The sequence below is a fragment of the Abrus precatorius genome, unplaced genomic scaffold (assembly GCF_003935025.1).
Source record: "Abrus precatorius isolate BTA unplaced genomic scaffold, Abrus_2018 Scaffold9, whole genome shotgun sequence".
In the NCBI taxonomy this organism is placed as follows: Eukaryota; Viridiplantae; Streptophyta; class Magnoliopsida; order Fabales; family Fabaceae; genus Abrus; species Abrus precatorius.
Genome location: NW_020874439.1, coordinates 16,880,424 through 16,952,512, shown reverse-complemented (window position 1 = coordinate 16,952,512; position 72,089 = coordinate 16,880,424). Strand labels below are relative to the sequence as shown.

At 32.9% G+C, this 72,089-nt stretch overlaps 1 protein-coding gene and 1 non-coding gene across 2 annotated transcripts; one reads left to right on the top strand and one right to left on the bottom strand.

The window, feature by feature from the left end:
* Positions 1 to 22,023: 22,023 nt before the first annotated feature.
* On the bottom strand, positions 22,024 to 25,001 carry LOC113850240 (probable sugar phosphate/phosphate translocator At3g11320). The gene is made up of 4 exons (XM_027480694.1): positions 24,502 to 25,001; positions 23,190 to 23,293; positions 22,822 to 23,050; positions 22,024 to 22,553 (listed from the first exon to the last, which is right to left on the bottom strand). The coding sequence occupies exons 1-4, from the start codon at positions 24,943 to 24,945 to the stop codon at positions 22,407 to 22,409; spliced, it is 924 nt and encodes a 307-aa protein (XP_027336495.1). The 5' UTR covers positions 24,946 to 25,001; the 3' UTR covers positions 22,024 to 22,406.
* Positions 25,002 to 47,634: 22,633 nt separating this feature from the next.
* On the top strand, positions 47,635 to 47,741 carry LOC113851720. Its single transcript, XR_003502288.1, has one exon. It is a non-coding gene; the product is annotated as a small nucleolar RNA R71 (small nucleolar RNA).
* The last annotated feature ends 24,348 nt before the right edge of the window (positions 47,742 to 72,089 follow it).

Here is a 72,089-nt window from a genome sequence, read left to right as displayed (position 1 = left end):
TATTTGTAAATGAGATTTAATGTATGTTCTAATTCTATTGTATTTACACACACTTTATAACATTAAAGTGATTATCTGAAAATGAAAGTTAGTACATGTTCATATTTATTACCTTAATTAATTTATGAATAGAGTTATTCATAAGAAAAGTTTTAATCTTCTCCCATATACGTATTATAAGTGCAAAACAAAAATAAAAATTTTATTTCATTTTATCAATTTTGACTTAAACTATTACATATATTAAACTTAATTTAAGGATGTCACAACATTGATCAAGACACCGTGTTAGAGAAGAAAGAAGAAGAAGAAGAAACTAAAAATAAATACTTTCATTGCTGAATCAAAAACTTAGTACAAACCGAAACGAGAATAACCTATATATAATGCTAAGCCCCAAGATCCTAATAGAATATGATTAGGTACTAATTAACAAAATAACAAACTACTAAACAAAATTATAGATTTGATCTTGCTCCCTATTACACGATATAACACACTAAAAGAAAATCAAGTGATTAATAAAGTTGAATAACAAAAATATAGTACACTAATAAATAGAGTGGCGTTTCAATAATGTAGATAAAGTTGTGAAATTTGAAACAGAAGTTCAAATAATTTTATATTTCTTTGATTTGAGCATAATATACATATAAGAGAAAACTAACAAAGTGACAACTAAGTGACTTGAGTAACATAAATAAAGTACATTAGTAAAAGAACATAAACAGAAAATAACATTATAAAATTTAAAATACAGTCAAATAATTTGATTTCTCATTGATTTGGGCATAGTACACGGATACAAGCGAAAATCAACTAAATGACTTGAATAACATAAACAAAGAACATTAGTAAATGAAAGTAGATACAACAGATCTTATTTAAAATTATTATAGTGCTTAACCCATCAAATAGAAAAGAAAGTGACAAGGATTAAAATTCTATTTGGAATCAGAGCTAACAAGGAGATCTTGAGCCTTGATCTCAAAGAAGAAAGGGTCATCAGCAGCTGCAGAGTCATTAGCGTCCCAAACAAAAATGCCACAAAGTGAACTGGTATTGATGAGGTCGATGGCAGCCTCAATGAAGACCTCTCGGGAAGCTTACCTGAGTCATTTGGATCAGTGCTGAATCCTGCCAAGAGTATATTTTCTTGGTTGGAGAAGGCGGTATTGGCACTAGTTCATACAGCCCGTCGGCTAAGACATTATTTCCAAAGCCATCGGATTGTAGTACGTATCGACTATCCAATTGCTAAAATCTTGAGAAAACCAGAGTTGGCAGGTTGATTAATGACATGGGCAATTAAGCTATCCCAGTTTGACATTCGTTTTGAAAACTGAGGACCTCTCAAAGCTCAAATACTTGCAAACTTCGTCAATTAACTCACTACCCAGAGACAAATCGGCACTGATATGTGTAAATTGCATGTGGACGAATCATCAAAGCTACAAGGATGTGGACCAGGAATTATACTGGAAAGGCCGAACACTATAATGATTGAACAGTCTATTCAGTTTAGCTTTAAAGCATCTAACAATCAATCTGAATATGAAGCGCTGCGGGCTGGCCTCAGGTTGGCAAAAGATATTGGAGTTAGACGCATCACTTGTTGGAGCGATTCGAAGGTAGTGGCTGTAACACCCTACTTTATAAAGACCCTCAATTAGTGATTTTTTTTTTAAACCAATAATAATTCATTCATACATAATGTCGATATTTCCAATCATTAATCACAAAATAAATTTTCACATGCAAATTTCAATATGAAGTTTCTAAATTTCATCGTAGCATATAATAAAAGTAAACATTCATAAGTATTTAAATAGTTGTTTACAGTAATCTAAAGGGCAAATGGTCAATGAGTTCCCTGCTTACACGTCACTATACACCAGAGAACTCAATCACCATTTCGTCTAGTAACATAATTAACATACAGATAAAAATATTAGATACAATTCTTCAAAATAATAAGAGCAACATTGGAAATGATTTCCTACAGAGCAGCATAACTAAACAAAATAAGTGGCTACTGCCCAGCACCATATAGGCCTATGTACAACAAAAGAATGCCTACAACTAACTCTTGCCACTGTACACAAAAAGTAAGGTGCTTCCAGTCCTACTCTGAATCCATATCCTCAGACTTGGGTGATGAATCCCCCTAATCTGAGCCCATCTCTGAGTCACTAGACTCATCGATGTTTAGAGGATCATAAACCTCAGGAACATCAATATCCATTTTCTCCTCCTCAGCTGGAGGGGGAACTGGTGGTGGTATGGGCTGAAAGGGATTGTTATTACCCAAATAAAGAGTTAGTCTAGTCCTAATGGTGAAAGGTACATTGCCACCTCCGGGTCCTGGTGCCGCTCTCCTTAGCATTATAGTAAGTATGCTAGCAAATGTGTGAATGTGATTATCCCAATCGTGATGCCATCGGTGTAGTTCTGGACTGAGGAACTTGATCACCATATTCGTCTGAAGTGGTAACTGTGCCATTTCCCTCTACTACAAAGAGTGATCGAGCAAATCCAACGAGTATCGCAAACACATAGAAAAAAAAAATAGAAAGACAATAGGGTGAGCCATAGTTCATACATCTTGTTAAAATCAAACATCATAAACATTCACAGATCAATCACATTCCAAATACATGATGATGATGATGATGCATGATCCTAGTTCCTTTTACTAATATGTTCATGCATGCGGGCCCAGATCATTTCTCAAATCAGTGCTGGAGTAGCCAGGAGTTGACACTACTAGGTATGGAAAATCCACCCACGGGATTATTGAGACCCACGCTCAAATATAAACCTAGTAGCTCACTGACCATGATATACGGTAAGAGTACAGTCAGGTACAGGAGAGTTTGTACAGTGGGATCCCCGACAACAGGTAGTGAGACTGAGCCTTTTGGGGCTTCCAACCACTACCTTTCCTATCCCCAAGTCCTCCCTCAGGGCCTCCCTATCGTATTCCCAGAGTCCATAGTCTCCGATTCCCCAGTTTGCACAAAATACCATTTTCAGGTGAGTAATGCATGAGTTCCTAAGAGTTTTTCTTAGAAAAATCTCGTATTCCTAAATTCATAAATTTGTTCAAAATGATTAAAATATTTTTTTATTTTTATTTTTTAGTCTGAACATTTTTTAAAAATTTTGACAGAGTTTCCCTTGTAATACGGACTTCCCAAATTTTATTTTTTTTTAGATACCTGTTACAATCAGAAAACTTCCCAATATAGTTTGTAAGGATTCACCACCCATCATTTATTCATTTCAATTTAATTTCAATAAACTTTCCCATGAAAACCACCATGCACATAAATGCTCATTCAAGGACAATTCATATCATATAACACAACTTATAGCTCAATGAAGTATTCAAACATATACTTTTACAATCAAACACGCAAACCAACCTTTTTCATCTCTTGAAATTAAACAAATTATAAAATTGAAAGTATCAATCATAACAAAATTTGACAATTTCAACAAGTAAGGTTAAATACGTTTATGATGTAATCCTTACTATATAACCCACCCCTTACCTCTTACGTCCACGCTTGTTCCTTCCAAAGCTTGAGGTTGAGATTGATTTTCGGCGAAATCTATACATGTAATGAAATGCTAGTTAGAACCTTCTCCGGTTCTATCTCATAAGAATTTAAACTCATTCATTATTCTAATCTAATCATGGCAATATGTTAAGCCCACATTCACCTTACACTCAACTTAGAAAATTATTCTATTTGGTATACGCTTAGAGTAGGAGGAATCCTAATGAAGAACATGAACAAAGTTCAGTGTTTTGGAATTTTCGTGATTGTCTACAATATTGATGAAGATCAAAGTCTAATCCAAGATAGATTGTACAATAAAGTTGGTCCAAGTTATGACAGGGAAATTTTCGAGCAGGTTGCACAAGGTTCAGTGTTTTTGCCAGTACTCAAGATATACTTAACATTTTAACATGGAACTAGTTTCTAAATTTCAAGGACTAATTTATCTACAACTCTTATGAAGAAATCAAATTCAAATACCGTATAGAATAATGGCAGTTTGCAGTTTACAGAGGTTATTTCTAACAGGGCTCAACTACACTAACATTCTGAACATACCTTAGTAATTTGACTATATCTCATGCTACACATAAGCTATTGACATGAAACAAATTTTAAAATTTCAATAATACAATTTCCTACAACCTTTATGAAGGATTCGAGTCCCAATTCTACACATATCAGTCCCAGTAATTCGAAATCCGTGGCTGTTGGAACAGGGTAATCTTTTAAGGTGACTGCTAGAATATCTGATAGTAAAATGGGCATAACTTGAGCTAAAAATATCCGTTTGATGTGAAACCAGTTTATAAATTTCAATAATTTAAAGGGCTACAACTTTCATGAAGACACCAACTCCTAATTCGGTCCACACAAGTCCCAGAATTCAATGGACTAAAACGTACGAATTTGAGTTCCTAGGTTTTTAGCCTAACCACTTCTAATAATCCATTTCAAGCATGATTCTAGTGTTCTAGGTGTAAAATCACAACAACAAAAGCACCATAACACTCTTCCCATTCCTATTCATGTGAAGCCAAGCAAGGAGAGAAAATGAAAATGCACCATTTTGAAAAAATGAAACCATACAAATGTAGAGGAGGATGAGGGGAATAAACTTACCTCTTGAAGCTCCTCAAGAAAACTAAGATTTTGCTCTCAATTTCTAGCTTGAAATGTGAAGGTTTTTGGAAGAGAAAAGAAAGAAGAAGAGCCCGTAAATTTTAAGAAAGTTTTAGGAATTTTTTAAGTATTTCTCTCTCCTATGTCCCTTATAAAAGTCAAAATTCAAATAATTTATTATTATTATTATTTTTTTTTAAAACTTAAGAATTACATTTTTACCAAATGTATATTTTTACAATTTAATAGGTAGGAAAATTTTATTTTATTTTTTTTGGACTTCATTTGCTATACTCAAATTCAGTTTGAAGTTTTTATCAGTATACTCACAAAATAGATAAATTTTGAGTATTTTCTAAAAATTTCAGAAAAATTCCAGAAAATCACAAATCATCTAATGAATATAAAACTCTAAAGTCACTTTGACTAATTCCTAATAATTTAATTTTTAAAATTTTGACAATGATTTTGTCAAAATTCAACAAACCAGGGGCACTAAGGATTAGGATGTTACAGTGGCCGAACAGGTCAATGGAACTTACCAAGCGAAGGATTTGGTTATGTTCCAATATTACCAGGAATTCAAAAATTTAGAGGGTGAATTTGACGATGTATGTGTTTGGTACACACCAAGGTAAATGAACGAGCAAGCTGATAAGCTCGCTAGGCTGGCTAACCAGAGAAAACCAGGACAGCTACAAAGTCCTCAAAATTGGATGACCCCAATTATCTGATATCTCACTAACACTAACCTGCTTAATGATCCAACCTTGGCTAAGAAGATGAGAATGCAGGCATCCAAGTACACCCTTCTCGGCAAGGATTTATACAGAAGAGAAATTTCAACACCTATGTTAAAATGTCTTGACAAAGACCAGGCTAGTTATGTGATGAGAGAAATTCATGAAGGTATTTGTGGTACCCACTTAGGTGGACGAACAATGGAGGCTAAAATTCTGAGAGCTGGATACTTCTGGCCAACACTATCCAAGGACTGTGACGTTTTTGTCAAAAAATGTATCCTATGTCAGCAACATGGTCCACAAATACATCAACATGCCGACAACCTTCACCCTATTGCTTCTCCTTGGCCCTTTGCTATTTGGGGAACGGACTTTCTCGGACCTTTTCCTTTTGGCAAAAGGACAACACAAATTCCTAATAGTTGCTATGGATTATTTTACCAAGTGGATTGAAGTAGAGTCGCTTGCCACAATCACAGCAAATAATGTCCAAAAATTCACTTGAAAAAAATATAATCACACGTTTCGGCATCCCTCACGCTTTGATCATTGACAACGAGCTACAATTCACAGATAAGCGTTTTAACGAATTCCTAGAAGGATTGCAAATTAAACACAGGGTTACATCCGTCGAGCACCCTCAGTCTAACTGACAAGCCGAGGCCGCAAACAAGGTCATCTTACATGAACTTAAAAGAAGGTTGGGGTTGGCAAAAGGGGAATGGGTAGAAAATTACCCAAGATTTTATGGGCTTATCGGTGTACCCCTCAAACAGCCACAAAAGAAACACCCTTCCGTTTAACCTATGGTACTAACGCCATGGTGCTGGTCAAAATCGGGGAACCGTCATTTTGAAGGCAACACTTTGAAGAACAGACTAATGGCGAATTTCTAGCTGTCAACCTAGATTTAATAGACGAAGTACACGGTCAAGCAGCAATCATGGCCGAGACCAGCAGAAGAATAATGGCCAGAAAATTCAACTCAAAAATAAATCCAAGACAATTTCATGTTGAAGATTTGGTATGGAGGGCAACTGGGGAAGCACGCCGAGACTGACAAGAAAGAAAACTTGCTACTAATTGGGAAGGACCCTTTCAAATAGCAGCATGACTAGACAACAGATCATATAAGATTGAAACACTCGAAAGGAAGGCAATACTGAGGACTTGGAATATCACACATTTAAAGCATTATTTCAGTTAGATAAATGTAATATGTAATTAGTGCACTCTTTTCCTCACTCAGGTTTTGTCCTCTTAAAAGAACGTGAAAAGAGATTTTTCTAGAAAGGTTTTTAATAAGACACACATCATCAATAAAAATACCTCTTCTACAGCTATTGAGTTATTTTGGATTATCGCTTTTTCTCTCCTGAGTACTCCCACTTGGTTAAGGATGAATCAATTATTAAATACCCTCCCGAGTAGTCCTACTCGCCTAAGGATGGATCTATTACTTAAAATCCTCCCAAGTAACCTTACTTGGCCAAGGATGAATTAATTATATTATTCCCTCCCAAGTACCCATACTTGGCCAAGGATGAATAAAATATTGTACCTTCCCGAGTACCCTCACTCAGCTAAGGATGAATTAATTATATCATTTCCTCCCGAGTATCCCTACTCGGTCAAGGATGATATGATTCTATTCGATGACCCCCTATCTCGCTTACTTTATGATAACGATATTGACAGCTGACAGGCCCTTCGGGTGAGATCAGTAATGATCGTCCCTGTCTGTAACAACGCCACGAACTAATGGTACTGAAATATTGCTTTTGTACAGTTCTTTGTTTTTAGAAAATCCTTTACTGGAAGTACAGCAGTTCTTCGTTCTTTTGAATAGGGCTGTAGCAGTAAGTCCCGTATGGTTGAAAGGGCAGTAAGGCTAATTTGACGATGCTGTATTCAAAAGAAACAAAAGAACATAAGAAGCTGGTGGCTATAGTAAAAGAATTTTCAGAAAATTAAAAAAAAAAAAAAAAAAAAAAAAAAAAAAGAAAAGTCCACAAATAACCAGATCTAGTTGGATTAGTTATAAACAATTAACAGATGTATTGTTACGGAACCAAATGAGGGTTATGAGCCAGATGTTTTATATCATGTCTAGACTTCTACGCTCTTTCTCTCGCATTTCCTTTCGTTCTGGCTCCAGTTCCTCCTCCTCCTCTCCAACTAAAACCAATCCCTTTAATGACCAGGAGAATCATTCTCCTGAAATCACACCCAAACACAACCTCTTCGACGAAGAAGTTCGTTTTGAAGAGATCAATCAAAGTATGGATGACTGGACTATTCCAGTCATTCCTCAGGACACATTATATGTTCCTGAAGACCAACCCAAGAAAAACAGTTCTGATTATATTATCAAGACTGTTGAAAATAATATCCCTTTAAGGAAAGGTATAGGGGAAGAATTTCATCTCCTGTCTAAATCCTCTCTCAATGACCATAAAAGAAAGTACAAGTACCTTCACATAGGATGTGTTCAGGTAGCAATTAAACCTTTGATAGACATAGGCATAGATGCTGCTGTCTTAATTTGTCTCAGAGACATTCGTCATAATAAATTTGATGATTCTCTCATAGGAACAGTTGAAACCAGTCTCGGTCAAGGTCCGATCTATTTTAACTGTTTTCCCAACAAAACTGTGAGTCTTATGGATGAACACATCCTAGACTCCTTATTTCTTAATATTTGCTTTCATGGGTTAGACATGAAAGAGGGATCTATTCCCGCCGCTTTAATCTATAGGATTCAGTATAAGGTCATGAATTCTTGTGCCTCTAGAGTCCTTCTCAAACCTCAAAAAGGAGAAACTACTTTGTTTATCACTGATATGACAAAGGCTAATGTTTCTCTACCTAGAATTATTAAATGGGATGAGGTTACTCTTCCAGAAAAATGGGTGATGGATAAAGCCTCACCCAGTGTTCCTCGTCCTGCTCCTCAAATACAGGACATCTCACAGGACAATTCTGGAAAGGTTGAAATAACCTTTGATAGGAGAAACTCTTTCTCCTCTAGGATCGATGCTTATAGTAATCGATCTGATTTTGTCTCTGCTAGGAGATCTTTTTCTTCTAGATCTTATGTTAGACCTGATATCCCTAGGTCTGATAACCATGACCCATCGCTAAATCTTCAAGGTTTAGACACTTCTTCTAGGATTCCCAGAAATGTTTATCAGACTTCTGAAAAAGAAGACGAAAATCAGAGTATCCAATCTCCAACTTACTCTTCCCTTAATGAGTCTTATGATGTTATCTCATAAATTCATTATAGATAAGGAAACCCTTAGGAAAGATTTTTACTCTGAGGAATGGAAACCTCAAAGAGAGTGGTTCTTTCAAAATTATAGGGGAAAAGACAGGTCTGATATCCAAGAGAAATTCTATCAATTTCTCGAAAAAGTCAAACAAAATATTCCATTCTTTGATTGGTATCATGCTTATACCATTCGTAATAATATTAATTATCCCTGGCAAGAAGATGTTATTAGTACATCCTCTGCTAATGTCATAAACTGGCAAATCAAAGATGGACAAATAGTCCAAAGTGATTTACCGCCCATATCTCAATACCAATTGCCTAATTTGAAAGATAAAGGCGGTAACCCTGTTACTGCCACTCCTTTCAAGTCTAAAAGTGCTGATGAGTCTATCACTCCTCATGACATCCAAGGCCTTATGGAACAGGCCAATTATACCAATAAATACCTTCAGGTTTTAGGAGAGAAAATCTCTGTTAATCCTGTCAAAACAAAAATTGAAGAAACTGCTTCTTCATCCTCCCAACCACAACTAGAAAAACCCCTTTTTAAACCTTTTAAGATCAGCGCCAAAGCTAAGCAGAAAATCTTAGAACTTAGGCAAAAAGAGAAAACCAAAATAAATGAAGAAAACCAAAATGAGTTGCTTAGTAAAATTACTAGTCTCCTCACTACCATTCCAGACACTCCTCAACCTACTGAAGAATCTAGTGCTAAACCCAGAACTAGGTCTCTTGCCAAAACTATCAATGCCATCTCCAAGGCTGATTCAGAACATTGTTCTGAAACAGACTCCGTCTTAGCTATTAATCCTATCAATAATTGGAAAAATTCTTCCAAGCTTTATTATAATAGAGTTACTGCTCCTGATCTTATTTTAGAAGAAAAACAAGATTTTATTCAAAGTTTTAATTCTAATGATATTTATATTTGGAATATCGATGGATTATCTGAATATAATATCATTGCCAAACTTCAAAATATGTCGGTTGTCGCTATGGGCTATTTTACTAACCAAAATATGCCTGAAGACACCATTGTCTATATTCTTGTTGCTGGTTTTACTGGCCAACTCAAAGGTTGGTGGGATAATTATCTCACTGAAGCCGACAGAGATAACATTCTCTCTGCAGTCAAAATTGATGATAAAGGGAAAACCATTGTCAGTGACAATGAACGTCTCCCCGATGCTGTGTATACGTTATTATACACAATATCTCAACATTTCCTTGGTGATCCTTCTCTTTGGAGAGAGAGATCCGGTGAGTTACTGTCAAAACTCAAATGTAATTCCTTAGAACATTTCAAGTGGTATAAAGATACCTTTATGTCTAGGGTCCTTACTAGGGAAGATTGTAACCAAGCTTATTGGAAAGAAAAATATCTTGATGGTCTTCCTAAAGCCTTCGGAGATCTTATTAGGAGTAAACTCCGAAGTCGTTCTCCCACTGGAGAAATTAATTATGATAATTATGATTATGGTCAGCTTACTGCTATTATCATCCATAGCGGTATTAAAGCCTGCCAGAAAAATAAACTCCAAAAAGAGCTTGCCAAAGAAAAGGCCTTGAGCAAGAAAGAATTAGGTTCATTCTGCGAACAGTTTGGTCTTCCATCCTGCTCTCCCAAAAAGAAGAAACATGCCCCTAAGAAAGAGGCTGTAGAACCGTACAAAAAGCCCTATAAGCGCCGGTACAATAGAAAACCCAGTCCTAAGAAACAAGGGGATAATGTCATCCCCACCAATATTCCCAAAAAACCCAGAACAGGTATAACTTGTTACAATTGTGGTAAACCTGGCCATATTAGTAAGTATTGCAGGTTAAAGAAAAAGATTAGTAGTCTCAATTTAGAGCCTTCTTTAGAAGACCAAATCAACAACCTCCTGGCTGATACTTCTGATGAGGATTCTATAAAAGAATCCGAAGAAGAGGTCAACCAAATTCAAAATGATGACCAGGCCTCTTCTTCTGACAGTGATGAAACTCCAGAAATCAATGTTTTGACAAAAGAACAAGACCTTCTTTTTGAAGCTATAAGCTCTATTTCGGATCTTCAAGAAAGAAAAGAATTTTTAAACAAGTTTAAAGAAGTTTTAGAAAACAAAACTAAACCTAAAGAATATTTCACTTCAAACAAATTTGATATTACAAACATTTTCAAAAGATTAGAAAAGAATTCTAGTATTAAACCAACCACCATTCAAGATCTCCAGATTGAGATAAATAATCTCAAGAAAGAGATCAGAGAAATCAAAGAGCAACAACAAATTCATCAAATTATCCTTTCTCAATTAGATGATGATTCTGACATTGAGAAAGTTGAATTTCCTGAAAAAAATGATTCAGTGAAGGATGATTCTGATTATCCAGAAGAAACTTTTATGTGCTTGATCAACAAGGTCAAAATACAAAAATTTTATATTAATATCAGAATCGTTATTGATGATTTTGTTCTTGATACTTTGGCCCTTTTTGATACTGGTGCTGATTCGAATTGTATCTTAGAAGGTCTAATTCCTACAAAATATTTTGAAAAAACCTCTGAAAAACTCAGCACTGCTAGTGGTTCAAAGCTGAAAATTAATTACAAACTTTCTAAAGCCGTGATTGAAAATCAAGGGCTTAAGATTGAAACAAATTTTCTTCTTGTTAAAAATTTAAAAAATGAAGTTATTTTGGGAACACCGTTCATAAAGGCTCTTTTCCCTCTGCAAATTTCGAAATATGGCATATCCACTCATTATTTAGGGAAACAAGTAACCTTCAAATTTTCTAATAAGCCTTTTACAAAAAATATTAATTCCATCCAGAACAAAATTAATCAAATCAATTTTTTAAAAGAAGAAGTTTCTTTTGCTAATATTGAAAAATATTTATGTAATTCTTCACTTCAGAAGAAGATCCAAGCCCTTTTAAACAAAATCCAAGCTTCTATATGTTCTGACCTACCCAGCGCATTCTGGAATAGGAAAAAACATATTGTCAGTCTCCCTTATGAATCGGGATTCAAAGATACCCAGATTCCCACTAAAGCCAGACCAATTCAAATGAATGAAGAACTTCTTCATTATTGTCAGAAAGAGATTACAGATCTCTTAGACAAAAACCTTATTAGAAAAAGTAAGAGTCCTTGGTCTTGCTCAGCATTTTATGTCAATAAACCCGCTGAGATTGAGAGAGGTACTCCCAGACTTGTCATCAATTACAAACCTCTCAATCAAGCCCTTCAATGGATTAGGCATCCTATCCCCAATAAGAAAGATCTTCTTAACAGACTCAATTCTGCTAAGATATTTTCGAAATTTGATATGAAATCTGGATTTTGGCAAATCCAAATTTGCGAAAGTGATAGGTACAAAACTGCCTTTACTGTTCCCTTTGGGCATTACGAATGGAATGTTATGCCCTTTGGCCTAAAAAACGCCCCTTCTGAATTTCAAAAAATCATGAATGACATTTTTAATCCTTATTCAAAATTTGTCATCGTTTATATTGACGATGTTTTAATTTTTTCTCAATCCATTGATCAGCATTTTAAACATATAAATGTTTTTATCAATGTTATTAAACAAAACGGTCTCGCCGTTTCAAAATCAAAAATTAGTCTTTTTCAAACTAATATCAGATTCCTTGGACATAATATTCACCAAGGTACTATTATTCCTATCAGCAGATCCATTGAATTTGCTGATAAATTTCCTGACAGGATTCTTGATAAAACCCAATTGCAAAGGTTTTTAGGTTGCCTCAATTATGTAGGAGATTTTATCCCCCACCTAAATAACATTATCAAGCCCTTACATGATAGGCTTAAAAAGAATCCTCCCTCTTGGACTGACGTCCACACTAATGTCGTTAAAGAAATCAAAACCAAAGTCAGGAAGATAAATTGCTTATATCTTCCCATCCCTCAAGCCTTCAAAATCGTTGAAACTGATGCTTCAGACATAGGTTATGGAGGCATTCTTAAACAAAAAATTGAGTCTCATGAGCATATCATTGCATATACTTCAAAACATTGGAATTCTGCACAACAGAATTATTCTACTGTAAAAAAGGAAGTTTTGGCAATTGTTTTATGCGTCTCAAAATTTCAATCTGATTTATTAAATCAAAAATTTTTAATTAGGGTAGACTGCAAGTCTGCCAAAGAAATTTTACAAAAGGATGTTAAAAATCTTGCCTCAAAACAAATCTTTGCGAGATGGCAAGCAATTTTAAGTGTTTTTGATTTTGATATAGAATATCTCAAAGGCACTTCAAACTCCCTTCCTGATTATCTTACCCGTGAATATTTACAGGATAAGTAAGATGCCTAGAAAGGCAGTTACCCCTTCTAGGGGAGGAACCACTAGAGGCGGCAAAGTCAGATTAGCTCTGACTTTAAACAAATCAAAATCACAATCTGCTTCGGCAGACCCAAATACCTCTTCTTCTGGGTCATCTACCCCCATTGAGTCATCGACTCAAAAAGCAATCCAAATTGTTGAGTCATCAACTCAGCAATCTGGAACTCCAAAAGAATCCTCTAAAAAGACTGATTCTGTTGTAAAAGCCACCAAACAAACCAAAGCAGACTATGCTCTCCCAATTAGTACGCTTTTAGCTGTCCAACAAGGAAGCTTGAATAGCCTACCAAATAAATCTTGGGCAGACATTGCCTCTGAAGAAGAAATGGAATTAGATTTAGCCAGCCTAAATACTATAATCCAGTCCTTCAACCAAACCCAGAAAACAATAACCAATAGACCAGAAGGGACCCTTGACCCTCAAAAAGGAAAACAAAAAACTTCAAGTCCAAGCCATTATATAGCCAAAGGAAAATTCTCCTCAGTTATACAAATGGAACCTGAATTTTGGGACAAAAACCCATACAAGGCAATTACCAAAGTTTTCCCACCAGGGTTTCATTTCAGGCCATATCAGGCTAATAAAACTAGACAGTTTTATGAGTTTATCTTAGTGGATTCAGATTCTGTTTCCATCAAACACTACAAAGACCACAAAGACCCATCAGTCACAACCCATTCGACAATCCAGATCCTGAAAGCCTTAACTCCAAAGGCTTTTGGAAAAAATTTAAATTCTTATAAAAAGTTTTCCCAACCATTTGATCCAGCAGGATACAATTATTGGGATTACATTGACGCTTGGACAAGAACTTTCTGGTTCCAGAATAAACTTAACCGACATTCTTGGTTAATATATTTTAAAAAGAATCAGAATTATGACTTTCCAAATTGGTTCCTCCAATGGTGGGATTATTTTGGGCCAATAGAAGAAATCCTTCCCACCCCTGTCAAGGAAGGATACAAAATCTACAAAGGTAGATATCTGCGAGAATCAAGAATTCCAGCAGATCTTAAATACTTCTCTGACTTTGCCCTGGCATGGGTATTCTCATGGCAATACAGATATGGTAAGACAGAGAATGAAGACACTCTCCCTCTATTGCATAGGTATTCCTTTGTAAAGTGGTGGAATCAATTCAATGCAGATCATGCCGGACCAGAAGGAGTTGCTGAATATTTTGGGAAAAATCCCAAATTATTAAATCTTGCTGACCCAGCAACATTTCAATTCCTTAATCAGAAATCCAAAATTGCAGCATTCTTATCAGGATGCGACACCAAAGAAAAAATGAAGAAAAATCTTCAAGATGTTCTCCTGTTATTGCAAAGCCAAGAAGAAGGAGAAACTTCTAACCAAGATGCCAATATTGAAGATAATCAGAATGAAGATGATTGTTTCGGTATTGATATCCAAGATCTTTAATAACCGGTACTATAGTGAATAGTTCCAGTCACCAACCGGAACTGTAGAAATAGTACTTTAAAAATTTCTATATAAGGAGGCCTCGTCTATATTGTGAGGTACCCTTTCATTTAGCAACATAAGAGAGATTTAAGAGAGAGAAGCTCTGAGAGAAAAACCTTCTTGTAAGCCTTCTTCTTCTTTGAGATCTTTCAATAAAATTTGCTGTTTCAAATTATTTTCCTCTCTTCTCCCTCTTAGCCGGTCCTGTTCGGACTACCGTCGCTCCGGCTTTCTTCTCTTCTCCCTCCACTAGATCTGTGTTGGTTATACCACCGTTCTAGTTTCTTTATGTTATAACTGTTTTACATACTGCACTTTTAAATTTCTTTATGTTATAACTGTTTTACATACTGCACTTTTAAATTTCTGCATTTCATTTAGTAGTCCTGCTACTGCCTACTTTCCTTTCAATCGTTTATTCTACCTTTAGTGGGTTATCTGGTATATATATATATATATATATATATATATATATATAAAACATTGTAGTATTTGATGCTATTAATGTATTGAATTGCATTAAATTCTACAATTTTAATAAAAACTTATTATTTAACATTTTATGTTGTACATATTAGAAAAAACATTCTTTTTACTAAAGTTAAATCCAAAATTTTTAATTTCTTTTTTATTAAATTAGAGTTGGGAGACATTAAAATTCAACGAGTGTATTGGTCAAGATGATGGTTCAACTAAGATGTTTAGGGTATATTGACCCCTAAAATCACAAATACAATTACATATGCTTGACACCTTAGAATTAAATGTATAATTGACGCGAGTTTTACTCTGTCCAATTACACCTTAGGATGAAATGTATGGTTGATACGAGTTTTACTCTGATGTAGTATTCATCAATGTATATTATTGATTAAATCCTTGAAGTCACTAAAAAAGACATTTACAATTCTACACTAGTAGTTCTAAACCCTTCCAATGCTAGGGGCATTTGTTGAAGTCCATCAAGGTATATGATCAATTAAATCTTTGATGTCACCCATAAAGACCTTTATAAATCCACATTGTTATATCTTGATCCTTCTAATGTTAGGTGGATTTGTTGAAGTGACATGTCAAGGTGTGTGATCGACCAAATCATCAATATCACTAACAAAATTTTTTACAATTCCACACTAAGTCTTGATCTTTCTAATGCTAGGGGCATTTGTCCAAATGTCCATTAAAATGTATAATCAACCAAATTTTTTATGTAGCTAGTAAAGACCTTTATAGTTTGACTACACTATTGGTCATGAACTTCTTACTATCAAGTTTTTAAGGTCACCAACAAACACCTTTACATTTCTAACTACACTATTGGTCCTAAATTTCTTAGTATCAAGTTTTCAAAGTCATTAGATCGAAAAGAACTATAATTTTGATTGCATAGTTGATCCAAAACTTTTCAGTATCAAAATTTTAAGGTCACTAACAAGGACCTTTATAGTTCTGATTATGCCTTAGGTCTTAAACTACTCAAATACTAAACAAAGCTACATAGAGAAAAAATGGTTGATGTTTGCAGATGTCCAATGTCAAGATAGCTTCATATTTACCTCTAAATCAACTACGTCCATTTGTTTTCATAACCTATGACATTAAGAGGTGAATTAAATGTAAAGATAGATTTTATATTCACCATTGAATCAACTAAGTTTATTTGTCTTCCTAAATGGTCGATGTCAATAGGTGAATCTACTGTAAAGATAACTTCATAATTATTGTTGAATTGACTAAGTTCATTTTTCTTCATAAATAGTCAATGTCAACAAGTGAATCTATTGTAAAGATTGCTTTTTGCTCTCAAGATATCTTCATATTCACCATTGAATCAACTAATTCTATTTATTTTCATAAAAGGTCTGCATCAATTGGTGAATTTAATGTGAAGATGTCTTCATAATGATTGACGTCAATAGGTAAATCCAATGTGAAGATAACTCTGTCGTTAAAAGTCACTTGAGTCCATTAGTTTTTTGTATGCTTTGACCTAAAGGAATAGTCAAGCCTCAAATTTAAGGAAGATGATCTTAGTTGGAATCATTCAACAAGAAAAAGCATATCAAGGTGATCAAATATGCTTGCACTTCCACTTTTATAAGAAAGTCAGTTATTTCTAGTCGATAGTAGTAATTTATAATTTCTAGTTGGTAGCAATTACATATAACGGGTAGCAATTGCTTCCGATTGGTTACCACTATGCACATGTCTTAGAACATGACTCTAATGGATAATAGCAGTTACTTAGCATGACTAGAACAGAGTTTAGCATAAGTTTAGTGCATGTTTAGCAAATTTAGCATTTACTTTTATAATTATTTTTCCTAGTGTTCTATAAAATAGGATCTTAGATACTTATGAGGGAGAACAAGTTTTTTGGGAACCTTTTAACTTTTGTTTTACAATAAATTGCAAATATTACACTAGAGACTCTTACTTCAAATTTGAGGAGAAAGATTATGAAAAAACAAGAGTTGTGAAACAAAGATATATGATTCAGGTTAGAAGAAATGTCACTCACACATACTCTCATAACACGTCCTTTAATTGACTCATCATAATAATTTCCAATAACATTATAGAAAATGACAAGCACGTATAGATTCAAGTTTTTAATTTGAGTTTATGTTTCATATACTTTGTTATTTTTTAATTGTTCAATCCAATATATCATTTTCTCTGGTTATTTTTATTTTCAATTTTATTTATTTTTCTTATTTTACCTCTTTCACGCTTCTTAATCTCATTAATTACACAAATTTTACATTTACATTTATTTGCAAGAACGTATTAATCCAACTCTAAAATAGTATTAATGTCATGACCCCAAGGCAGGGTCATAAACATAACCCGTTAAATCTCAGCAAAAACACAATAAATCACACTAATTAGATACTCATGAACCATCATCAAAAGAAATCAACATGCATTAGTTGAAAATCATCCTTAAACCATGAGTATTACAAAATATGACTTAATTGTCATTACAAATATTGGTTACAGCAAAAGATTAATACATGAGAAAGTCCTAATGTATCCTAATGCTTAATCCTCCGCTTCTCCATCAGCTACTCCAGTCAGCCTGGGAAGCCGAAGCCTCACCTGCCTGATCTGCTCACGTACCAAGTACGGTCATCGCAACACAACATCACAACAACAATAATTGCAAGGGTGACCTTACAAAAAGAAACATCATATCAAAATAGAGTAATCTGAGCAAAACAGCAAGAAACAACAAATGCAGCCCAGCCCAGCTCATGCTCATGCAGCAATGAGAAACAGTACCCATCTGGCCCTTAACAGCACATTTAGTGGGTCCAGAGGAACTGTGTCGGTCCGGGAGCGACCCGTTCTGATATTTGGATCCAGATAGTACAACTCAGCTTTCTAAAGCCACATGACTACCCACCTAGCATGTGACACAAAGCCTATCATGACAGCCCTATCAACATATTAATAATTTCAGCAATAATCATATAACAGCTCAGCTATTTTCAGCAAATTCTCAGCAAGTACAGCATTATTAACTTAGCAGACAGCCCAGCAATTTACTACACGTCATATTTAGCACATTGGGTCATCCTTCCTAAGGTTTTTTTCACAGCATACAGCCACAATAGTCTATCATTCGGCTATCAAATTACTCCTCCTAAGGTTCAACAGCAATCAATCACGTCAACACAACAATTTCATTCCAAAAACGCAGCTCTAACTCTCTCTCAACACCTTTCATCACTCACAAATCACCAAAATGACCTAGGACAAGCTCCCCTTACCTCAATCCGATGTTTTTCGAGGTGATCTTGGTTATTCAAGCTTAGAATCCGCAAGAACTTCCCTACAAACGCAGCCAAGCTCAGAAAAATTGAATGGGGATTGGAGTAATTCGAGAAATCCCAAAAAGGAAACCATAGAACTTACCCAAAATGGCTCCAATCACTCCCATCGGCCTAGAATTGTGCAAGAGGTTGGGGTTTTCTAGTGATTTGGGGCAAAAATCAACTGAAAAGGCGAAGGGAAGAAGAGAGGGGTCGAGGGTTTTGAAAATACCCTCGCGCAGCTCTCCAAGAACCCTTAAATACAGTCTGAAACGCGACGCTCTCGCTACAGCGACAAATTCTCAGCGACACGCCCTCTTGCCACAGCGAAAAACTCAGAAGAAACTGTACTCTGGTTTTCTGCAGAATCTCACTATAGCGAGACTGCACTCAGAATGTAGCCCAAACTGTCGCTCTCTCGCTACAGCGAGAAGGCGACAGTAGCATGCCTTTCTCCCTGGGACCTCTCACTACAGCGAGAATCCCCTCGCTGCAGCAAGAAAGCCCTGCACCAGAACTTATGTTATTCATCTCATCTCAACCTCAGCTACTAACCAATATATATATATATATATATATATATATATATATATATATATATATACATACATATATCCACATCAGCTCAACACATAGCACATTCAGTTACAATTTAACAATCAATGCAATAAGACAAGATAAACACATTCATTCATGGCAAGCATTACACTCAAGTCTTATCATTCTGAACACATACAACCCAAAGCATTACAATTAAACTATGTACTTTATAATTATTAGTAAATTATGCTTACATATGAACTTGTATTTTTAATATAATTGTAAACATATGTTGTTATATATTTTTTAAATTAAACTTACCTAAATTTCATTGTTTCCTCCTTATAAATGGTTGGTAGAAGTAGAGGTAAAATAGAAGGTCAAAGAAAAGTGATCTCTCAACCATCTAGATAGCTAACAACTCCATTAGATACTACATCTCCTATCCAATCTAATGATTTTCAAAGTGGGACAACACTTAGTAGATTTTTTCATATTGAAGTTGACCTTTCATATGCATTCTATCATCCCATTTTCTTACTAGACCTACGCCTAATTTGCCTCTTAATTCTCAAAATAACAATTCATATGATTTATTACCCTATTTTAAGACTAAGCCTACATATTATATCTCCTAATTTTTATATTGAGCATATAACTAACTTCTCTTCGTTCTAAGACTAATCTTACAATTAGTCTATTTTTTTATTCTCATGAAAAAATATTTACACATGTGTCAAGGAACCTCTCTAATTTAGAATCCTTCACACCATATCACATTAAGTGGGGGGACGAACAATGAAAATGACTGAATTTGAATGAAGTTAATATTGAAGAATGTGTAATTTTAATTTTATAATTCATTTCAAATATTTTTATCTATATATTATTTTTGTATATATTGTTTTAATTTAAGCTGGCCATGTAATTAAAGTAATATAACATGATTTGAATCAGTTTTTAACTGAGTTGAATAACTTCACTAAATTGGTGTTAGTGTTATGAGTTAACTAGTTTTGCAAATTGCTATTTAATATCATATCTACCTCTTCAGTTGGTAACATAGGCTGAGATTAATTGTGAGAAGAGTCAAAGGTTTAATCTTCATGAAACATATTAGTGGAGAAGCTTGAAGAACCTTAACCTTAAGTTTCAAATGTGAAATAGTTAGTACTAATATAGTCAGTAATAAGATGTTGGATGAGATAAAAATAAAATAAATCTCCATCTTTTACAATGAATTCATGGTATGTCGACCACAAAGTTACATTTATTTGTTTTTTATAATGTTTGTATTATATATAAGATTATAAATCTGTTCCGAATGATCTTATGTCTCATTCTGTTATTTTATTTCCTTCACTCTTAATGGGATTTTTGTTATTTTAATTTGTAAAGATGATGAAATTTTTTAATGCTGATTATATTTGTTAGAGTTTTGATAACTAAAAACAAAATGCTTTATTTAAAAATACAAATTATATAAAATATTTTTTTAATTACTAAAAATTAATTGTATGGATTAATATAAAAAATTTGTTTCTGTTACATGATTAAACATATCTAATTCAATATATTCAATTAATAATTCATTCATTAGATGAATATTTTAAATCACTATTTCTCACTTTTAAATTAATATTTTTGTTTATTATACTTTATAATTTTCAATAAATTTTACCTAAGATTTAGAAGTATATTAAAAAGAATAGTGTTAGAAAGTGTATCGCTAACTTTACTTGTAATAATAATAGTAGCATTAAAGGTGATATTAGGACGTTAAGAATAATTTTAATCTTAAGAAAAATATTAATGATGATTCTGAATATGTTTATAATTTTATTAAGTAAATAGATATAAAAACACAAAGAATATTTATTGTTAATATTGTATTTAAATTCAATTTAGATTCCTTGTAAATATGTTACTACAATATAATTTTAGTGTTGTTAAGACAATTTTATTTATTTAACATATAAGAGGGCTAAAGTACTAGGGAGGTCTCTGTTAATGGGCCATAAGCAATTTTATAATGTGAGACTCCGACACCACATCCAACCCAAAAACCTTAATACTATTGAGTTGTGAGTCTTTATCACTTATGTGTTACTCAACTTCATTATTCTTATACAATATGAGACTTTTTTTTACTAATACTTTATCTCAATACTCTCGTACTTGAATATGAGTCACTTTTATTAATTAGGTATACTCCCTCTTTAATAGAATCAATATTTTTAGTCATTCCTTTCATTAATAAGTGATACAAGAGAACTACAATCACCATTATTCTTTTTAATCGTACCAACTGCAAATAATGTCTACAAAGACTTGTTGCATCTCTAGTGCAGTCATCAACTTATAGTAGGATGCAAATACATTTATCTCTAACTTTTATTTTAAAAAAAATAAAAAGGATGAAAATAAATCTGAATTACATGTGGGTTATAACATTTCTTCCTTTTCATATCAGCCCGATTCTTACTTTTCGCTCTTTTTTATCAAAGAAAATGTTAAAAATTGAAATTAGATGAAACTAATTTTCTTTTGTAGCCATTAACATTAATATGTAAGGTAGTACAGTGTCTGTGCAGATACAAAATATATCCCTTCTTAATTAATTATATCATTCTATCATAATATCAGTGGGGATTTTTTGTTTCTTTTTATTAGGTGATATATTAAAAAATTAATGGAGGAACTGAAATGACACAATGCAGCAACCAACGAAATTTTACTCTACCAAAAACAAAATCAGTAAATGGCCACCATTTTTTTCTGGTTTATTTTCATTGCCACCCTTGTCCTACATATACATTATATGATCTTTAGCATAAAGATAATCTTTTACGCTTTTGGAAAATTATTTTCATTGACTTCTTTCTTCTGTGAGTACATAGAGATTCGCAAACAATTGTGCGACTTGTTCTAATAATGTTGAAAATGGATATTCTCATGTTTAAACTTCACATAATAAGTAAAATTATGCTTAATGTTTTTGTTGTTGTTTATCTCTATTGTTACAAACATTAAATAAGTAGGAATGTATAAAAAATTAATAAAGAATGAGACAAATACAAAATTAACTACAAAATTAACATATAAGTTATCATGTTATGAAGTAGCAGTTGCAGTGATTTAAAACTGAACACGACCAACTAGCCAATAGGAAAATACAAAATTTATAAAAATTAATAAAGAAAGAGACAAATACAAAATTAACATATATGCTATCATTAGCAGTTGCAGTGATTTAAAACTGAAAAATGACTAACTAGCCAATAAGCATGAAGGCTGAAGCTCTAGCGCACATCAAAGGGTATATGGGAAGTGTGAGTACTCCCACAATGATTAGAATGTATTAGATAGGTGGTAAAAAGAATATCCGTGTTCACATGTAATAAAGCGGTTGCTGTAAGGTGTAAGCTCGTAATTTTATGTAGAACTGATTGGTACTCTCACTCGTGGTAAATCACACTCTATTTTGATTGGTAGCAAGTAACCTTGAATTTTACTAATTTCAACTATACCTCTTCTTGGTTTCACTGTACAGTATAACTCCAAGTACAGTGAGTGCATAGCCAAGCATTCCAATCATAGAAATAGGATTTTTGAATATCAAAATTGAGATCACCACAGCAACTGCCCCCTTTGCATTTCCTAAAACCTGGAAAGATTAGACAAAAAACGTATTCATTCAGATTCAATTTAGACCATATATATCAAGTGGTTCATCCAAATACCAAGAAAATTGAAGTTAAATGATGGTACAATTATGTTGAGAAGAATGACCAGCAAGTGTTTACTTCATTTCAATGCATGTAATATGTTAAAAAAATGAGTCCTTAATCTGTCAAGTAATTCCCATATGACAATTGACAAATGTATAATCGTAAGCCTGAAACATGAATTGGATGTGTTGTATTAGGACATACCTGAAGGGTAAGTGCACTTGTATATTTTGTTACCAAAAAATTGGTCAAGTTCACAAAATATGCAAGAGAAGAACTGAGAATCAGATACCAGATAATTCTGATATCCCTCCTGGCAAGCTCTATAGTGATCCAAATCACGTTTTCTTCCATCAACAATGTTGTAGGAAGCAAGACCATCATTGCTATAGGTGCCATATAAAGCAGCAGGTTCATAGAATCCAACTTTTCTCTGGAAATCATAATAGATATTTCATGTTGGTTAACAAGCTTAGTAGAAGAATGAAGGACTAAGTGATTTATTCAGAACCTAAAAGTTCTTTATTTTAGTTATATTGCGATAAAAAAGACAGAATAGATAGGATCATCACCCCTCAGATGACAACAAAATATCTTGAAGCACTGATTTAAATGCTCTGGCAGCAGTTGATGATACACAGATTATAAATCCGAACAGATGAAAACTTGGTTCACCCTGCGGCAAAAATGTTACATGTGAGATTGGGAAAAAAACCAATTGAATCCTGGGGTGATTAGAAAGCAAGTAATGCTAGAAATTGTTTTAATAGGAAGATTTTAAAGAACATTAGAACGGTTCAAAATAAGAAATAAGAAGAAAACAAGTGGCTGGAAGAACTGAAGTACGAAAGAAGGGGAAAATGTGGAGTGCCACATATAAAACAAGCCATGTTGTTATTAGTACTAATAATGGACTCAAGATATAAAGTTTGCATTCCCCTGAATCTTCACAAAATGGCAGCTCAAAATTTCACCCTCATTGCACTGTATTGAAATAATTCCAAGTATATTGTCTAGACTCGTCCAAACAAAAATGGAAAATGGTACCCGCAAAGCTTAAAACTTTTGGAAGTTTGGGACAAATTGTAGAAAAAGGGATGGTTAAGGAAATAAGTGGATAAGAGTTGATTTCCCATTTGCTAGTTTTCTTGTTGTGTATAAAGGAAAGTGAGAAATGTGTTACTTTTCCAAACACCTCTATCTAAGGAAGAAATTTGAGAGGGCGATTTAGTGAGATGGGTTCAACTTCAGTCTCGAGTTCCTTGTCTTCTTCTAATTTTATCCAAGCATAGGCATGGTTAAATCAAGACACACAAAGCATGTCCTAGTATGTGTTCTTGCCCTTATCTGTGATCTCTATAAAATTTCCAAAGCAAATTTTTTTTTTTAATGAGCATTGAGTTTAAGTAGAAACCTAGTGTCCATTTAGTTTAAATTTGAGCAGAATTGAATTTAAGCCATTGAATATAATTGAAATACGTGCATAAATTATCTGAACTGCGTATTTTAGTTGGAATGTGTGTGTTTTATTAGAAAGTGCAAGAGTTGATTTTCCAACTTTTAAAACAAACAAGCCTAATTTATCTAGCATTTTGCTCTTTTTTTTATTAATTTATGATTAGGCAACATTCTTTGTTGCCAATTGATACCAAAGGACCGCTTAGAAGCTAAGGAAAAAGTTTGATGATCTAGGCATATAAGCATAAACACAAAACAGGGAGAACTTCACTTGTTCTTGTTCCAATTGAAAGTGATGCTGTCAATTGGATCAAAATATTCTTTTCTTCCTCTTTGGAATTGATTTGTTTTATCATCTAAAGCGATTCAAAATCCAAAAGAATACAAAATAAAAATGAAATGGAAATGAAAATGAAAATTACATACCCCACTAGCTATGATGACACCTGCAACAACAGGCAAAAGGGTGGCATAAGTAACCCAAGCCTCTCTCTTTTTACTCATAGCATAAGCAAAACCGGCCGTGAAGAAAGGTGTGGTGGCTCCAATTGCCTGGTTAAACGACACCGGAATGTACCTGAGCGACATGTTCCCACAAACGACAGAGAAACAAAAAACGACACTGAGACCAAAGATTTTCCAAAACTGATTCTTGGACCGCACGCTCTGCAAAGGGACTATGTCCATGACGGAAATGGCAACGTAGCTGAAAAGAGAACACACCATCATGTGACACGTGGTGAGAAAGCAAGGGTACTTGAACCCGTAATTGCTGAGCAAGTACTTGTTCAGAAGGAGTACCCCAATGTTAGAGCTATACCAAGCAGTTACTACGCCAATGGTAGACCATGGGATTTCGTTAATCACCATCTGGGTCTCAATGGGTTTGTGCTAAATTCTTCTCTTAATTTCTGTTTTGCTGTGAATTCTTCTTCAAGGGGAGAGAAAATGTTTGTGATTAAGGAGTTTATATTGTAACGTATTTGTTAGAAGAAGGAGAAAAGTGATTGTTGGAAGGTGCAGCGTTCATCCCAAATGCATGCAGAGAAAGGGACCATACCAATGGTGATTTAGTGGGTCCTCACTCAATTTCAGAGCTCCGAAATTGACACTGAACTCACCATTTGGGATAGGTGCATGTTTTGCAATGGTTTAGGTCTATTCATGGAAACTTTATAAAAGAAACCTTCATATTTAAATATAATACTCCGATTCTAAACTACATACATTTCTTCTGTTTTTTTAATGCCGTTTAGAGTGAGTTTGACGTATAAAATTGAAATTACAATTTTAATTTAATGTTGGTGGTATCGATAATGATGCTAGTTTCAACGATAATAGAGATAATAATAACAATAATCATGTTAAATTTCAGAATTGCGATTTGAATTTTAGAAGGACTTCAGAACATCACAACGACACCTAATCAGAATTGGATACATTTGAGCTTGTGTACCCGCACGCAAAACCCGCCATTTGATGTGGGTTTGCTATCGACGTTTAGAGAGAGTTGCTTTTGGCGACTTTTTTTTTTCATTAAAAAAATTATATATTTTTAAAAATATCTTTCATGATGGTAAAAAAAATATTTATTTTTTATTATTTCTAACTTTAATGTAAAATTTAAAATTTAAAAATCTGTCCGAAATTGGCTTCCGAAAATTAAATTCTAGAAGCTTGTGTAGAAAAATATTTCCATGACTTAAGTTTGAAAACATATATAAAAATAATTAATTTTGGAAAAGTTGAAATTTTAATTTAAAAATTTTATTTTAAAAAATAGTTAAAAATTTTGAAAATTAATTTCCAACAATTATAAATATTAATTTTGGGAACTCATTTTTAAAAGTGAAGACCTTAATTTTACAAATTTATTTGTAAAAATAGTTAATAATTTCATAAATTAAATTTGTATGAAAAATAATTTTGCAAATTAATTTCCAGAGTAGAAAATCTTAGTTTTAAAAATTTATTTTCAAAAACATAAAATTTTATTTTTTAAAATAGTTGATAATCCCAAAAATTAATTTTTGAAGGTATGAAAATATAATTTTAACTAATTTTCAAAAATGTAAAATCTTAATTTTGGAAACTTATTTACAGAAATGTAAAATTTTAATTTCATAAACTTATCTTTAAAAACAGCTAATAAATTTAAAAATTAATTTTTAGAAGTGTGAAAGCTTAAATTTGGAAATTAATTTAATTTCCAAAACTTATTTTCAGAACAGTAGAATCCTTATCTTGGAAACTTATTTTCGAAAATAAGTAGTAATTTCAAAAATTAATATTTTAGAAGTGTGAAATCACAAATTTAAAAATTAATTTAAATATAAAATTTAGTTTCAGGAGTGTAAAATCCTAATTCTTATTTTTTTAAAATTAATAATTTTAAAAACTAATTTCTAGAAACGTGAAAGCCTAATTTTTAGAATATAAAATTCTAATTTTGAAATCTTATTTTTCAACAAGTGTGAGGATGAACAAATTGATGAAGGTAGACAAAATCATTATTTTTAACGATAAATTAAATTTTTATAATATATTCAATACAATATACATCTTAAATAGTAATAATATTTAGAGTATACTAAAAGAATATGACAATAGAAGAACAACAAAGTTTAGAATAATAAAAAGACTCTAGAGAAATACAATAGAAAGGAAGGGTGAAAATTAAAAACAATAAAATGTAAAATAAAAATAGAGAAATTTAGAAGTTATTTTAATTTCAAAAAAAATATTTTTCTTTAATTATTTAATTTTTTAAGGATATTTTAGAAAAAATTATAAAAAATTATTGTGGCGCAAAAAAAAAATGTAATTCATTTGTTACATAGCATGGTCCGTTCGTAGGGATGGCAATGGGTAGGGTACTATAGTACCCATCTCTATACCTACGTTTTAAAAAGTACCCGTACCCAGTCCCATACTCGCGTGGGTATGAATATTAATCCTCGTACCCGTACTCGTACCCTCTGGGTACCTGCATACCCATCTTGAGAAAAAAATATTTATAAAGAAAAATATGTTTATATAACTTCACATAAATAGCATAATAATATAAAAATTCAATATGTAGTTGCTGAACAAGGTACAAACATAAATATAAAACAAATATTCAAAAATCATAAATGTTAAATGTATCTTAATATAATAATTTTCTAAACTAAAATTCTTAAAAACAATAAGCGAAACTAAACACACAAGTTATTTGTTAGTAATAACCCTATCTTGTGTGAGATTTGATCGATTGTTAATGTTATAACGATAACGAAATAGATCTGTACAATGGTTGTTCCTTCGTGTGAAATTATTTGGTGACCTTTTATGACAATATTGACAACTAACTCTAATAAATAACATTTCATAATTGTTAGATTTTAATGAGACAGACATTGAGAATGAGAATAGAGTTAGAGTAGAGAAGTTCAATATTAACAACAGAAAGTGGATACATAAAATATTTTTTTTAACTTTTGAATTTAAAATTGTAAGAAAAATAATAGATTTAATTAAAATAATATAATATATATATATATATATTATTATATTAATACTAGTATTTTTAACTCATATACTATACGAAAGTATTTTATCAAAAATACAAATTTTTGAATAATTATTTTAATGAATTAAATATTTATAATGTATATAAATTTTAAAAGAAAGAATTTGAATAAAAGATAAATAGTTACAATAAAATTTTATAATAAAGAAATATACGTGTATATTAAAAAAATTAACAAATAAAAATTAACAATAATTTTTTATATTTATATCTTTTCAAAAACTTCTTTGAACGTGAATAAATAGTAAGAATAATATTATTTAGATTCAATAGATTATAGTTGTGCTTGTAATACATATGTTGCATAGAAAAATATTATTTTAAATTAAAATATAAAAATAAAATTTAAATATTATTAATAAATAATAAGTTTACGGTAATAGTAGGTGATTGTAAAATTTATAAAATATTTACAATATATTTATTATTTATCATTCACTTTATGATTTAAACATCAATATGATTTTATTAACAAAAATATTTGTGTAAAAAATATTTTATGTGTGTCATATATAAATAATATTTTAATAAAAGTCAATCTCATATTAATTATGTAATAATTAAATTGTATTAGCCTAATTAAATGATATAAAATAGTAAATAAATTTTTCTATTAAAAATATAAACCAAAATAAATTTTTTGGTTTACTTTATTATTAAATATATTTTAATATTAATCTTATATAACTTCACATAAGTAATATAATAATATAAAAATTTAATGCATAATTATAGAATAAAGTTCAAGCATATATATATATATATGCGGATATGGGACAGGGTGGGTACTTAGATACCAATACCCGCACTCATCCCCATTAAAATTTGCAGATTTTTACCTACACTCATACCCGTACCCCTATAACGGATAAATACCCTACTCATTGTGGGTAAATTTTGCGAGTGCTCATCAGGTACTTTACCTATTGTCATTCTTATCCTTTCATTTCTTCTTATCTGCATCGTGTTTCCTTAACATTTTTTTATATATATTTTGCCACTTATAAAATAGGTTAAAAAAAAAAATTATGCAGCTTTAAATCCATTTATAATGTAGTCCGTTCATCTGCAATTTGAGTAGAGCGACGACGCCGGTCATACCCCATAAACGCATACTTACCCACTTTTACACTTAAATCCATGTGCCAAATGGATGTTCATATATTTTTTTTAATATATATATATATATAGTACTATTTTAAAGTTAATCTTTTGAATTTTTAAACTTTAATTTTTTTTATAAATATTTTATTATATTTTTTAATTAATTATTAGATAAGATATAATTATAATGATTATTTATTTGAGTTTCATTTTAATGTATTATTTAAATAAAAATAGTTGTGTTAATTAGGGATGGCAATGGGTAGGGTATGGGTAGGGTACTATAGTACCCATCCCCATACCCGCATTTTAAAAAAATACCCGTACCCAGCCCCATACCCGTGTGGGTAGTACTTTTAGTCCCCGTACCCGTACCCTCTGGGTACCCGCATACCCATACCCGCCCCTATTACCCGCGCATGTCTAAGAAAAAAAAGCAGTTATAAAAAAAATATGCTTATATAATTTTACCGAACAAAGTTTAAGTATAAATAAAAAATAAATATTCAAAGATCATAAGTGTTAAGTGTATCTTAAGACATCAACTTTCTAAACTAAAGTACTTAAAAATCAAAAACAAAATTACACACATATTCTTCAACTTCAAGATCTTGTAAAACAACCAACTCCTAAACTTTATATTCCTGTATTGTCACTCTGCAAGACCTAAAAAAATAGCATTAGTTAATTATTTATTGTAAAGTCAAAATAGTATAGTTAGGCTATTTTACCTCTTCATCAGAATCAGACTCCAAATAACTGTAAACATTTATCTTTCAAGTTTACATATTGCTTTGGTCCAGTAATACCAATAGAAACTAAAACATACAAGTACATAATAAGAAAATCAATAATTAAGCTATCAAATTAAAATTAACAAAAATATTTAATTAAATAAATATATTAATAAAGTATTCAATACCTTCATTTTCATGTTTCAGCCAACTTTGTGCGCACATGAGTGCTTCTAAAGTATCTTCATAAAGTCGAGAATGATGAGGACTCAACAATCTACCTCCTGTGCTAAAAGCAGACTCTAAAGCAACGGTTGAAATTGGGATGGCCAAAATATCCTTGGCAATTTTTTGCAATATTGGATATTTGATTCCATTTGATTTCCACCACCCAAGGATATCAAAACTAGCACTTCTAGGCAATACCTTCTCTTCCAAGTAGATATCCAACTCAGACTTTGATTGCATATCATTTGTATCTTTAACAAATGAATCATAATCACTTAAAAAATTGTTAACATTAAGTATATCCAAATTCATTTCCGTCTCATTAGGCTTTTCAGTTGAACTTTCTACTATTCCCATGGCTTTAGCTTGATAATCTTCAAACAACAAGTAGCATAATTTTTTCACATTGTTAATTTGAAAAGAAGATGAACTTCCATAGAGCTTGGGAAAGAAGTACTCTAACAACTTTAATTTATATCTTGGATCCAAAAAAATGGCAATTCCCATGATTCCATGTATAACAGACCAATATTTCTCAAATTTGGTTACCATTTTTGTAGCCATATTTCTAATAGCCTCAATTGAACAAATTTGCCATTGTTGCAGAGATAACTTTATTTCACAAACCAATGGGAAGAAAATATTTGTTGTAGGATATTGTGTCCCAGAAAACATCTCAGTCACACGATTAAAGACTTCCAACCTACTACAAATTTCTTTAGCAATTTCCCAGTCATTTATTGTAGGGATACATGTATACATATGCTCTCTTGTTTTCAAACGAATAAAAACATATTTATAAGCCAATGCAACAACAAGCATGTGATAAGTAGAATTCCATTTTGTTTTACAATCAAGTACAAGTTTCCTTGTAATGGAAACTTTGATTTGACGTGCTGCTTCCTTAAAGGTTTGTTCTCTTTTAGGTGTAGCTGTCCAAAAAGCAACACTACTTCTAACCTTCTCTATACCATCTCCAAGAATATTTAAATTATCTTGAGCAATTAAATTGAGAATATGTGTACAACACCTCAATGAAACAATTGACCATCAAGCATAAGAGAAGAACAATCAAGTTTGTTTAGTAACAAACCAATAAGAGAATCATTTGTACTACAATTTTTCATTTGTTATTACCTATATAAAAGCAAGAACTTAAATAAAAAATCTTATTTAACCCAAGTCAATATAATATCACATAATTTTAATCACTAAATTTCTAAACATTTTGTATGTTTCATATATAAATAATTTTTTTTAAAAAAATCAATCGCATATCAACTATATAATAATTAAATTGTATTAGTCTAGTTAAACGATATAAAATAGTAAATAATTTTTTCTATTAAAAATATGAAAAAAAATTATTTTTATGGTTTACTTTATTGATAAATATATTTTTATGTTAATCTTATAAAATAAATTTAATTAGATAGATTTTTATATATTTAAATATGCATTCTTTTATTTGAGTAACATAAATATTTATATTAAATTTCTCAACCTTTTATTTTGCATAGAATTTTTTTTGAAAATATAGTATTATAAAATAAAATAAATATGACCTATAAAAAAAGTCTGAACTGAGTAGAAAATATAAGACATGAAATTATATAAAACAAATAGTAAAATCTTTATCTTGACCAAAATTTTACAAAAGCATCCACAAAAACTTTCTAAAATATAAAAGTAGGTTAGATTCTTGTTTTCTTAAATTATTAGTTCCTCCATTATAAGTAAAAAATTATTCAAACTATAATATATGAAATTAGAACAATAAAAAATAATTAGAAATATCAATAATAATTATAATAGAGTTTTAGGCTTATTTGTTGAAGACTTGCAAATTTTGTTGTACTTGATCTCTGAATTCTATAAGAAGTGATGGTGAGATCTTTCTGTAAGTTACACTCCTAAAGCACAACTCTTAATAGGCAAATTGTGGAGCAACTTATATAATTATATAATTATCAATGATTATAAAAGAGACCTAGTCTTGAGTAACATAAAGTATTAACCCTAATTCCTTCCCATTATGGGCTTTTGGGTTAAGGCCTCCCTCATATAAGTAGCATAATAATAATAATAATATATGCGGGTATAGGGCGGAGTGGGTACTTAGGTACCCATACCCGCCCCCATCCCCATGAAAATTTGCGGGTATTTCCCCATACCCATACCCATACCCGTGTAGCGGGTAAATACCCTACCCGTTGAGGGTAAATTTTACGGGTACCCATCAGGTACTTTACCCATTGCTATCCCTAGTGTTAATCAAGAGATTAATTGAGGAGAGCAAGATAAAATATTGCATTTAACAAGTTATAGGTTCAAGCTTCTTACGTTAGAGCATATAATAGATTACATTTTGAACTCGAGTACGTTTCTTATTTTGGAATAGCATATTATTTCCTTTTTCTAAAAAACTTAGTAACATAAAAATGTCTAAAACTTTTACTTTATTAATAAATTAAAAACCATGATAGATATATTTTAAATTAATTATTACAAAATTTACAAATTATAATTTTATAATAATTATAATTAAATACTAATATAAAAATATTTATATTATCAATATATTTTAATTAACTTTTTTGTTAAAAGCATTTTAATCAAATTTTCATAAGTTGTTGAAATATTCCTTTTTTTTTTGTTTTCTTATGGAAACGTTATTTAATTTTTAGACTGACACTTATTTCTTAATTTATTCAATTATTAAATTTTTGGCATATGCCATTTGGTTTAGAAAAAAATTGCACATATCTATATTTTATTCAAATAAAAAGTAAATTTGTTTGAAACGTGATGGAGCGATATTGTATATATCATATTATCATCTCAGTCAATTTTGCCACTACAATAAGAAAGATAAGTATAGTATCATAGTGAAGTCTAACTAACTACTATGGTAAGAGTTTTTTGGGTTTTTAACATGTGGCATCACTCCTCTCAATAATTTAATATAGTTACAATCTTTTATCTAAGAAATTTTTGCTATCTAAAAATGTACTAGAGAGAAGTAAGAGTTAACCAAAGTCTACTCGTATTAAAAACAAAATAGTTAGGTTGATGTACAACTTCAACAAAGATGTAGGATACATAAAAAAAAAAGAAAAAAGTAAGTAATAACCAGCGCCAATGTCTTTGACAAAATCAAATTTACTAATGTATCAATATTCAATATCTCTAGCAACACTAAATTATGCAGCATTATGATAAATGCCAAATACAAAGGGTTGCATGTATGATGTATCATACGCAAGAGGTTGAAAGTCAAGACCAAATGTGTTGGGCATAAATAAACATGGATCATAGGGAGAACGTGTCATGAAAAAATCAAGTCATGGAATATAGTCCTCTAAGCTACTAAATGGTGACTTAGGAGTTATGACCTAATGTTAGATGGCTTGGAAAAAGTGGTAACATGTAGGTGGTCTAGAAAATTGTGATAATGATAATAGAATAAACGTACTATTTGGGTTTCGACAGAGGAGGAACTAATCACTCTGTTGCGCACTACAAGAAAAAATAGATTTACCTACAAACAATTTTCTAGCTAATATATAGCTAATCCCTACCTAATAAATTTAGCTACGGAATTGTCCGTAGCGTAAAATAGGTCGCTAATTAGCTACAGATTAGTTACGAAATTATTCCATACCTAAGTTATAGCTAATCTGTAGTTGATTATTCAGTAAACAAAATAACAAGTCCGTATCTAATTAGCTAGGGATTATCTGTAGCTTTGTCCATAGCTATTCTGTAGCTATTAATTTTTAGGTCCGTAGCTAATCCATAGCTAATCCCTAACTGATTTTTAATAAACAAAATAACAAGTCCGTAGCTAATTAGCTAAGGATTATCCATAACTTATTCCATAGCAAAAGTTTCTAACTATTCCGTAGCTATTTCATAGCTATTCCGTAGCGAAAGTCTCGAACTATTATGTAGCTAATAACTAATTCGTAGCTAAAGTCTCTAACTATGCTATAGCAAATCCATTGTTAATCTGTAGCTAATGTCTTCAATTATTCCATAGCAAATCTGCAGCTAAAGTTTTATTTTAGTCCGTAGCTATTTTATAACTAATATGTAGCTAAAGTTTTTAACTATTCTCTAGCCAATCCGTAGCTAATATGTAGCTAATGTCTTCATTATTTTGTAGCTATTCCTTAGCAAATCTGCAGCTAAAGTTCTATTTTAGTCCGTAGCTATTCTATAGCTAATCTGTAGCTAAAGTCTCTAACTATTTCATAGTTAATCCGTAGCTAATCTGTAGCTAATGTCTTCAATTATTTTGTAGCTATTCCATAGCAAGTCTGCAGCTAAAGTTTCTATTTTAATCCGTATCTATTCTGGAGCTAATTGGTAGCTAAAGTGTCTAGCTATTCTATAGCTAATCCGTAGCTAATATGTAGCTAATGTTTTCAACTCTTTAGTAGCTAAACTGTAGCTAAAGTTTCTATCTTAGTTCGTAGCGATTCCATATCTAATTTGTAACTAAAGTTTCTATTTAGTCTCTAACTATTTTGTAGCTAATCCATAGCAATTGTATAGCTAATTTCAATCCAACATCTTATTTATTATTCAAAATTAACTTCTAACCACAACATAAATAATTTAAAGACTGCTATATTATATATCTAAAGACTGTAAATACAAGAAAAATGTATCAAATATTTGATCGTTAATACAAAAACAAAGTTTAAATTCAAGACATACAAATATAAAGATAGTAATCAGTCGAATCCTAAATCATTGTCATAATCTTCTGCCTCAACAACTTGATCTAATGGTTCTTCACCTCGAGGGGGTGGTATTGAAGTTAAATTTGAAGCTTGAAGGCCAGTGTACTGGGATAAAATTTCCTTCAACATCGGTGCCAACTGAGTACTAACAAAAGATATCATTGCTGCATTTACAGCTGCATCTATGGCTACTTGTGATGGAGTAGACATAGAAGAGGAAGTAGCACATGCTGAGGTTGTAAACGTTGATGATCCATTAGTTGATAGCTCTAAGCCGTGACCTAAGCCATGAACCCGTCCTTTTTTAGTGGGACCCGCAACCTCTAACCACACATCTGGGTCAATCTCAGGATAAGATGATTCTTCACCATACTTTTGTGATATTGCATTATCAAGGTTGTCCTACATATATTACAAGCAAAATATTTATCAACTCTATAAATATACTTTATCTATAACTTATATGATTATACTACAGGAGCAAACAACACAAGATGATGTAGTATCAATCAATGCAAAGGAAAAAATGTAAAAAAATAGCTGAGAGATCATAAAAGGAACACCAAAAGCATCCAACAATATAATTATTATATTACAACTCTATATTCAGTGATAAGGCCACACATTCATTACTCACTATGAAACCCAAACAGAAATTATTAATAAGTAATAGACAGAAAGTCTTCCATGGCTAACAACACATGACCAAATTCAAAACAAACAAAAGATGTACACCCACTTGAGAATAATATTCAATTCATTGAAAAAGAGAAGATAATTATATGTTTCTTGAGATCTTCAATCCATATTACATAGCGCACAAGAAAAATAATAACAAAGCCAAGAATCCTGAAATTGAAATATTCAACAATCAGAATAGTAAAATCTCCCCCACATACGAAAGTCAGCAAATGAAGATATCTATATAAGAGAAATAGAAAAACCAAAGATATGTGTAGCTAATGATAATGTTCAACAATACTATAAATCATATGTTCTTATATAGCAAATAGTATAAAACGACTAACAGTATAAAAAATTAGGTTTAAGCCACATATAGTAAATTGCTTAGAGTACTCAGATACAAATGCTCCAACCTTGTTCTTATGTGTTTTATGGAACACATCTCGATAAGAAACTTGCTGGTTTTTCTCTATCTCTTGTAATCAACATTCAATTAGATAGAATACATAAAAAAAAATATATAATTATTGAATCAAATTTGTTATACCATCTTCTTTTTGTGTTCATGAAAACTAATGGATTCTCCTGTGTGCAACATTACGTCAGGCATAGAGGCTCTATTCCTCCGAGCAACTTCTGACTTCCTTTGCCATTGAGGGGACAACCAGATGTCAACTAATCCATCCCAAACATCAGTTTTCATCCCCTTAGGCCCATGACCTTTTACATCAGTTAAATTTGTAGAGTTTGTAACCATTAGTTCTTTAGCCCTTGCCTTTTTCAACATGTCTGGATAGCGATCATTGCATGTCATCTCCCATACATGTCTTGCCATATTACGATCATATTCTGATGCAAATTGATATCTTTCCTACAATAATAAAGGAATGAGTTAATATCTCTTCCATTTTAAAGCATATATAAAGAACTCAATTAAGATATTACCATAAACTCTTGAAATAATACATCTTTCATATCAATGGATAGTCTTTCCACCTTTCCACTGGGCTAGGCATTCTCACTAACACAAAGGACATAATGCCACAAGTTACCTCGTTATGGACAAACCGTCTCTTATATGTTGTGAAATATAAGGAAATAACAATATGATACATAATTAAAATTATAATATTACTATTACTTAGGGATTAGCAATAGCCTCCACAGATATAACTTTCCTTCTATCAGTTACACAAGGCTCAGTTGAACCTATTGAAGTTGAGCCACCCGTCATTGAGTCAGGTATGTGGGTGCTTGTAGTGTGCAATTTTGGAGATGGAGAAATTGTAATAGGAGTAGTAGAATCATATGGCTTGGCAACATCTGATGGGATAGTTGGTGGGGCAACAGCTGATACAGTAGGACCTGGTAAGGAAGCATCACCTAACATGTTTATTACAAAAGAATTAAAAATATTATGCAATACATTTAAGTGGGAAGAGATATAAAATTAATTATTCAATGTATAATAAGATATACCATGAACAGGCAGAGAAGACCGACCTCTACCTCGGCCTCGTCGACTGCCTCTACCTCGAATCGGCATAAATATTTATACAAAGCATTATATAAGGTAAAACACTAACTGATAATAAAGATAACTTTGAAATAATTAAATAATTATATAAAGTACCATTTGCAAGAAAAATCAAACGTTCAAGAGTCACTACTTGAGTTTGAATCAAGTAGTTCATCGTCTGAATCCAAGAACTCATTATGGTTATTTTCTTCATTGTCATCAATAAACTGATTAGCAAACAGAGTATGATTCAAATTAGATAGCTCATCTACATTCACTTCTTCCATGGGATCATGTGCATTAAGTAAGCTAATCACTTCATTGTCTAAAGTGATATTATGTACTCCTAGAGATTCATCATCTTGGTAATAATCAGAAGTAGATAACTCATTAGATACTTCACCAAGAGACTTAAATGACTCATCCATGAAGAGTTTTGCTCTAACCTTACAAGCTGCCCACCATTGGCTATTAACTCTACTTCCACTTACTGGGTATTTCATATAGTATACTTGTTGTGCTTGCTCAGGTAATTTGAATGGTTCATTTGATTGAAGCAATGATCTACAATTAACATCAACCAGTCCATATCTTTCATCAACCTTAACTCCATCAATTGGATCAAACCAATGACATTGTAAAAGAAAGAGTTTGTTCTCATATCAAAATATGAAAACTCCAATACATCTTCAAGGATTCCATAGTAGTCTAGTTCATTCTCACCATATATACTACCTCTAACACATACTCCACTATTCATGGTAGCTTTATTTTCTCCATATTCCTTAGTATGAAATTTATACCCATTAACTATTAAGCCATTATACGATGTCACAACCTTAGAAGGACCATAAATAAATTGTCGAATCATTAGGTCTTCAACACCACCAGATTGTACCTTAGAATAAAAAAGAAATAGAAATTTTAATAAAAAGAACGTTATTGATGTCTCTATAAAAATGACGTATACATGAAGTACTCACAAGTTCTTTTAACCATCTATAAAATTCCTTATCCTGAACTTTTAAAATTTCATCATCAGTGATTTGGGATTTGTTTCCCTTAATGACTCCTCAAATTGTTTAATAATTAGAGCAATAGTTAGTAAATATATATATATATATATATATATATATAAAATAAAAAACTTCTTACAAACTAATAATTGAGAGGACTTACTGAAGATAGGGTTCCACTTCAGTGTAATTTACAAGCACATATGTCTCTGCAATTTCAAGTTCTTTATCAGTCAAGAATTTTCTATAACCTCTTCTAATAGGGCGACATGGATGTTGAAAAATAGAGAGACATTTGTCTTTAAATACCTCCCCACCATCATCATTCCGTGGAACTTTAGTGCGCCTTATTTGTATGTGTGGATCAAAATATATTGATGCAAAATTTGAAATTTCTTCTAATATACATGCTTCAGAAATAGATCCATCGACTCTCGCCTTATTCTGAACCTTTCTTTTCAAGTACAACATGCATCTCTCAAATGGATACATCCACCTATACTGCACAAGTCCTCCAACCTTAGCTTCATAAGGCAAGTGCACAATGAGATGTTCTATTACATCAAAGAAGGATGGTGGAAAAATCTTCTCTAACTTGCACATTATTTCAATCATAGAAACTTCAAGATTTTCCATAACCGAAGCACGAATCTCAGTTGTACAAATCATTCTAAACAAGCAATTAAGTTCTATTATTGACTCCCAAATAGGCCTCGGTATTACATCACGAAATGCTATAGGAATTAATTGCTGCATAAAAATATGGCAATCATGACTTTTCATTCCGTATATCTTACCTTTATCAATATTAACACAATGTGTAATGTTTGATGCATAACCATCAGGAAATTTCAACTATTTTATCCACTCACAGACCATTCTCTTTTGATTCATATTCAAAACATATGTTGCCTTTGGTTTTCTCATTTTACCATTTTCATGTATCAACTCTAATGTAGGACGTTTACATATCAATTTCAAATCTTCTCTTGCAGTTGCATTATCTTTGGTCTTGCCCTTTATATCCATGATTGTGTTAAAAATATTATCAAACACATTTTTCTCAACATGCATGATATCCAAATTATGTCATATCAAATTAGTTGATCAATAAGGTAAATCTCATAATATGCTCTTCTTCACCCAGTTGTGATATTGACCAAAGCCAGATTGTTTTTTTTTGCCAGACTTCAAGCCAAATCTGACATTCTCAAGTTGTGCCACTCTATTCAAGATATCCTCCCCACTCAATCGGTTTGGTGGCAATGACTTTTCAACTTTTGACTTCTTAAAAGAGTACCAATCGCGGCGAAATGAATGTTCTAATGGCAAGTATTAACGGTGGCAATCAAACCAACAACATTTCCTTCCATTCTTCAATACAAATGACTTGTTATGCTCCATGCAATAAGGACAAGCAAGTTTGCTATGTGTGCTCCACCCACTCAACATTCTATAACCAGAAAAATCACTTATTGTCCATAACAAAGCCGCTTTCATAATAAAATTCTGCTTCTTGTTGACATCAAAAGTGTTCACCCCATCTTCCCATAACACCTTCAACTCATCAACGAGGGGTTCAATGTAAACATCTAAACTCTTACCAGGTGACTTCGGTCCTGGTATCACTAGACTGAGGATTATGAATTCTCTCCTTATACATGTACTCGGAGGAAGATTATACGGACTAACAAAAACATGCCAATATGAGTACAGCGTGGTTGAACCATTGAATGGATTGAAACCATCTATACAAAGACCAAGTCTCACATTTCGAGATTCTTGAGCAAATGTTAGATGATTGGAGTTAAATTGTTTCCATGCCTCAGCGTCAGATGGATGCACGATTACATGTTCATCATGGCGCACTCTGTCTGCATGCCAACTCATAAATTTTGCAGTGTTCTTTGACAGATACAAACGCTGGAGCCTTGGAGTGATGGGAAAATACCATAAGATTAAGTATGGTACATCCTTATTTCCCACCTTTAATTTATATGTTAATGTCCACAAATTGAGCAAATTATCTTGTCATTATTTTCTTTGTAATACAACATGCAATGATTAAGACAAGCATCTATCTTCTCATATTTCAATCCTAGTTCATTAATCATTAACCTTGATCTGTAATAATTTTTGGGTAACTTTTCTGATGTAGGAAGCATACTTTTAATTATGGCAAGCATTCGGTCAAAGCAACTCTGACTCATGTTAAACTCAGACTTCAAGTTAAGAAGTTGGGTAACAGCAGACAATTTTGTGTGCTTATAACAACCATCCCACAGAGGTTCATCGGCATCCCTTAACAACTCATAAAACTTTGAAGCCAATGGATTCAGACTTTTTCCAAATATTCAGAATTTGGATTTAATTGATCACCTACAGCATCCGTAACCATATCCACATACGGATTTCTAGTATCCACTTCATCATCAACAACATTAAAAATTGAAGTTTCACCACCCCATACATTCTCACCATGAAGTGTCCAATTTAGATAACATTTCACAAATCCATAATCATATAGATGTTTTTCTAATGAATATGAATCTATTCTAACGCGATTCGTACATCTATCACATGGGCAAAGAATTCGACCTAATGAATCAATATTCATTGAAAATTCAGTAGCAAATTTCATAAAATCATCAATTCCATCCATAAATTCTTCACTTACACGCCCAGTGGGGTCCTTTCTTCTTAAAATCCAACTCTGATCGGGCCTCATTTTTTGCTGAAATTAATTATTTAATTTTTAATTTTTTTAGAAGTTATAATATAGGAACATTAAAATTAAATAAAAGAAGATGAGTCAGAATAAAACAAGAAAGATAAAATTAAACAAATTCTAACCAAAATTCACAAAAAGGAAAAATAACTAGTTAATCAAAGTTTTAATATATATTTATACTTATCTTTTTAATAATTAAAAAATATAACAATAAAAGATAATTCATTATATATATATATAATTTTTCTCATTTTATCTTATTTCATTACTTGTTATTTATATTAATTATATTTCATTAAGTATATACACCTAAAAGAATATTTACCAAACATTTTCCTAACTTAACGTAACAAAACTCAATAAATTAAACAAGAAAATAATAACACAATACACAAGTTAATTATTTTTCCTTCAACAAAGAAAGATTGGGAAATGGGGAGGAGAGTGAACCAGACTACGATGGGTTAAATGGTCTAAAAGTTGTAAGTATCAATTTCCATTTTGCTCTTTTAAATTATTTTTAAAATGGTCATCATAACATTGATAATATTATTCTAGGATAAAAATGTCCTTTATTATAATTAAAACGGGAAAATTTCTTCCTAAATTCAATGTCACAACTTGAATCCAACATCCATGATAAGATAATGCACTCACCAGTTGTTGGATGTGAATGAAACTATAGTCGAAGTAAAACTAGCAAGTAGTGCTGCAATTTCCACCAGAGTCCAAGTCCAAATACATGGTATGCAAAAAAAGCTTGATTACTCTGCAAGTAACAGCCAGCTAACAGTTGCAAATTTGTCTGTACAAAACAAAAATAATTTCCAAACATTGACTAAGAGCGTCTAAAAGATGTCCTTTAACAAGTGACATTGTTTCCATCATAGTACCACAAAACACTGCTAAACCCAAACCACAAAAATGTGCAACAACAGCTACATGGTAGACAAACAACCATTGAAAATCAAACCAAAATTTCTACAACAGACTATAACTTCAAGTACCACACTCAGTGTTACTGCACAAGCAAACTTTAAATTTCAAAAGATGAAAAATCACCATGCAACATTCATTACTTCGAAATAAAAGAAACATAAGGAATATTAAAGAAAACTTAAAACCTCAATTTGAATAAAAGAAAGAATAAAATAAAATTGATTCCAAATCTCGCCAAATAAACTTCCGTAGAGGAATTCAAATTAAACAGATTCTGACACCCTAACCAGATGCCATCGATCTTGATGCACAAAGGTAACGGAGCGAAAGAGCATTTCTAAAAAACACAAGTAAACAGAAAGAAGGAAAAAAATGGAAGTTCCTCAAGCTCGAAGTTTGGAGCAACTTATTTTCTTTTCATTGCAACCCTAAGGTGCCACTTATTTTTGTGAATTTAGCTATGAACTTTTTATCCCTAGCTAATCCCTAGCTAATTAGCTAGGGATTTGCTACGGAATAATTTCATAGCTAATTACGATGTATTTCAGTTGGAAGGAACTTACAAAATTAATGCCACAATAACCTAGGTAATTAGCTAGGGTCAAGGATCACTTGCTCATATTCTAAAAAAGTATCATTTGTCTTCATCAATGATTTCCACTTTCAAACAACTCCAAAAGTCAAGTAGAAAAAGTATATACAAGTCACAAGCCCTAATTGTTTAAATCAGTTAAACCGACGAAGAAACATGGTTGTGCATACCCTTTAGCACAAACATGCATGATCTGAAGCACTCTTGTACTAACTATTAAGCAAGGTTGTATTTTCTGCTTTCTATCAAATTTTCTCCAACTGTGATTAAAATTCTTGCTTAATCTGCGAGTGATTGATTCATGCCAAACTACAACAATTAATAAGTAAATTAGTATAAAATCTCCATCAAATAAGGGTCAAGTGTATGAAAATAAGTTATAACAACACATGAAAAATATAGACTAATCATGAATGGTCACAATGAAAATAAAAGAAAAGAAACATGGTACAATGACAACTAGACAACACAAAAAAGACCAAAACTGAAGCAAAGATGAATTATTTTACTTCCATCCACAAATAAAAAAGAAGAAAAGACCCAATTAATAATTGATCCTTATAAAAGACCTCATAACAATGCCTACACTACAGAAAAAATCGCTCAGTAGTAGCAGTTCAATTTTTCAATTAATGATAGTTTTATCTACCTCTATTTTTTTCTCTAGCAGTTAAGAAACTAATACTAAAATAAGAGACACAAAACCAAATTTGTGGTGGTTATTTAGTAGCAGTTTTAAAATGTTGCTAAATTTTGAAATTTGAATGCCAAAACACATGATAAAAAGAGCACCACCCTATTTAAATTTTGGCTTCTGTATTTTTCTTTTGTTCTTTTGCATCCTTTGCTCATTTCTTTCCTTTGCTATTTGAGTTCACATTACATTCATTTTTTAACATTAAAATGTGTATATTATATAATAAATAGTGTGGAGTTGTTGAAGGGGAGCCATTCGGAGGAAGTGAAAAGGATAGTAGAAGGTTACTAGAAACTGATTGTCATTATTGAAAAAGACACTTTAAAGGTGGTGGCAGAGAGGAGGGTGGTAGTGAAACTCAATTATGAGGCCAAGATAGGGGTGAAGGGTAGCTTTAAGTGGGTGATAGAGAACATCTACAAAGGAACTAGTTGTGTTTTTTATATATTGTTTTCCTTATTTTTATCGGCAGATATCTCAAACGAACATTAAAATTCGTCTATTTGTTACATAAAACTGATGTTAAATTTTTTATTTGTCAACAATTATCTGAAATTGACATTTAAATGCATTTATTTGTTGATGGTTACATAAAATGGACACTAAATTCTTTATTGTTGTCAGTGGTTATCTTAAATTAGCATTAAAATAATTCTATTTGTTAGTGATTGCTAAACTGACATTAAATGTTATTTTCTTATTGTTTTGCTAATGATTAATGGTAACCACTGTTAATGAAATGACACTTAGTGCCACATTTCTTGTAATAATAACCCAATGTCTTTTTTAAAAACACCTTGGAGACCAATGAGGATGAATTTGGTGCAGGTATTTTTTTTATTACAATCACTTTCATGTGATGATGAAACATAGATAATTCATTTTTATTATTATCTCTGCAACTCTATAACTATAAAAACTCATTTGCATAATATCTTTGAGTGTCGCTTGTTCAACATAAGCCATTATTCCTTGCATGCCATGTGTCCCCACCCCATTAAGTGACACCTACTTACTAGAAGTGACTTGTTTTGGTCTGCCACCTGTCTTCTTCTAGTTGAGTGGTGCATGTTGATCAAGAGTCACTTGTTTTAGCTTGCCACATGTCATTTTCCTATTCAATGGTGTCTGTTCATTGGGTGATTTGTAGTTTATACACTATAAATTGTTCATTTTGATAAAAAAATTTTACAAGTATCCTAATCCGATCATTTTTTTCCTAATTTTTGTCTACTATGATAAAAAAATTAATTTATAAATTTTCAACCTTGAGAATAACAAGAACATTGATAAATAACAATAGTGAAAGTAATTTTGAGATACGAGTTCTCCTTTATTGTCACTATAAAAATAATAAATGAAGTTTTTCTATTCATTCAAAGCAAATAATGCAAGATTTTCACACAATTATTTTTGAAAGCTTTGCTATTCATTTTAACTTAGTGATATGATTTTATTTTATTTTTCTCTTTTCATATTTGTAATACATTTGGTGGTAAGAGATACTTTGTTATCAATTTCACTATTATTCTATAGAGAAAGGTTGGATTGACGACACTCTATGGTGGTTGAGGGGTGATCCAAAACTCTCAAAGGCTCCAATGGAAGATGTTTCTACAAGAAATACTATAACGTCAAAGTTACATTGTTTGGCTAGAGTTGAGGTATAGAGCTGTGAGAGAGTGTACCTGGGTCAAAGGATTTTTCTTTTTATAAAGGTGTTGATGTATTTGTTGTTTAATACACCTAACACTATAACCATCAATGAACGAAAATGCATCTCATGTATGTGCAGTGAATCATGACATGCTTGAAAAAGTTGTTACTTTTCAGAAGTATTAAAATTTGGATGAGAGTATACGTGACAATTAAGATGTATTAGTTAAGGCTGAATTGGACTTAAATGTTTGACTTTGGATTAGTTGCCTTCCAACTTAGGTTTGTCGTGAAGTGAGAAAGCTCAGATAAAGTGAATGAAATATGAATTCTTTTCAGTGAGGTGTTTGGTTTATAAGTTTGAGGCACAAGGCGCACTTCACACTTGGTCTTTGATTTTGGCAAGATGCTCTTTGCATCATTTGGCTCTAAGTTCTCTTCACACATAGTCTTCAATATCAGCTAGATATTCTTCACATCTTTAGGCCTTAAGTGCTATTTACACTTGGTCTTCAATGTTGGCTATATTTAATTCATATTTTTAGGCCCTAAGTACTCCTCACACCTAGTCTTTGATGTTGGCTACATGTTTTTCATATCTTTAGACGCAAAGTGCAAAGATGATCTCTGATTTGAATATCAAAAACACTTATGAAAAAATTTCTTGTTTCATTATGTATAAAATGAATATAAGCATACTTGTGGCTCTTTACCTGTTGGTTAGATGAAACCTTACTAGGTTGAACCTTGAGCTTAGGTGAGCTTTGCTGAGATGAAACTTAAGGTTATTCTAACACTATGCACACCTTAGCTGGGATGAACCTTAAACCTAGGTAAGCCTTGGTCTAGATTGATCCTTAACCTAGGTCAAGATGAAACTTGAGGCCATTCTAATGCTTTTCACACCTTGGCTAAGGTGAACCCTAGGCCTAGGTGAGCCTTGAACAGGATGGAGCGTAAGTGTCACCCAAGATGAAACTTGAGGCTCTTTTGATAGGCACACCTTGGCTGGATTGAAAACTAGCTAAGGTGAATCTTGTGCTTAGTTGAGCCTTCACCAAGGTGAACCTTGAGCTGAGGCTGAGATAAACCTTGAGGCCATTCTTATGTTTTTCACACTTGACTGTAATGAAACTTGGCCAGGCTGAATTCTGAGCCTAGGTGAGTCTTGACCGAATGGATTATGAACCTTGGTTAAAATGAAATTTGAAGCCATTCTAATGCTTTCCACACCTTGGTCAAGATAAAACTTAGTCGGGGTGAACCCTAAGCTTAGGTGAGACTTGGCTAAGATGGATCCTAAGCCTTGGCTAAGATGAAACTTGATGTCATTCTAATGCTCTTCACACCTTGGCTGCGAAGAAAATTGGTTAGGGTGGACCTAGCTTAAGTGAGCCTTGGCCGAGATGAAACTAGGTCAAGGTGAACCTTAAGCTTAGATAAGCCTTAGCAGGAAAGGATCTAGTGCCTTGACTGAGATGAAACTTAAGATCATTCTGATGCTTTTCACACATTGGTAGGGACAAAACTCAGTTACGGTGAACCCTGAGCCTAAGTGAGCCTTGACTAGGGTGGACCTTGAACCTAGGTGAGCCTTGGTCAGGATGAACTCTAGCCTAAGTCAAGGTGAACCTTAAAGCCTTTTCTGGGCACTTCTTTATGCATAAGCTACAATAAGTCTTAGTTGTCTTACAAATACTTCTGATTGATAAGGAGTATTGATAAGAATATGCAATAACAATCATATTATTGGGAACCCCCTCATACTTAAAATAAAACATTGTCCTCAATGTTTAGAATAATAAAATATATATGAAGAGGGCAATTAAGATAGAATGGAAAGGGACTCTTGATAAGTCTATTTCAAAGTGTCTATTTGAGAGCTTTGAATTGGTATTACACAAGTCCAAAAAAGTGCATAATCATTTATCAACTTGACTCCTTTGAGTTCATAGTATGCTTATCCTTTATCCTAAAAAAATAATAATAAAATAAAATTAAAATAAGCAAAGAAAGGTAACTGAAAATGAAATAAACAACTCAGTTTACCTCCTATAAGCATTTGTTTAATGTCATGAGGCTAACGGTCTTGTTACATTATGGTGGAAAGAAGACAAGAGTCTTAGAGGCTACTTTCTTAATGTATAGTTGTCTTCCCAACAACTTCTCCCCCATAACACCTGTCACATTAGAAGTGTTAATCATAGGATGAGAAAGGAGGAGAATTAAAATAAAGAGAAGAAATTTTAAGCTATAAATTTGGGGGCTTATCAGTGGGTGGTTTGAGCCTTTGTCTTTCCTCATCCTTATATATCTTCTTCTTTGACATTCCATGCTTTTCAAAAATTGAAGGAAGAAGAGCAATATTTGTAGTACTCACACAATTACAGGACTCTTGGCTAGAAGGGTACTTTAAAGAATTGAAAACTTGAAAAATGACTTCCTCATCATCTAGCCTTAAAGTAAGCTTGAAGCATGACCTTACACGTGAGTATGCACAACCATGCTTATTACATCGTCATAGGCGTGCTTCTCATAGCACAGTCATGCTTCTTTAGATGCATACCTTGAAGCACGGGCATTCACATACACGTGCTTCATTTTTGTGATTCTTACACTTTCTTCCCACTTCTAAGAATAATGGCATTGCACTGGTCCCTGAAATTAGGTTTTGCTTGAGTTGACAATGTTCCCAATGTCCTTTGACTCTAAAGATTAATAAGTTGTTTAAGTTGTGCTTTTATATTTTATAACTGAGATTTCATGTTAGAGCTTATATCTGAGAACTTTTGATCCATTACTTGGGCTTGTTGCTCTAATTGAAAGTTTTGTTGTTCCGTTTGTGATTCAAGTTTTGATATTCTTTGCTCTAATTGAAAGTTTGAGACTTCTCTCCTCACTGGTCTTGTTCCCTGAGATTGCATATGGGGAGGACAATAGACATTTGAACTTTGGCCTCCTTAGCCATTCTCCCACAAATTGGTGGGCTTATTATGCCATCTTGAATTATAGTTGTTGCCCAAGAAGTTAGCCTCCTCAATTTCTAGAGTTGTAGAGAGTTTTGTTGATGAATCTTATGCCCTTAATAGAAATTCTATCTGTTTTGACATAATCTCTAGCTTATTTGCTATTGGTTTGCTGCTTTATGCTTGATAGATTGGAGTAACTTTCTTTTGTCTTTATGAGGGTATGTGTGCCTTTGAAAATTGGTAGCTGTCATCTGTAAACCTCAGTTGGTTATTTTCTTATGAAGGCTTCTCTAGCTGCTTCACCAACTGTGACTTTATTGGAATGTAAGAGTCTACTGTAGAAAATTTGCATCTATTTTCATATGGGAAAATCATGATGTGGGCACCTTCTCAGAAGCCCTTTGAATTGTTCTCATGCTTCAAATAGAGATTCAAAATCATATTGTTAAAAGTTGGAAATCTATGTCATAAGCTTAGCAGAATGTGGTAGAGGGAAACACTTGGCTAAAAATTGCTAAGTTAGGCTCTCCTATGTTGTAATTGAGTTTGGTGGGAGTGTGAAGAACCATGCATCACCATTTCTGTAACAGGGAATGGAAAAAGATGAAGCCTTATAGCATGTTTGGTCACACCATTGTACTTTATGGTGTCTGGGAGTCTGAGAAACTTTGTTATATGGAGGTTTGAGTCTTCATCAGCTAGCCCTCCAAATAGTCTAGAGTTTCAAACTAATTTAATCAAAGTCAACTTCAATTCAAAATTGTTGGCTTCTAAATTAGGGGCTACCATGCTCTCAGTACTACCTTTAAAAGTGGGTGTCATATAATCTTGGATTGTCCTCATTTCTATCATGTTTTTCTTTCTACACTCTTTTAAATTTTTGGGTCAAAAACAAATTTTGCAAGAAACTTAGAACGAGTAAGCATATACTAAAAGAAAATAAAAATAAAAACAAATAAAACAAAATAACTAAAATAGAAAAAATGTAAATAAACAAAATAAAATTAAACTAAAGCAAAATAAGAATTGCTTAAATCAATCAAATATGAGATTTTCTTAATATTAAAAAAGCAATCATTGGCAATGACACTAAAATTTTGTTCATGGGAAAGTGTATTCGTTGAAAAGTAATAAATGGTTCTAAAATAAGTTCTTGAAATATTATCCCACAAGGATTGTTTCCAATTACCAAATTTTTTTTTAATTGTTTGAACTTAAAGAATGCAAAATTAAATAAAATAAAGATTTAAAAATAAAATAGATTAAATAAATTAAAATAACACAACCTCTAATAATAAACTAATTGAGAAGAACCTAGGATGTATGGTTTCACCTTTATAATTCTTTATGTTCTCTTTTAGATTAATTTTAATTTCAATTTTCCTAAGATTGTTATTCATTTATACTAAATCTATTAACACCTAATGATCATACAATATTAACAGTCTATTCTCTAAACTACCACCCCTAATGATCATGTAAGGTAGAAGAAAGAGAAAGCATAAAGAGCTTATGATCTATTAATTTAATAACAATTGAAAGAGAATAACTAAGTTTGGTCCACCAATTCTTTGTTTTGTTTTACCCTATAGATCCATTAACTATATGTGATACAATTGTTTACAATATAATTAATTATGATATGTTTAAGAGTTGTCGATTATGAACACACAAGTATAGTGCAATAGGGTAAACACTAATCAAGAAAAGGAAATATGAAATTATTATTAATTATAAAGATTCCATAAAGTCCTGCAAAGAATCCACCACAGCTATAACTACAGATTTAGCTAGACATAATATAAAAGAAAATAAAAACAATATTAAACAAATTCATAGAACTTGAAAAGTAAATACAAATTATAGGCATATCCAATGGAGAAGAGATGAGAAGAGTTCTTGATCCCAAGTTGTGCTCCTAAAGCTCCAACAATCATCGACGATTGGCCAATACCAAGGTTGAGGATATAAAAGAGATGTGTAAAAGGTGTAGAAAGAATTATATCAAAAGGATGCCTTACTCACTGCCCCTTCTGTCTCTTTAATACGGTTTGAAAACCCTAAAAAAATTTTAGATTTGGACTTCACACAAGTAAGTACAGCTGTGCATCACCATAAGCACGGCTGTGCTTGTGTATTGAAGCATGTTCGTGTTTGTTGCTATGCCATGGGCATGCTACTTGCTACAAAACATAATTTTTCTTCTAATTTGGACCTGAAATGCCCTAAATGCATCCAAAACCTAGTTTTGGCCCTCTCATATTAAAATCCACAATATTCATAGAAATTAGTGTAAAAATATGATAAAATAATAGTCACTCATAAATATTTAGACTATAAAAACATGCACAAATTCACACTTATCAATCTCCATCTCTAAACTAAAAGGTAATGATCCAATATTAGCCAAGGCCTTAGGACTTGCTTATAACCCTCTATGTTTTCAAACTTGACTAGGAAAAAATTGTTATTTAAAACAAGAATTTTTAAGGCCCTATTTTTCCTCAAATGTTACCTAATTTTTAGTTTAAATAGTTAATGCTAATTGACATTCCTAGGAACTTAATAATAAGTGTGAACTTTTGGGGAGAACACCAATCCTCATAATAGGGATTTTGATATTAGGGCAAAAAATTTGTATTATTTATAGGTAAATCAGAATTATCTTTGTCTTCAGAAAGAATATTGAGGTCATCCAACACATATTTCATTGTATCTTCATCATTAAGGTTTATATCTAGTATCCAGGTTATTTGACTCTAAAATAATATCTTTATAAGTGGCAAGAATTAGGGAAACTAGGTATAGAAGATACCTAATTTCCTTTCAAAGCTCCAGATTTTTGTCCTCATGTATGTTCAAGATTTTCATCTCCATTGCGCTCTATGCATCTGTCTTGACATTCTTTGTGCTCCGATCCATCAAATTCAGTTCTTTTGTGAATCTCTTCTATGCTTCGTGACGTTCTATTCTTTCAGCTCCACTAGTAACGGAGACAATGCAAAGAAACTCTTCCTTGTGAACACCGCATATATGAACCCTGAGCGTTGTAGACTCACGACCCTCTAAGGGTGGCTAGGGAAAGAAACCCTAACGGCGCATCTTTTAGCTTCTCTCAAGAGAAAAGGAAAAGAATTCTTAAAATATTAGCCACGAGCCTCTCAAATCTGACATTTTATTTTACTTTTTAATTATGAAATTAGTATTTTATTTTATTTCAGTTTTTATTTTAAAAAATTTGTAAAAAGAAATAATAAAATTAAAAAATCAATTATTTTTAAAATAAGAAATAACCTAAACACTAGATAATAATTTTATGATTAAAAATAAAATAGCAACGAAGACAATTTCTTAAATTGTGCGTAAGAATTACATAACAAACTAACTAATCCCTATTCAAGTATTTCTACGCATCAAGAATTTGATAAATAAATCATTTGGAAATTTTTAAAATTCCTCACGAAATTTGATTGGGTATTTTGAAGGTATTAAAATAATTAATTGATGATATCGTTAAAATTCAAAAAGTTATATAAACTAGTAGTCACATACACACAAATATACATGCATAAAATTTATTATTCTAATATCTTTAATTCAAAAGTAACAACAAAATTAAATACAAAATTTACATCTACTTAAAGCTTTATTTTTAAAAAAAATTTGTGACATCATTAATAATTTTATCAAAACTGAAGTTTTAATTAATTTTTAACATAAATAACAATTTATACACAAAAAGTCAATTAATTATTTTTTAATTTATACTTTTATTGTTAATATTTTCATTTTAACTGCTTGATTTTAAAACAATAAATTATATAAAAAATTTAAAACAAAAAAATTTAGGATATATTTTATTTCTCTTTTAAAAGGAACTTTTTATTTTTTTCTAAATGTAGTATAAATTTGTCTAATAACTCTATTATTACAAAATGTATATATTTGTCAAATATTTTATTTTTGTTAGGGCCATGAATCCACCCTGCTAATTAAAAATATTTTATAAAATTTTACTTAAAGACAAATCAATTCTTAAGATAGATCGACAAATTTATACTGACAAAAAATATTGTAAAAATATGTTAAAAAATTAATTAAAGATAGATTAACTTCGCGTAAGAGATAATCTATGTATGCAAAAGGTTTCACCTTGAATTAATAGGGTCATCTGCTTAAAAGAAAAAACATAATGTTTTAATATTATGTTGCAGCACCTCATGAAAAGGTGCTAGTGCATGTGGTTCCTTACAAGAATTCAAGTGGAATAGTTTCTTCTATAAGGTATTGCTATATAGCATGAGAAGTATATTTGATTTAAAAAAATATATACTAAATATCTGTAATATTATAATTAGTGTTATTTTTTAATTGAAATTATAGTTTATTTCAGCAATTTTATACTAAAAATTATATTAAAAATCAACATATTAGTACTAAAAGTTAATATATATTAATGAAATATAACATTAATTTTAATCATAAAACATATATAGTGTTATTTTATTTTCCTTATTGCACACATCTCTTATACTTTAGTGTTATAACTAGAATCGTTTGGTTTGACCAGTTAACAGGTCAAGTAATTAGTCTAAGTAACCTGTTGAATTTGTTATATATGCAACTAAATCAATGTGAAGCGGTTCTAAACTCGATTAAATTTAAATTAGCACTAATTTTGATGTAAGATAACATGCAAACTCAACCTACATGAATTAATCAAATTTAAAAAATTTGTGCGCATGTGCACTAAAATTTTTGCAAGATCGATACCTGTTCAACAGGATTTGGAGTTGTTTCAACTCAATCCCACGAATGCAATTCTATAAATGAGTCAACAACTTATTTAAACAAGTTACCAAGTTAATCCAACACTCAAATTAGCATCAAGTTGATATATATAACACTTGCATAGGCATCATGTGGTGACATCTCATAGAAGGTTCCATTACATGACTCTTCAAGTGCTGAATGGAATTTTATAAAATGCAAAAATGTTATCTATTGCAGATCAAATTGGATTAATTTTTTAACTAAAATTAAAATTTTATTTTAATAATATGTATTGACTTTTTAATATTAACATACTCATCATACTGACTTTTATTACATATATTATTAAGATGAAATAAACTCTAACTTTTATTATATATATCATACTGACTTTTATTATATATATATTCAACAGCCACATACTTATTTTTTTTTTAAAAATATATTAAATTTAAATTTTGTGTATGAAAATATTTGTCCCCACACACACACACACACACACACACACACACACACAAACACACACACACACACACACACACACACACACACACACACACATATATATATATATATATATATATATATTACAATAATATAATAAGTTTCTTTATTTTTTAATATTTCTAATTATAGAGCATAAGTTTATTTTTCAGCCGTAGGAAAAATTAATTTTAAAAACCAATTTTTGAAAGTGTAAAATCTTAATTTGGAAAAAATTAATAATTTTAGAAAGTAATTTTCAGAAGTATAAAATCTTAATTTTAAAAGCTTCTTTCAAGAAAATATAAACCTTAACTATGGAAACTTATTTTCAAAAATAGTTAATAATTTTATTAAATAAATTTTTGAAACTAAAAAATATTAATTTCATAAAGTTATTTTCAAGGCTCTTTTATTTAAATAATGTAAATTTAAAAATAATTATTTTAAATTATTTTTCTAAGATAAATTTAGCCATATGTCAAGAGTTTTGTCGAGACGATTAGTGAAAATATTTTATTTTTAAATTTTTTAAATATATTTTCATCAATATAAAAATTCTAATATTTCCATTATTATATATATCTAAAGTTGAGTATTATCTAACATTTCTATCAATAAAAAAATATAAAATTATTATAGAGATAATTTGATTATAATCAAGATTAAATTTTAAAATTTATTCTTTATTTTTATTTGAATTACTTCTTATTTCCTTGAAAACTTACTTCTTCATTTCTTTCATAAATTATACCATTTCAATATATAATAATAACAATTCCTGTCATCTTGTATTTTTACAAATAAAAATTAATTAATATTTTATTTATTTTTCTAAAATTAAAATCTAAAATAATAACAATCATTCACTAATTAATTATATTATTAAATTTAAAATAACTAAATAATAACTAAATTTATACTTTTAAATTAAATTAGCAATAAATTATAAAATAAATTAAATAGAACTAACTTGGTAAGTCTCTCAAAATTTCTTCTACAAATTAAATAACACAAAAGGTGCATATGATATATATAACATAATATTTTGGACCAAAGCATGTACCTACGTAAAAATATCCAAGGGTTAAAATGGTGTAAGGTGCAACATCTTAATTTAATTTTTAAAATAAATAATTTCACAATAAAATGGGAATAACAAAATTTCATTCAAATGGTTTCCAGCGCATGTTTTCAATAAAGTATTTTAAAATAAGGGAGGGTTACAAATTTGCGTCAAAATAAATGCTACAGGACTAATTTAAATACATCACAATTTTCAAAAATAATTTCTTAAGTCCTATAGCAATTTCATCCCTCCCGCTCATTGAGTCTGGTGTTGATCGTCTTAGTCACCTAAAAAATAAATGTAAGGGTGAGTACTCTACACTATCACACACAAGCACAGATACTCACCTTGCATGTTTCACACATTTACTAACATTTTCCAAAATCATGCATCAACAAACACGAAATAATACTTTTCAACATTTCATTCCAATTCACATGCACATGCGCTCAATTCACGTAGCCATGTTCATTGTGACACTGTGATCACAGTTTTCCTGATACCCTCAACCTCAAGGACTTACTCAATTTCACACATGGATGGTCGTTGAATAGCACCCGCTCCACGGATACAACGTGTGCATTACTGGGCCTTCTAGCAAAGGTGTTAGTCAGAGGCCGAGTCAGGAGAAGAGTATGTGGTCTGTGGTGCACTCACGCTTACTGTTGATGTCATCACCACCCTTTTTTCTCCAAAGTATTTCTACTGCCCCATCTTCCACACCCTCAGTGTATCACTAAACCATTCATAGTTTCCAACCAATTCAAACACAATCACACTCAGTATGTCATTTACACATTATCGCCCATTTCATATTATTCAACGTTGATCAATGGCATATCTACACATACAGTCACCCACATTCTCAATCACATCACACTCAAGATCCAATGTTCATCAAAATCATATATCAATCAATTCATTTCATCACACACACTATTCAACATCAATCACATTATATTCCATGCAATCTTTTTATCTCAATCTCACTGCAATCAAGTCATTTTCATTAAAACACACATCTTCCTACGTTCCAATCATTCACATTCCAACACTTAACCATACAAATGAATTTTAAGTACAAAGAGATAGGTAGAGTCCCCTTTACCTTAGAAAAAAGCCCCAACACAATTTAATGGTAGAAAACATCCCCCATGCAGTATTTTGTCCTAAATACATAGAAAAATTCCATGAAAAATCAAAAAATAAAGAAGAAAGATGAAAACCAAAATCTTAACCCATAAAACTTACCTCCAAGCATCCCAAACACGATTTCAACGTTCAATCTTGCACCCAAACTATAACACCTAAATTACTACCAAAACCCTATCTTCTAAAAATATATTTTGAAGGCTTTCTGAAAGTGGTGTACCCAACCAAACACGAATAGGGAATTATGCACCCGATGTTGTTGCGAAACTAAACAACAAATTCGCAATTAACTTATAAGGAAGTATGCATAATCTTTTAATCCTTTATTCAAGTTTATTCATCACCAAAACATGTATATCGTATTTCATTTTACTAGTATACTTAAAATTTTGTTATTGTTCTAAATTTCCTCAAATTAATTTCTTTTATGGAAAAGACAAAAATAAGCGTTTAACATCACATACCCCATGGAATTAAATGCTGAAATCATAACGAGAGATATGCAATTAGAAAGAAAATATGATCATGTATATATATATATATCTTTTGTTCAAATGATTCCAAGAAAAACTAACATAAGGCAAACAAAAAGAAAACCCCATAGTTCGGTATTTCAAAAGTAATTAAAAACAGCCCCAAAAAGACTTAAGAGCAGTGTTCATCCATGACAAGGCAAAAAAGAAACATCCACAAATAGAATTCTGGTGGAAAGGAATCCTTACTAGGGTTGGATTCCATTCCATCAGAATCGGGTGAATCATCCACAGGCTGAGGGCGAGGAGAGGGTGGCAGGTCATCCGGGTCGCTATCGATCCAACCAATGGTAGGCGGTGGCGATCTTGAGGTGGATGGCGGTGGTGGTGAAGGGTGTCGGGTGGAAGGTCCAGCTTCGTCGGAAGGGGGTGCCTGAAGGTCGAGAGAACAACGAGGTACTGGCCTGACGGAAGACACAACCACTCCAATGTCTTTCCATTCAGGGGCGGGCGCAGGAGCAGGGCTAGGACAGGGGCTAGGTTCAGGGTCAAGGTCAATGATAGTCTTACCTTTGTCCACAAAAGTCTTAAGACGTTTGGTAGGAGGTTCTTGAGACGATGGAGAAGAGGGAGGTGTGTGAATAATAATACTCCATTTTGGTGGTAGGGGTACGGAGATTTCGGCAAAAATGTGGTCGATCCAGTTTGGCTTCCATTTGCTCTCAGTGAGAGGTCCCATGGACATAGAGACCATCCCCTGGTACATCAGGCGACGCGTTGCTGGGTCGTAGACCCATCCCTCCTTTCCTCCTGAGTCCTCTCCCCAAATCCTCGCTCGGAGTGGGTCCATCTACCATGCATTCATGCAACACAACAACAACAGCAAGACAAGACGCAACACCGAAACAAAAACAGAAACAAAAAGGGTGAGTTCCAAGCAATTTCCAGTTAGAAATCAAATCAGAGAAATAATTGAAATGAATTAATAGCGTTACGAAGTCAGAATTCCAGCAAACACCTAATCTCAATTTAATATCTACTAAACAGTCAAGAAGCATAATTAGATTCACAAAAAATTCATTAATAATGTAGTTCACATGATGCAACTTAGAACACCACTACAAGCACACATTGACCACAATACTCCAGGGTTATTTCTGATATTACCAATTTTTGGTTTCTCAAGAATGAGTTCTGCCACGATCCTCGGCAATGCTTGCACGCGTCAGGATTAGTAGAGGTTTTTATGGCGACGTGTCCCGGCTGCGGTGAGCTATTCCGCGCCATTGGGGCAACCCCCCCTCCACTACCCCCAAAGTTCTTCCTTTGAACCTGAACACTCACATTCCTCAACGGTGCCAAACTGTGTCCTTGACTCTCCATCCTCCACACCACATATGTAAATATCCGCATAATAACAATGATAATGTAAAATTAAGGCACACTTAAAAAGATTCACGCATTCAAAAAGAGAAGTGTGCACATGCACTCGGGAAGAATAAAGGAAAATAGAGGAAGATGGAGATGAATGTAACAATTTTCGCGAGATACCCAACACCTTAAAATAAATCATCTACATAAGTACCACGAAATTTTCACGAAATGACCGTGACCTAATCCCACATGCAAACTCAGATTTTTGAGTTAAAAATCGACAACATCCATGGTTTATTATTCAAACAAATTTCATTTTTTTAACCAAAATAGGGCTCCTTGGCTCTTGGTTAAAACAAAAGAAATAGGTAGGGAGAAGAGATTGATTTCATGATAAAAGGGTTTCGAAAACAAAATGGACAACAAGAGCCGAAAAGAGAAGAAAGGTTGTATCACGAAAATTTACCATGCAAGAGATAAATCATCTAAGGTCATCATTTTTATTCAATAGTAAAGGCAAACAACCGAGAATCATGTAAGGATTTCAATATTATCTACATGCAAAACCATTTCAACCCCAATCAAGTTCACGCAAGTTACAATACATAGATTTTTAAAACACCATCCAAATAGAATCACCACGAGATGAAAGAAAATGGTTTGCATGTAAATTTCTTTGATGAAGATCAGAGGCGAAAACAAGAAGAAGAGAGTGCATGCAGAGTTTACAAGTTAATAAACAACCACATGCATTCAAGCGCAAGCAAGAGCTCCCCTAACCTTGTTTGGTTCGAGAATGAGAGGAGGAATGGAAGACTTAGCCTCGACGTTGGCGAGAACTCGATCACAGCTTGAGTCTTGGTTGGCGGCACAACCGTTTGAAAGAGGGGTGCAAGGCTGTGTTGGAAACTCTTCAGCGTCCTTCGTATCTTCAAGGGGTGGTGTCGCTCACGAGAAAAAGAGTGAAGGGGGTTGTTTGGTGTGAGGGTGAGAGGATGTTAGAGAGAAAAAAGAGTGATGAAATTGAGAGTGTTTTGAAAAATGAGAAGGGAAAAGGGCGCGTGAGAAATGAAGAGGTTCTTATATAGTGTAACCTAAACCTTATGTCCATTCGCTTCCCAGAGGCTAGCGGTGAAGGGTTGGACAGGAAAAGTTTTAGGGTTAGGTTAAGGGATACACCATTTTGCCTCTCCCTCTGAATGCTCGTGCCTCTTGGTGTGCAGGTGCATGCGAAACGTCCCTTTAAGAGCATTAAATGCTCAGAGTGTAAAAGAAGCAAGCCATCAATGCTTCACACGTCTCCATAGGCCAGCCATCATGATGGAGTAACTAAGTAGGGTTTTGACTTGAGCAAGAGCGAGAGAGTGAGGTATATTGGCGACTAAGGTCTTGCTTGTGAAGGGAATGGGTTTAAACCCTTCGTATCCCACGAAATTGAAATGGTTGTGTCTCTTGTGTGGCCATGTAAGTGGAAAGGTCTCTTAAGTGGAATTTTAATAGTGGCACGATTTCAAAGGAAGTGATTGCCCTAGGTGCAGAGTTTTAAATGTGGGTAGCAGTTTAAGTTGTTGAAGGAGGGAATAGGCATGCAAACGTCTCATTGAATTGCCCACAAAGGTGGCGCCTCCTTTGGGGTAGTATGCGCACATAACCTCATAATCATTAATCATGAATACAAGCAATTAAGGAAAGAATACACATTTAATATCATGCATGGTTTTAGGGTTCTAATTGCGTCATGGGGGATTTTTCACGTTGACTCTTCATTTCTCCTTTAATGTGGTTGACGGTTCCAATCATTTGGGAGAGAAAATTAGGGGCGTGTCTATTCGTTTTCCTCGAAGGGTTGAAGGTGAGTGGGAAGCAATTAAAACAATTATGATGCACTTTAATGGTTAGGTGAAGGGTTGGATGTGGAGGTAATTAAGCACAATCAATTCCTCAGTAAATGATCATGGGATTGGATGTTAAATTGAATTAAATTGGCTGGTTACAATAAGATCACGAGAATATGAAGGGTTTACATTTTATTTGTTTTTGGAAAGGATTTTAGGGCTCCTAATTTCCTTTAATTCTCGGCTGCACCACTAATGCGGGGGTTATAATATTTATCACACAAAATGGCAGTCTAGGGAAGGGAAAATGGCTGCATCTAATCAAGGTAACTAGGAATTAATAATCTCATTAAATGCAATGTTTTATGCTCCAAATCTATGCCATTATGGCCAATTTTTCTCTCTCCTTCACATGCAAGAATATGGAAGGTTTTCTTAATAATGATCATTGGGTTCCCACTAATTTTTGAATTAATCCCAATTAAATGCACGAGAATGTGGAAAGTCTACTCTCGAGGAAAGGAATATAGCTCCAATTTCTCGGTTGCACTAAAAATGGAAGTTTTTAAATGAGGGTCAATCAAGGGATAACAGTCCAAGGGGTGGCGGCCGTATTTAATTAGGGTAAATAGGAATTATGGATTTTGCATTAAGTACAGTCAATTTGGGCTAGAACCTAGGCTATCAAATTCGATTCCTTCCCTCCACTAGGCATGAATGACCCTTCGGTCACCAGACTTGAATGATAAAAGGTTTGAAACGTGTTTCTTGGGTCCTTTGTGGTACACATCAGACCTAGTGTAGAAAAAAAAAATAGTTTTCATTAATTGACTAGCTTAGTGTGTGTGGTACTAGAATAAATGGAAGGTTTATGCACACCCATTATTAGGGTCAAGTGGACATTCAAGACAAGTAAAGAAAGTCACATAATCAATCACATGAATTAAAAGAACAATGTAGCATTAATAAAAATAGTCAGGGGGTAAAAATGGGGTCCACTCATCCAACTCAAAAGACAATTTCGCCCTAGGTCAACCGTACTAACCTAGGCTATTTAAGGTAATTTCATCACATAATGTTATAGGCATGCACGTACGAGATTTACTCAACGTACCCTAGGAGAAATAATTATGCAAACAGGGAACATAATATGATTAGACAGTCAATTACAAGGATTCATAAACTAATAAAAAAAAAATCAAGCAAAAGGGTTACTAATTAATAACCAACACTCCTTGCCATGCAGACCGAAATTAGGAATGTTACATAAACGGCTTTGGAGGCAATTTAATTGGTGAGAAAGGGTGAAGGGTTGAGAGAATCAAAGGAGAGGTGAAGGGAAAGAGTGAAAAATGTGTTTCCCGAACCCTAAACCCTTCAAATACCCTAAGATTCACAACACTCTCTCTATAGCAAAGAACTCTCGCTATAGTGAGGAGCTCTTGCTATAACGAGGCGCCTTCTTGTTACAATGAAAATATCAGAGGATTTTGCAACTCATTTTCTGTAGAATCTTGCTACAGCGAGATTCTTTTGCTACAGTGAGACTACGTACAGGAAACACCCCTTCTCTGTTGCCCTCTCGCTGTAGCGAAAAGCCTCTCCAGCACACACTTAACATATTTCTCAATCAACACAAACATATCCAATTCCAATCTATAGTCAGCATTCACATCATCACACATATACACATATATTTCATATCATTATATACATTGATTACACATTCAAATAGAACTTCATAATTTATATATTAAAATAAAATAGACTACAAAACTTGAGGCGTTACAACTCTCCCCTCCTTCAAGGAGTTTCGTCCTTGAAATTCAACCAAACTATACAAATAACTCTAGATATAACTCTCACATTCTACTCTCTATTTCCCATGTGGCGTCTCCATCATCACTTACACTCCATATTACCTTCACCAACAATATCTCTTTACCTCTTAACCGCTTAACACAGTGATCTGCAATCCTCACTGGGTACACATCGTAGGACAAGTCCTCCCTCACTTGAATCGAGTAAAGGTCGATCACGTGAGAGAGATCCACCACATACTTCCTGAGTTGAGACACATGGAACACCGGATATAAGTTTGAGAGATTTGAAGGTAGCGCTTTACGGTACGCTAAACTAATTCTACTCAGCACTTCAAATAGCCCAATGAACTTAGGAGATAGTTTTTTGGACTTTAGAGCTCTCCCAACTCCGGTCACAGGTGGGACCCTCAAGAACACATATAGTCACCCACCTAGAATTCCAAAGGTTTCTTACTTTTATCATAATAGCTCTTCTGCCGATCTTGTGCAGCCTTCATCTTCTCTCTGATCATCTTGATCTGCTCATTTTGCTTCTGGATCATGTCCAGTGCACACAAAGTGGCCTCTCCAGTCTTATACCAACACAAAGGAGTTCTGCACTTTTGTCCATACAAAGCTTCAAATGGTGTCATTCCAATACTAGCATGGAAATTGTTGTTGTACATGAACTCCACTAATAGGAGGCACTCTTTCCAAGTTCCCTGCTGCTTAATCACAAAAGCTCTTAACAAGTCTTCTAGGGATTGGATAGTTCTCTCTGTCTGACCGTCGGTCTATGGGTGGTAAGCTGAACTAAGCTTCAACTTAGTACCCAACGCTCTCTACAGGCTCTCTTAAAACCTTGAAGTGAACCTCAGGTCTCTGTTGGATACCACACTAATTGGCACTCCATGCAACCGTCCCTCACATATATGTCCGCCAATCTCTCTAACTTATACTTTATGTTGATCGAAAGAAAGTGTGCAGCCTTGGTCAACCGATCTACTATCACCCAAATGACATCATGGTTGTTCCTAGTTTAACCCATAAACAAAGTCCATGGAAATGTTATCCCACTTCTACTCGAGGATCTCTAGAGGTTCAAACAACCCAGATGGATGTTGGTGCTCCACCTTCACCTTCTGATAAGTTAGGCATCTAGCTACATATTCTACAACATCCTTCTTCATCTCATTCCACTAGAAGTTCTTACGGAAGTTCTGATACATCTTGGTCGCATCGGGATTGAAACTCATCTTGCTCTTATGCGTCTCCTCAAGTATTATCTGTTTCAACTCATCCACTTGGGGAATGCACACTCAGTCTTAGAACTTAATTACCCTATTCTCATCACAGTGAAACTCCAAGTCCTTCCCCCTACTCTTATGCGTCATTATATATTGCAGGAAAACATTTGTCTGCTGAGCATTTTGGACGTATACCAAGAAATCATTGTAGATCATCGTTGTTCTGAGATACAGACTCCTTGGCCTTACCTCCATAGCCAAGTTCATGTCCTGAAACTCCTCAATTAGCTCCATCTCCTTCACCATCACAACTGCCATGTGTAATGACTTTCTGCTCAATGCATCGACCACCACATTTGGCTTGCCAGGATGGTAAGACAATGTGAAATCATAGTTCTTAATAAATTCCATCCACCTCCTCTGCCGCATGTTCAGCTCTGTCTGATCGAATAAGTACTTCAAACTCTTGTGGTTACTAGACACTTCAAACCTTGCTCCATAAAGGTAGTGTCTTCATACCTTAAGAGAAAAAACCACCACAGCTAACTCCAAATCGTGAGTCGGATAATTGACTTCATGAGGACGCAATTGCCTTAAGACATAGGCAACCACCCTTCTGTCTTGCATTAGAACACAGCCAAGTTCATGCCCAGACGTATCATAATATACATCAAACTTTCACTCTGGGTCAGGCAGAACTAACACAAATGTTGAGATTAACTTCCACTTAAGCTCTAAAAAACTAGCTCGCACTCTCTACTCCATTTGAACTCCTTCCTTTTACGGGTGAGCTTTGTTAAAGGTAAAGCTATTTTAGAAAATCTCTCAATAAACTTCCTATAATAGTCCGTTAGTTCTAGAAAATTGCAGATTTCTATCACATTTATCAGTCTCAGCCATTGGGCTACCGTTTTCACCTTTGCAGGATCTACCATAATTTCATCCTTAGACACCACGTGTCCCAAAAATTGAATTTGTGACAACTAAAACTCACACTTTAAGAATTTTGCATACAACTGTCTCTCCCTCAAAATCTGCAAAACAATCCTCAAGTGCTAGGCATGGTCTTCCTAAGTCTTTGAATAAATTAGGATGTCATCAATGAACACCACCACAAACTTATCTAAAAACTCATGGAAGATCTTGTTCATGTAGTCCATGAACACAGCAGGCACATTGGTCACACCAAATGGCATCACTAAGTACTCGTAATGACCATACCACATCTTGAAAGCCGTCTTGGGCATATCCTCGTCATTCATCTTGATCTGATGGTACCCCAATCTCAAGTCAATCTTTGAAAACACTGCAGCTCCCCTCAACTGGTCCATCAAGTCATCAATTCTAAGAAGAGGGTACTTGTTCTTTATTGTCACCTTGTTTACCTACCTGTAATCGACACACATCCTCATGATCCCATCTTTCTTCTTCACCAGGAGAATAGGTGCTCCCTATGGCAACACACTCGGCCTTACAAACCGTTTTTGCAATAAGTCATTTACTTGCTTCTTGACCTCTGCCAACTCCACCCGTAACATCCTATATGGTGCCACAAAAATCAGACTTGCTCCCGGAATGAGGTCAATTGTGAACTTTATCTCCTTCTCAGGGATAATTCTGAAACATCTTCAGGAAAAACTTCCAAGAAGTCTCTCACTACTAGAATATATTTTAGCTTCATTCCACTTGCAGCCTCTAGTGAGAACATAACCATAAATGCCTTAGTATTTACTGTGTTCTCCCATGCACCTTGACTCGAAAGCCTTGGAATTTCTGACATCGATGCACCAAAAATCAACGTCTTCTCTCTGCAGTCCAGGAGCACATGGTTGGCAGCTAGCCAATCCATTCCCAATATCACATCTAATTGGGAAAAAGGCAAATAGATCAAAGTCTACCTCAAATTCCATTCCATGCACCATTATCGAACACTCTAGACACACCCACGAGGTTACGACCAATTTACCCGTAGAGGTAGTCACCACAACATTGCACGGCAATTCAATCATATGTAAGCCCAAACACTTCACACAGTCCATAAAAACAAAAGAAAGCATAGCACCCGAGTCAAACAAGACATCCAACAATCTACCTTTTATGACACATTTACCTTGAATCAGCTCTTCATATTATGAAGCCTTTGCCCCACTCATAGCAAAGACTCTTCCCAAAATGCTCGGCTTCGGTCCTATGCTTGGCCCCGTGCTCCCTCTCGATTTAGGCCTCTAAGTTGTGCTCGTACTACCATTCTTCTTAGCAGCCCAGCACACATTAGCAATGTGCCCCAACTTTCTGCAATTGCTATAGTTAGTTTGTGACTGTGGGCAGTCCCTCAACATGTGTGGCCTTCCACACCTAAAACATTTGATTAGACCTCTGAAAGAGCCTGAGCCTGAGTCACTCTCACTGCTTCTCTTCTGATATAAAGTCCCTCTAGACTAAGAATGGCTACAGCTCGAATACAGCCCCTTCAAAAACCTAGGGAGTCTTCTATCTTGCCTTATTGGACCACTCTGCCTGGTGTCTATAGTCTTGCCCTTCAAATTAGCTTCAAAAATTCTACACTTGCTGACTAGAGTGGGCAAGTCAGTCAGCTGAAACACACTAACAGCAGCATGGAACTCTTGCCTCAGCCCATGCTCAAACTAAGCACACAGGTCTTCCTCTCTATCCTTATATTGATAGTGAGGCTAGTATTTCATCAGCTCTTAAAACTTTGTTGCGTATTCTCCCACTGTCATGCTTCCTTGCTTCAAGTCAAGGAATTACTAAGCCTTCTGCTTCTTCAGATCCAGGGGAAAGTAGTTTCCCAAGAAGCTCACCTTGAATGCCTCCCATTGAATGTAGCCACCCTTTTCTGCCAAAGTCTAACTGGTAAACCTCTACTAGTTTTTAGCCTCTCCACATATCATGTATGTGGCATAGGTTACTTTGTATTCTTCCCTGCACCCCATCGCATGGAAGATCTTCTCTATGTTCACCACCTACCTCTAGGCTCCTTCAGGGTCAAACTTCAGAGGGTTGTGTTTAGTGAAGGCAGATAGCCCTCGGTATTCAACTGGTTTAGCATCTTGGTTACACAACAAGGCCTCTAGAACTCCACAATTTATATTCCATGCAATCACATACAATTCATTTGCTTTAAGAGGTCATTGGTGACTCCAGCTCCTCTACCTCTACCAGTCATTTCTATCTAATCTAGCAAACAATTCAACAAACCACATTCAACAAGTCAAATCAATAACAACATTTATAATTCAGGCAAACAAAACACATCAACACACAGCTTGGACGCTTCAGCCCCAATACCCCAATCCGGTTGGATGAGCTGCTCTGATATCAAAATTGTAACACCTTAATTTAATATTTCAAATAAATAATTTCGCAATAAAATGGGAATAACAAAATTTCATTCAAATGGTTCCCAACGCATGTTTTCAATAAAGTATTTCAAAATAAAGAAGGGTTACAAACTTGCATCAAAGTAAATGCTATAGGACTAATTTAAATACATCACAATTTTCAAAAATAATTTCCTAAGTCCTATAGCAATTTCATCCCTACTGTTCATTGAGTTTGGTGCTTATCGTCTTAGTTACCTAAAAAATAAATGTAAAGGTAAGTACTCTACACTATCAAACACAAGCACAGAGACTCACCTTGAACATTTCACACATTTACTAACACAATTTGAAATCATGCATCGACAAACACAAAATAATACTTTTCAACATTTCATTCTAATTCACATGTAGGTGCGCTCACTGCACCATCAAACAATTCACACATACGTGCGTTCACTGCACGTAGCCACATTCACTGTGGAACTGTGATCATAGTTTTCTTGATGCCCTCAACCTCAGGGACTTACTCAGTTTCACACCATGGATGGTCGCTGGATAGCATCCACTCCATGGATACAACATGTGTGGTACTGGCCCCCTAGCAAAGGTGTTAGTCAGAGGCCGAATCAGGAGGAGAGTGTATGGCTTGTGGTGCACCTATGCTTACTGTTGGTGTCACCACCACCCTCTCTTCCCTAAGGTATTTCTACTACCCCCATCTTTCGCACCCCAGTGTATCGCTGAACCATTCATAGTTTCCAAACAATTCACACACAATCACACTCAACATGCCATTCACACATTCTCGCCCATTTCATATCATTCAACATTAATCAATGGCATGTCTACACATACAGTCACCCACATTCTCAATCAAATCACACTCAACATTCAATTTTCATCAAAATCCTATATTAATCAATTTTTTTTTATCACACATACTATTCAACATCAATCACATTATATTCCATGCAATCTTTCTATCTCAATCTCAGTATAATTAAGTCATTTTCATTAAAACACACATCTTCCTACGTTCCAATCATTCACATTCCAACACTTAAACATATAAACGAATTCTAAGTACAAGGAGATTGGGTAGAGTCCCCCTTACCTCGGAATGAAGACCCAACACAATTTAATGCTAGAAAAATGTCTCCCACGCAGTATTTTGTCCTAAATACATGGAAGAATTCCATGAGAAACCGTGAAAATAAAGAAGAGAGAAGAAAACTGAAATCCTAACCCATAAAACTTACCTCCAAGCCTCCAAAACATGATTTCAACCTTTAATCTTACACCTAAATGGTTTTGAAGGTAATTTAATCAGTGAGAAAGGATGAGGGGTTAAGAAAATCGAAGGAGAGGTGAAGGGAAAGAGTGGAAAATGCGTATCCCGAACCCTAAATCCCTCAAATACCCTAGGATTCGCGACATTATCGCTACAGCAAGGAACTCTCGTTACAGCGAAAATATCAAAGGATTCTGTAGCTCGTTTTCTGCAGAATCTCACTATAGGGAGACTGCGTACAGGAAACACCCCTTCTCTGTTGCCCTTTCACTGCAGCAAGACACCTCTCGTTATAGCGAGAGTGCAATAGATGTAGTCCTCTCGCCCAGGGCCTTCTCATTACACCGATAACGCCCCTGCAGCACACATTTAACTTATTTCTCAATCAGCCCAAACATATCCAATTCCAATCCATAGTCAGCATTCACATCATCACACATATACACATATACATATATACACATATATTTCACATCATTATATACATCGATTGCACATTCAAATAGAACTCCACAATTTATATATTAAAATCAAATAGATTACAAAACTCGAAGCTTTATATAAGAGATACAAGTTTTGTCATATTATTCGCACATTCTGTCAAACTCATAGTACACAAGTTGTGTCACTTTCACAGTAAAACTTATTTGAAAGTGTCACATATCATCTCTAAAAAGTTTCCTTCTATTTATAGTAAAACTTTCTATTAATTTCACTCGATCTATGATAAAGTTATTGATACAGTGACATGTAACAATATTTTGCTTATTTTACATTTTTATGGTAAAATTTATTTTTAAAAAAATAAAAATTAAATACTTTTACCAACCATATTGGCAAAATATGTGCCACATACCAAATTTATCCTAGAAATAGTTAAAAATTATAATAAATAAAGATTTTATTTTTAAATCTGTTATTTAAATTACTTTTTTGCTTATTTTGCTAACAGCAGAGTCATGTTTGCATAAAAAATATACAAAATTTAGATCTACTATTTGTAGATTAAAAAAAGCTTCCAAAAAAAATATTATTATTTAAACAAAATATTATTAATTAACGTATAAATAATATTAAAGGAAAAAAATTATCTGAAGAAAGAAAATTTATTATCTTATTAGGAAGCATTTTTTAATTAACAAATAATGTATGTATTTATTACTTGACTTTTAGTTTTTATTAGTCTTACCTAAAATACATATCTTCTATTATTTAATATTGTAAATATTGAAAGAAAGTAAAAATCACCAACTATTTAATGCTTACCAAGAAATATCAATAAATAATTTGATTCCAGTATAAATAAAATTTTAAAACCTAAAATTAATAAAATATTACGTAACATTAATAGCATCTCAACAAATATTAAAAAGATTGACTTTAATATAAATTAAAAAATTCAATAAATTTGATATAGTAATTTAGTAAGAAACTTGTATCTTTCAAAACAATGAACTTCAAATCAAATAATTATAATTTTAGTTTTCATTTTCATTAATTTAAAATTTGCTTTAGGTGCAAATATAAGTTAAACCAGCCCTAGCTTTAGTTTAAGAAAAACTCTTAAAATATATGAATGCATCTAAGTTAATATAAAAATATAATTCATTCTCTTTTATTACTCTTCACCCTTTTATACTTAAAACCCGTAATGAAATTAAATTATTAGAAATCTCCTAAAATACATTGTGCTACTCTTATAGAAAAGTCAAACTAAGAGCATGTTAAGAAAATCCTCATTAACTTAAGAATCACATTCCATGGAACACTATCTTAGTTGACGAGTTGATGAATTAATAAACCAGAATGATGGTTGTTTCGCTTAGTAACAAAGCACCAAGGCCTTGTTTCTTTTGTAAGAAGCTATTAATTTATTAGTGGAGTCCTTGAGTAAAACAAATTCTCCAAATAAAAATTAAAAGTCCTCTCGTGTCATCTGAGTTGATTACGCAGCAAGACATGAATTGTGAGTGCAGGTTTATTTTCCCAATACAGTCCACAACTCTTTCTCATTCTCTTATCTTGGTAATCAGTACTTAACAAAAATAATGATAAAGAAATTAATAAATAATAATTTTTCATTTAAAAATTATAAAATACCTTCATTATGTTTATTATACAATGCAATTACCCTTTAATGTGCATGTACGTTGAGTTAGATGAACCCGAACACTTCTTTAATCGAAACAAGTAATTCAACGAGATATTATTGTACCTTCTTTTTAACAACTTAAACAAGATCAAACTAATATCTTGCGATTTGCTCAACACGGTTTTTTTTTTTTTTTTTTTGGGTCCAAGGGTCAACGTTGTTTGTGAATACCATATAATTGAAAGTATAACAGAGGACGCCATAGTCTTGAAGTTAACGTATCAGAATTCCAAAGACAAGTTTACTCATTTTCGTGCAGGGTGCGAAGAATAAATATAACGAATAAAGAACTTAACGTTTTCTAATGATTAAAGCACGACATTTCTCTAATTTTAATAAAAAGAAATTATTAAAATAGTATTTTTTAAAACAATTTCTTTATCTAAAATCTTTTTGTCACATCATCATTTTGTTCATACAAGAGATTTAGAAATTTATTCTTTTTATTTTTTTAAATAAGTTTCGTTTACAGATAAACGGAACTTAAACTTAATTTTTTTAAATTAAGTTTTGTTTGCAAATAAAACTAAAAAATTATGCCGTGTAACGCAATTCTGTTAAATTTTACATGTCAGCTAAAAAAATTTATTTATTTATTATTATTTAAAGGTGTATTTGAGAGTTAGTTTTTAAGGGAGAAAAAAAAGATTTATGTGATGTTTAATCATGTTTAGAAGTTTTTAGATAAGATGTAAGAGTTTATAAACTCTTTAAAAACTTCTTAATTTTATATTTTAAGTTTATCTAATTTAGAAAAATTTATATTAATTTTATTCTTCTTCTTTTTTTCTTCTTTTCTCTTTAACTTTTTAAACTCTTTTTTTCTCTATATTTTTCAAACAATTAAATAAAGTCTAAAAAAATAAGCACTTAAACCAAGATGATGCTCTTTTGACAAATTGCAAATTCTGTGGAAAGCCTAGGTTTAAACCAAGAAGAGGTGGTAGAAGTGGTAAACATAAAGATGTACCACAAACTAGAATGCATTATTTGCCTTTAATTCCTAGGATAAAAAGGTTGTATGCGTTTATGAGTTAAGCTCCTTACATGACGCGGCATGCTGAAAATAAAAGGAGTGATGGGATAATGACTCATCCATCTTATGATGAGGCTTGGCAACATTTTGATCAAGTGTATCCTGAGTTTGCATCTGATCCTAGAAATGTAAGGTTAGGGTTATGTGCTGATGTTCACTCCAAACAATCAATTTAATAAACCATATTCTTGTTGGCCTATTGTGGTTATACCTTTTAATCTTCCTCCCGAAATGAGCATGAAAAATTCATATTTGTTCTTGACTTGTATAATTCCTGGTCTAGAAAATCCAAAGGCTAAAATTGATGTATACTTCAACCTTTGATTGATGAGTTGAAAGAGTTATGGTATGAGGGTGTAGTAACTTATGACCTATCAAGGAAGCAAAATTTTAATATGAAAGCAACACTAATGTGGATGATAAATGATTTTTCTGCTTATGGAATGTTGTCTAGATGGATGACTCAAGGGAAATTGGCATGACCAATTTATATGGATGATACAAAGGCATTTACTTTGAAACATAGAGGGAAAAATTCATGGTTTGATTGTCATAGGAGATTTTTAGATATGGAACATCTTTATTTCGAATTGCAGGAGAAGTCGTTGAAAAGGCCACCTACGCATAGAGAGTTGTTCAAGGAAACATATACTCGCAGGGGAGACAAAAACCTGTGGGTTGATACACGATCTCAGGCCACATATGTCAGTCATTCTTATTGATATTGATACTATATGTTATTATTAGTGATTTATTAAATAGTTCTCCAGACTAATATCTAATTATCTGAACTGAACTATATGATGACTATGTTCAAAGGCTTGAAGAGACATCTTCTCAGAATCCAAAGTTAGTTGATGAGGATGCTATGTGGTCACAGACAGTGAGTGACCTTTATAAAGCATTTATGGCATGGGAGGCCGCTTTGCAGACTCCATGTCCCCTGCATCTGTCACCGGAGATGTCCCTTCTCTTGCACCTGAGGAAGTGGAGGACATGGTCCGCACTCAGGTCCATGCCCTCAATGAAGAACTCCAGAATCAGAATGAGGAGATGTGGAAGAGCAAGGAAAGTGCATAGAAGAAGAAGTGGGCAAAGAAAATGGAGAAGAATGTGGCATCGAGGATGCAAAGGGAGGTCCAGTAGCAGATCAAGCAACAGCATATGCAAATGCAGCAGATGCATGCATATTTTGAGCTCATGAGAGCAAGCAGCTCCACATTTCTTCCTCCTCCTCCACCAACTCTACCACCACCAGTTATCAGCTCTATGTATCATTCTTCTTCCGACTCCTCGTCTATTGATGATGATTCTCCTTCAAATGATGAGCATACTAATTATTTATGATGAATACCTATATTTTATTTCTAACACTATTTATTTGGATGTTTTTGTCTTCATTTGTAATGACATTTAAATTTTATATTTTGTAAATCATTTTTGAATTTTTAGATGCCTAATTTGTAGTTTTTATTATGTTTATAAATTGTGATAATCAGGAACAAGCAAAAATAACTATATATATGAACAAAAAATAACAAAAATAATAAAATATATCACAGACAAATTTTTTCGTTTGTAAGTTACAAACGATTTTTTCTGTCTGTCTTACATTCCTACGGAACACTCAAAATAAAAGAAAAAAAAGTAAAATATTAATATGGGCTGATACATAAATCCATCAATAAAAAAATCCTCATCAAACCAATAGAAAACAAAAATCATGCATAATTAAAAGCCACAAATCTAATTTTCTTATCTTGTTCGACCCCAAGACAAAAAAATAACTCAATGAATTAAGAAAGTTTTTTTTTCACCGAATTCTCCATCTGTTGGCCCTTTTTCCACTACAACAAACTTCAATCTTTAAATATTTCACCCCAAATATAACTACAAACAAAAATTTGGACGAGATTCTGTGCACTTAGGGTAGGGTTCTTCTTCGACACAAATGAGGAAATATGTATTAAGTTTGGGCAAAAAGGGCTTCAATTAGAACGATACCAGCCAGCTTCCAAAAATAACATTGTTTCTACTAAGTGGGATTCTGACGTAGCACTTAACGTAACAACCCAGCCTTCTGACGATTTCTTAATAGAGTTTGATGTCAGAGACTAAAATGAATTATAGAAAAAGAAGTTAGGAACTAACGTAATATTTAATGTTTTAAGAACTAAAATGTTGGACTCAAACTTTAGAACTAAAGTGAGAATTCCTTAGGAACTAAAGTGAAGATTCCTCAAGATTTAGTCAAAAGAAAATTGGCTCATTTACATTTGCGATTTTCACTGTTTCTTATTCTGAATAATTGTAAATTTCTCTTAAACATATTAACGTGCAATTAATTCAACGCATCCATTTTATATATACATAAACCAAATTTAGAAGTAATGAGATAGCTAAAAGGAACTTAGTTCTTTACTATGGATGTGTTTACGGTTAAAAATGACAATTGTAAACAAATAATCCAAAGATCAATCTGGGGACTGGATTTAGGTCCTCTTTGGGTTCTTTTAAGTGTGTTGTTAACGTAATGCTAAAATTAACGGCATAAAAGAGTATTAAGCAAGGATAGGGAATAGTAATTGTGCAGAATCGAATCAAACGTAGATGTTTTTACAAAAATGTAGTGAACAGGAAACAAACAGTGTACAAAGATATAAGCAACAAGCATTGAAATTCAAATGGAGAAAGGTAAATGCGGGAATGTAAAGGTGCTGGAATGTAAACGTACGACTCTTCACAACGGCGAACAACGGCCACTGTGGGCCTCCTTGAAGCTGGTGTCTGGC

Bases quoted from the DNA above. Each gene is read 5' to 3' on its own strand.
- LOC113850240 (XM_027480694.1), bottom strand. From the start codon at position 24,945: ATGGTGATTAACGAAATCCCATGGTCTACCATTGGCGTAGTAACTGCT. The intron at 23,294-24,501 runs GTATGTAATTTT...TTTTTGCCGCAG, and splicing joins GTGTCATCATAGCTAGTGGG to GGTGAACCAAGTTTTCATCT. The intron at 23,051-23,189 runs GTGATGATCCTA...TATGATTTCCAG, and splicing joins ATTTTGTTGTCATCTGAGGG to AGAAAAGTTGGATTCTATGA.